Consider the following 71,073-nt stretch of genomic DNA (forward strand, 5'->3'; position numbering starts at 1 on the left):
GCTGGACAGGGAGTTTGCGAGTTGGAGGTCCCCAACTCTATTACTCCCACTCCCCCCCTTGCATCAGAGCAAGGAAAAGTGGCTGAATGGAGTGACTTGCACGGGGACAATATCGAAGTCCCTTCCAAAGGAGAGTCCTCACAGGTGAATAGCAAGCAAGTTCTCTTAGAAGATGTGAAGTCTCGTTCTGATGCGATCAGCTCAGATGATGAGCTGGAGGTATCCTCGCGTCGGGGAGTTACAACACAGAATCAGAGCATTACAGTGGAGGAGGTGAAATCAACCCAGAAAGTTCAAGGCAAAAGGAAACCTAGAACGGGCAAGGGAGGTAAACCTCCTAAATTACTATCATGATAATTACCTCTTGGAATGTTAGAGGGATAAATGACCCTCTGAAACAGAAAATGGTCTTTAAGTTTGCGAAGGAACACGATATAGGGATTTTTGCTCTCATTGAGACACGGGTAAAGGAAAACAATTGTCTAAAGATAGTGAATAAATGGAAGGGCTGGTTGTTGATGGAAAATTATCAGCATGCCCATAATGGCAGATTGTGGATTCTGATACGAGAGGACTTGCAGGTGCAATTCCTTAGCAAAACTAGTCAATATATCCATTTATTGGTAAATGTTCCCAAAGGAGTTGGTTGGGTTGCTTTGACTTTTGTTTATGCTTCAAATGACTTGTCGGAAAGAAGGGTGTTATGGCATGATCTGCAGACTTTAACAGTGGGTATGAGGTATAGTTGGATGTTGATGGGTGATTTCAATGCAATTAAAGAATTAGAAGAGGCCAAAGTAGTTGGGAGGGAAATTGTTGTTGATCAAAGTATAAGAGAATTTGCAGACTTCATTAGCACATCGGAGCTTAAGGATCACCCCTATACCGGCTGTTTTTTCACATGGAGCAACAAAAGACAGGAGGGGTTTCAAGCTAGGAAGATTGACAGAGCGTTGGTTAATGACTTATGGTTTCAACGGGATATTGCCTCAACAGTGGAATTTCTTTCTCCCGGAATTTCTGATCATAGTCCTATCATGTTGAGATTTGGTGCCAAAGAGAATGCGGGCCCAAAGCCTTTTAAGTTTTTCCATTTCTGGACTGAGCATCCAGAGTACTTGAAACTTGTGGAACGTGTGTGGATGGAGGTCCAGGAAGGTAATCCTATGGCAGTGCTTTACAAGAAATTGAGGAATCTAAAGAGACATCTGAAAGATTTCAATAGATCTTACTTTGGGGATGTGCATGCTAAAGTTGACGCCTTGCAAACTCAACTCGCTCAGATCCAAACTGAAATTCTTGAAAGTAATTGCATGTCTTCTGAAATTATGGAAAAGGAAATCGCTATAAGGGTTGAGCTATTAGAAGCCATGGATAAAGAGGAGAAACTACTGAGACAAAAGTCAAGGGTGGCATGGTTAAAAGCGGGGGATCAGAACACTTCTTTCTTTCATAAGGCAGTGAAGATAAGAAATGCAAGAACCTCCATTCGAGTACTCTACACTAACTCAGGTTCCAAGCTGGAAGATATACATCAAATAAAAGCGGAAGCAGTCAACTTTTACCAAAGCCTTCTAGGAGAAAAGGATGCAAGCGTAGCGGGCACCTCTGCGACGCAACTTTCTTCTATTCTCAAAAAGAAGATCTCTCAGGCTCAACAACAACTGCTTGTGTCTCCTATCACAGAAGAGGAAATCAAATCAGCTCTGTTCTCAATGGGAAATGATAAATCACCTGGCCCAGACGGCTTCACGGTGTATTTTTATAAGCATGCTTGGAGAATTGTTCATAAAGACTTCCTTGCTGCTGTACAACATTACTTTTCGACAGGCGAGCTGCGCAGAGAGGTGAATTCTACAATATTAGCACTTGTCCCTAAGAAGGAGAAAGCTGATCGCATGAAGGACTTCCGCCCTATCTCATGCTGCAATGTGGTGTATAAATGCATTACCAAGGTGATCACCAACAGAATGAAAGGGGTCCTTCCTGATGTTATAAGCCTAAACCAGACAGCTTTTGTGCAGGGCAGGAGAATATCTGACAATGTCTTGCTTGCTCATGAGCTTGTAAGAAACTACCATAGACAAGGAATAACCCCCCGTTGTGCTATCAAAATTGACCTAATGAAAGCCTTTGACTCCTTGAACTGGGATTTTATTCTTAACTGTTTGAAGGTCATGGGATTTCCCCTATCATTTCTCAGATGGATCAAGGGATGTATTACCTCTCCTTACTTTTCAGTGGCTGTCAATGGCTCCTTATGTGGTTACTTTGCCGGCCAAAGGGGATTGCGACAAGGTGACCCCCTATCACCCTATTTGTTTGTTATTGCCATGGAGGTCTTCTCAAAGCTTTTGGACACTGCTGCAGACGAAGGCAGAATCGGCTTCCATCCTAGATGTAAGTCTATCAAGCTCACCCATCTCTGCTTTGCTGATGATCTATTCTTGTTCACAAACGGGTCCAAAGAGTCTCTTGTTGCCATTCTGGAAGTGTTGAACATCTTTTACAACTGGTCTGGGCTCAAGCTGAACCCTGAGAAATCTGAAATCTTCACGGGAGGCATCACTGAGGAAGGCATCTCTATATTGGTGAATAGCTCGGGTTTTAAGAAAGGTACTCTTCCTGTGAGATACTTGGGGCTCCCTCTTGTCTCGGGCAAGCTTTCCACGAAGAACTGCGAGGCTCTTACTGAGAGAATCCTAAAGCGTATAAGGAGTTGGTCTGTGAAACACTTGTCTTACGCGGGACGAGTACAGTTGATCAATTCAGTACTTTTCAGCATGGCCAGCTACTGGTGTATCCACTTCATTCTTCCCAAGAAAGTCATAAAGTTGGTGCAGCAGAAGTGCAGATCCTTCCTCTGGAAAGGCCTTGAGCAGCATATAGGAGGAGGAAAGCTCGGCTGGGAAACTCTATGTCTTCCAAAGTCTGATGGAGGACTCGGTATCAAGGACCTAACCCTGTGGAATAAGGTATGCGTACTCAAAAACCTTTGGTCTCTCCTCGTGCGTTCAGGGTCTCTTTGGGTGGCCTGGGTTGCTAAATATTTAATCAAAGACCGAAGTATTTGGTCTTTAAGGATACCTGGTGATTGTTCTTGGAACTGGAGAAAACTTTTGCAGCTGAGGACTTTGATGTCTCCCTATATCCGCTATTGTGTTGGCCCTGGTACGAATGTATCTTTCTGGTATGACAAGTGGTTACCGGTCGGTTCTTTAATAAACTATTGCACCAGGGGGCTCCAGTGCTTTCCGTCGATTAGGGAGCACGCAACAGTTAGTTCGATTCTGGTTGATGGATGCTGGCATTGGCCTAGAAGCTCGGATCTGCAAGCTGGCCTGCTCCGTGATCTCGCTAATGCAATTCAACTCTCTGATCGTGATAGGGTCACATGGACGGCTCACAAATCCGAGACATTTTCTGTTGCTAGTGCGTGGAAATGCTTTAGTCCCAGAAGCCAGAAGATGGAATGGAGGAACGCAATCTGGTTTGAGGGGCGGTTTCCTCGATCCTCTTTCATTAGCTGGCTTTGTATTCATAATAGATTGAGTACAAAAGATAGGCTTATGAGTTGGAGAATCTCGATTACTGCACCCGAATGCGAATTCTGTAGTTTGGAATTGGAGACCCGAAATCACCTCTTTTTTGAATGCCCTATCACCCAAGGGATTTGGAGAAGTTTATTAGACCGTGTTGGAATGAACAAACACAATGTCGACTGGAATACGGAACTTTGCTGGGTCTCCTCTCTCCGTGGAAAGAAGCTGGATATTATTTGTCTTAAACTTCTCTGGACTCACTACATTTACTGCATCTGGAGGGAGAGGAACGCCAGGCTCTACCGGAATCAAGTCTCGCCTCCAACAATTATAATACGAAGGATCTTCTCGGATGTGAAAGCAAAGTTGTCTGTTCTCCCTCGATTCTCATGCAAAATTGCACACTCTATCATTGCGAGGCATATGTTTCACCATTTTGATACTGCAACTAGTTGACTTGGGAGTAGCTCTTGGGTATTTTTTTATTTTACTCCGTATAGAGGAAAATGGTATTGGTTTCTGATGTAAATTCATCTGTTATCAATGAAGTTTCATCATTTATCCAAAAAAAAAAAAAACAGATTGCAAAATAGCAAATGAATGAGCCTCTAGGGACCAATTCACAATTGATGAGAAGTGAATAGAGAACTTTTTAATTTCAACAGAACGAAGAATCTATCATTATCCCTTTTAGTTATATATATATATATATATATATATATATATATATAATTAGAGACGAACATCCTACGGACGACGTCTTGCCACGATTCTCGTGCAAGGCATTTTAGCTGTAATCCACGTGGACATGGATTTGGCAGATCACAAGCTATCCCCCGCTATCTATTCTATCCATCCATCCCAAGTGAAAGCGGGATCGCGGCTCCATTCCTTCCTTCCTTCCTTCGTCAAATGTTTGACTCGAGCAATTAGATTTATCAATGTCAATCGTCTGAAATTGGGAACTTGCCTTCGTCTCTAAGCTTTTGAACCGCCCGCAACTTCTGGCGGATATCTCCGAGTTTCGTCGTTCTCACTCATTGATCTCTTTCGTAACACCATACTGATTTATACAATATCACACTCGTTCTTGATATGTGAAATGCAGCTATTATCCACAATATCTTTTCGGTGTGAACATTAATATCTGAAAAACCAATTGAACCTCGACTAATTCAATAGAATTATGTCGGTCAATTAAGAAGTAAACTTTTTCAGCGTTGATTTTTTGCATTCATGAGAACTCGAACCCGATACTTTACGAAGTTGAATAAGCGCCGAATCGCTTGAACCAAACTACGTTGGTTACTATTCACAATATTTGAGTCAACGTTTACTATTAACATGTATGATATATCAAAGGCCATGATGATTAACTATGGAGACAAAAAAAGTATCTGCAAACGAGTCCTTGCACGGTTTTCAGCTTATCATAAGCACGAAATACTTTCAATTATACCCGGACGACAAAATTTACCACCATATAATTACCAATTATATTTTCCTATACTTGAGAATTCTTTTTTTTTTATTTCACTCTTTTTCGGCATGAATTATGGTATCCGAAAATCTAATTAGACCACGACGGATCCAGTCGAACCGAATCGGTCCACTAAAGGATAAAATTCCCGTAACGTGAATTTCTATTTTTAATATTAGAACATTGTCAATTTATTTTTCTATGTTTGGAAACTTGTCAAGTAGACTCTAGAGTGTGATACAATTTTAAATGGTCATATCTCATATTGATGTAATAAGGAAGAATCAATAATAATTATTTAACGAAAAATAATTAGAGTAATTATCCGAATGATTAGCACTAATTTTTTTATTTCATATAATTTAATTAATGTTTCCTGATCTCACGCTGCGAGATAAGTTGATCTAATAACTTCTCCTTGAGTATATATACGACCGTAAATCAGATAAGGTTGAGATTTCCATGAAGTTGGAACGGAATCAGACGACTGTACACTGACAGAAGAATGCCGTCGTCAAACGTTTGACTCAAATGAAAAATTGTCTGTACAAGTTTTACCATTTGTAGCCGTAACTATTGAATTTTGAGAGATCTTTCTCTTTGGAGATTTCTCCATGAATGGAATTCTCTACTTCTCATACACAAGACAATAAGTCCATTTACAATTGACGTAGTGAAGTCCGGTCGATTCGCAGCGCCTAAAATTGATACCATAGGTGCAATTGATATTGATATTAATATCACTGATGTTAATATCATAGTGAATGACTATATATAATAGGATTGAGTACAAGCACCTTTATAGTATAAAATAACTAGTTATGGTATGTTTGATTTTAGAGTTAAAGTAACTTTGATTTTGATTGTGAAAAAGGATAAATGATTGTGTAGTGTGTTAAGTTAAAGTTAAAGTTAAAGTTAAAATTTTTAACTTGGAAAATGTGTATTTTTGTTGTGTAGGGTGTTGAGTTAAAGTTAAAGTTAAAATTTTTGTGATTTTAACTGCGAAACCAAACGGAGCAAACTTATATAGATTCTAATATGGTCTTCTTTTTTTATTTTCTTCCCTTTCTATTGTAGTGAAGTACGCATGTTTCGTACTATTAGCTGAAATAAATTTTTCTCGGCTATCGATTTGTCCTAATAATGAAGTATTACATTTAAAATGAATTTTAAACATCTATAATATAGTTCTGGCAATGCAATTTATCAGCTACCTATCTAATAAATTTAATTTGTTTTTTCTAACAAAATTTGTAATACCTCACTTGTATATTTGTCTTGTAATTAAAATTTTGAGCAACGTTTTTTTTGTTTTTATTAAAAGAAAACGACAATTTTGAAAAAAAAAAAAGAGAGGAGGGAACAGCAAATAACACCCTGAAAGCTCGACGGAAAAATAAAATTATAATTATTTTGCCATTTAGAATTTATTTCATTTGAGTGATTTCTTCGCCGGTGTGAAGGCATGGGCATCGTCCCCACAGACCAACTTTCTTCGTTCTTAATTTCATCTTTCTTTTTTTGAGGAAATAATTTGCCGTTTGAGAAACACGGGACACAGACCCGTGCTAAGTACACAAATTGGCATATTTTTTCGTGCTATGCACGGACTTATATAATCTTTTCTCATTTTTCAAAATAACTAAAAGGTGCGATTATTTTTTTCTTAATATTATAATTTTTATGCAGATTTTTCATGGCAAAGGATTTTTTATATATTACACCATTAATGAATAAAATTAATTTGAAATGAAAAAGATTTTCTATCAAGTACAATGAAACTAACATTATCACATAAATGTGCGCCTCTGTTTTAGTTCATGTAATTTATGTTATATATATGTTGGTAATCTTTTGCATTGGGATATTATTGTTCGGTTCTGGTTCAACCCCAATCTCGATCTAACATGAGTAGTGAATCTAGGAATTTAGTCCAAGCGGGAGCAACCGACCATGCCCCTCTAGAATCCATCGTTGATCTAATTAAATGGTGATGAAATTGTTAATTGTTAGTTTAGTATATTTGTTCACCCTAGCTCTTAGGAGTAGAGAGAGAGCATGGTTCAAGATGGAAGCTCATTGGGATACAATCCCGAGTTTGGGAGGTGGAGAGAAGATTCCGAGAGGAGGAGCGAAAACAAATATTTACCTTTTAATCAGTCAAGCGTTTATTTATAGTATCGAACAGACTGCTAATAAATACAGTTATAATCTTATATATTATTTGAAAATAAACGAGAAAAACTCTCTTAGCTCCCTAGCAAGATGAATCAATGAAATCCACGAGCCTAGGTTTTGCAAGCTCATCAAGCTATGACCTCTATTTATTCCGATCGAGGACACAACATTGCATATGTTGGTTGGTAAAAATGTGGACGTCCCCCCCCCCCCCCCCCCCCCCCCCCCCCCCCCCATGCATTAATGGAAGCCCACTCTCCCGCCTTCCCTCCTAACACTTCCAAAGTATTAAAGACATCCAGCGCCCACTTTCACACTTTTCCCAACTTGACCATTACTAATTTTCTGCGGAAGGAAGTTTAGAGACAACGACACCTCTCAAGAATAAATATCCTTTTTTTAATTCAAATTGATGACCTTGAAAAATATAAACTTTACTCATTCTATCATTTCTATACGACGAATTGTTTTTTTTTTAAATCTTCTACCCAAAAAAAACTATTTTTAATCGAATGAAAAATACAAATCTAGTTAGTTTCGTATTCTATCTAATATGACGTCAATATAGGTATCAACTTTAGCAGATTTTACCGACGTGGTACTAATAGTGCACACATGGCACATGGCAGCTAATGAAGTAGAATCACGAAATATATAAATAGTATTAAAATTTAAGAAGACATTGCAAAAGGAAAAAAAAAAAAAAAAAAAGAGGTCGAGAATAAAGGGAAGGGGCCACTAGCAACGGGAGCCTCGCCAACTACCACTGCCCTCTAAATCGAGGTGAGAGGTCACTAGCGGCCCACAAGTTGCAGCAATGGCGTCGGCGAGACCTCATTGCTTTGAATTTGAAATAGAAAAAGGAAATTGGGCAAGAGAAAAGACGAGGGGGCAGGCAGTAGGAGTCTCGGCGGAGGCCGCTGTCCTCCCAACTGGGATCCGTCGTCGGCAACCCCAAAATGACAGTGGCGGTGCCGGCGAAGCCTCACCTGTCGCTAATCAAATAAAAGAAAGAAATTGAAAGCAAATGGGGAAAGACAAAATGAGAGGGGGCTGATGCGTATGAGCCTTGCCAACAGCTATTGTCCCCCGATCGAGATCTCTGACAATATCTAAGGTCGACGGCGCGATCCTGATTGGGGGGACAGTGGTTGTCGGGGATGCCTCATCACTAGGCCCCTCTCCTTTTTCCCTTCCTCTCTCTCTCTCTTTTTCCAAATTTGGACCAATGGGGGCCTTATCGGCAACCCTGATTTGGTTTCTTTTCGTCAGGTGGGGGTGGTGGTCTCCGGCGAGCCTCCCATCGAAGACGCCCCCTCCCCATTCTATAATTACTATTTTACTCCATTTCATATTTTTTAATATTTATTTCATTACTCCGTGGATCCACTTGGTTGACCACTATATGCCACGTGTGCACTGTTAGCGCCACATAAAAAAAAATTCAATAAAATTGACAGGGATTTGACGGCTCCTAGACCAGATACGAAATACAAAATTCATATTTTTCTATGTAACTAAAAGAAAATTTATGCCAGAAATGATCAAATGGACCAAATTTAATATTTTTGGAGGTATTATCCTTTTTTTCTATTAGAGATCTCAGGGCCATATCTCATCACTATTTATGCGTGTCAACAGAACCACGTCGACATACGGATCTGCTGCTATTGCCATAGACGTCTTAATCTAACTTGCATCATTGACACCTAATATGTCCATATTTTAGATAAGGTGTGTGAAAAGTTTAAGCTTGATATTTCCCAAATTAAGAATTTGGCTTTCACACCAATGAGAGGTTGAATTTGTTGATAAGCTGATAACAAGTAATATGTCAAGTTCGAGGTTAGATTCTCTCGAGGTCGGCATCTGGGGTTTAATGGCGGGCCCTAGACCGTACAATACACTGTCCGATGAATTAGTCGATTACTACTGCGCCAGACACCGTCGATAGAAAAAAAAAAAAAGAAAAAGAATTTGGCTTTCACACTCAAAAGGCTCGTCTATTTAAGCCCTCTCACGGGGCAATCACTTACCTCTACTCTCTTTACCCTCGTCTGGTTATTGTTTTGACTTCTCTCTGAAAATAACAATGAACGGGACGCCAAGCAGAGGAGGAGAAGAGGGAGCCCAGAAGGTGGCCGGAGACTACGAAAAGAGGGGAGTCCGGGGATGGGAGCTGGCCCTGAGGGCAGTCGCGTTTGGCCTCACGCTGGCGGCTGTGGTGGTTCTCGGGACCGACAAGCAGACCACCACCGTCCCCCTTCAGGTCTCCCCGAGCTTGCCGCCGCTCATCGTTCCGGTGTCCGCTAAGTGGCATTACCTGTCCGCCTTCGTGTATGTAGCCACGCCATCCTTACAATAAATTTTTCGATAACTTGTGTGTATTCATTCGATTCACTGCTTTTCAACACATACATTTTTCATATGCTTTACTTTTTCATATTTTTCTCCTTTAATTGCCATACAATACTACGTGCTGACGTAAACTTTCAACTATAAAATTTCGTTTCGCTTGCTAGTTAAGTAACTTTCCGTTGGAGTTACATAGCTATATGGCTTTTACAGGTACTTCGTGGTGGCGAATGCGGTAGCCTGTGGCTACGCGGCCCTCTCTCTGCTTCTGCTCTTCCTCATCAGCCGTGGAGGCAAGACCGCGGCCTTTGCCGTGATCACAATCATTGACATCATGATGGTGGCGCTGCTCTTCTCAAGCAACGGGGCCACCACAGCTGTTGGGATTCTCGGCCGCGAGGGCAATTCGCACGTGCAGTGGAACAAGGTGTGCAACGTCTTCGATAAGTTCTGCGACCGGGTGGCCGTTGCCGTGGTCCTCTCCCTCGTCGGGTCGCTCGGGTTTGTTATCTTAGCCTCTTTCGCAATTATGGGCCTGCATAGGAGGTCCAATTAGGGGCTGTATTTGGGCTGAATGAGCCGATATTGATGTAAAAAGTTTAAAAAGCATAGTTCGAGTGGCAATTGGGATGTGTTACATGCGTTTGATTGTGCACAAAAATTAGGATTCCTATGGTTTGCCGTTTCCTTCATCTGCATTGGTTCTTTCCCACAAAATTTGTCGAGATAAATCGGGTAATGGTCTCCGGTGGTGTATTGTTTGCATCTGTAAGCGTTCTAGTTTCATAAAATGCATGGTTTTCTATATCACGTAATTAGAAGGGGGACTTAAAATTAAACCTAGAATATTTCTGTAAAGTTTTATGGGTGACTCGGAGTATATATATATTTTGAATTAGGGGGATCGAGGCCCGGTTTTATTAGAAAAGTAAATTAAGCAATACATAACAGAGACATGATGACCCCTATAATTCGTAAAACAATAAAAAGTGAAGAGTAAGTGCAAATTCAATCGATGAACCCCAAGCGAAAGAGCAAGCGCAAAATTCAACAGCCAGTCTGCACAGACGTTCCCTTTGCGTAGAACATGCTCCACCGCTATCAGTCAGTCCCCGATTGATTGATCAGGGACTTGATATCTCGAAGCAGAGCTCCGTAACTGCGGCCATGATCATGTGGGGAACGAAAGAACCCTACGACTACTTCCGAATCGACCTCAAGAATTATCTTCCTTGAACCCATATCCCATCCTATCTAGCTCAGAGTCCAGTTTTAACGGCCAACAGTTCAGCCTAAAGGGAGGAAGTAATTCCCAAATGCTGAGCAAAACCGCCAACCCATCCACCTTCGCCCCATAGAGATCTTTATCTACTGTCAAATTCCAGCATACCTTGGCAAAAAAAAAGGCCTAAATTAACTTCCTTGAGCCGCAAAGTACCTAAAATCCCTTGAGCCAATGGTTGAGTAATCGTATCCCATCCGACAAGATGGATCTTTTATCGTTAAGAAGAAATACATGAATTTAATACAATGAAATAGAAATCTTAATAGCTAATAATGAAACACAGTTGGTCCTACAATGAGAATCAAACCTAAAACTCATTGGTTATCAGGCTAAAGCGTGCGCCATTACGCTATACCGTTTTTTATGATGGAATAAATACTTAATTGATTAAGTACGAAATTCTTTTTATTTGCAAGTGCTAAAAACTTTGAAACTCTTTCACGTTATATTTACTGACAGTTCGATTATTTCTTTTGGCACTTTTGACCCAGCCTTTTAATATTCTATTGTTTTTTTTTTATAAAATTTTGAAGAAAATTTTCAAAATTAAAAAGATGGGGATCATGCGATCGCAATGGGTGGTGGCAGCTAAAGATTGGAGCCTCTACCGCTCAGAGTCTCTTCTCTCTCTTTTTTCAATCAAAGAGAGAGAGAGAGAGAGAGAGAGAGGAGAGATTCCGGTCGGAGAGGGCTCTGATCCTGGCCATCAATGCCCCCAGGGCCCGGTCTTCCCATCACATCTCTCCCTTTCCGTGTTTGCTCCCCATATAATTTTGGAAAAAGCCTATTTGCTTTAAATTATAGAATAAGTAGGTATTCATTTAAGGGAAAATAAAGGGTTGGTCCATTCGCTTTGGTTTCTTTTCAAACCATAGCAATTACTTCAATCATAACGTGTGGATGATTGAAGCATATCATAGATCAACTTGGAATGCTTGCTAGCGACAGCAGAGCAGGTGATGGACTGCAGTACGGGAAGTTGGAACAGATCGATATCAACCTTTCATGTGCAGTCAATTTTCCAGCATCGAGAAAATGATAATTTTGTCATATGACTTCACGCCATGAAAGTGATGTTCAACCGTATAATGTAATCTTCTAAAGCCGGGTAATGCAACAAAGCCATACCTTACTTTCAAAGTGATGAAATCAGGGTGGGGCTATAAGGGAAAGGAACCTGTAAAACCGAAAAACCAAGCCAACCCCATCGCCCTGTGGAACCCCAGTCAGTTCTCGAACCATTTTGGCAATGGCATTCTGTGTTTTGTCTGGTTTTGACAAAGAAATCCTTGACCCGAATATTTTCGAGCCCTTTGCTGAACAGTTCAGTGACCAAACCGACCAAATGGTTCACATAAGTTGCAAAGTACAGAGACTATATAGTCTTTTGCTTTTCACTAGACTATAACATATGTATTGTTTTACAAAATCCCTGAGAATCAAACAACTATTGGTTTTCTTTGAAACTCCACAATCAATGTGGAGATGAATTGCCTGAAGAAAGTTTCTCAGGCTCATTTTTCAGTTTCACACATCATTCTTTTTTTTTTTTCTTTTTGTTCTTTTTTATACCCAATAGAAAGAAAGTCCAATGGCACAGAACCAGTTTCTGGAAGCAATAATTCCGATGGGGAATGAGAATAATAAAGTTTCCATGGATCAGGGATCGGGTCATTGGGGAAGAACAGGAGGGGCGATCGATCGAGTATTGTAGGACTTGCAGTGGCTGCATTTCTGGCCAATAATGTGAAAGTAAACCTCGGTTGTGTCGTTACAGTCGTTGCACAGGATCCACACCTGCATATTAACCAAAAAAGGAGATCAGAAGCAGCAAAAAGTCTAGCCGAGGTTGTTCAGATAATTCAAATTCTGTAACTCAAGACATGGATGGACATGGAACAAAATTACATCTCCAGCCAGAGTCCGAAAAGATGGAATGGAAAGAAAATGCAATTCACAACGGTATTGCAATCTTCTATGTTATTCCTCTCCAACTCTCTTAATATTCATGCATATCAGATGAACCATTACAGACTTGTATAAGCAGACAATTAGGTCAGGATAAGGAGAAATTCTGAACAGACGTAAAGGGCAAATCACCTTCCTGTCACGGTAATCCTCGGGCATGACAGTCGCTTCTATCTGTCGAATAACAAATGATTTATATATCAGTAACTTGACTAAACACGTATAATGATATAACACGTACACAGAACTCGAAGACACAATGAATTATAAAATTACTAACTTTTCCTCAGGACAGTTATCCAGTCTTCTATTATTCCTTTCAGAGATATTGATTAAAACTATACTGAAACTTATCGGATCTGTCTAACTATACCAGGTGGTTTGAGATTAGGAAATATCGTCATTTGAATTAGGATTACTACTGTTTCTCCTTAATTTTCATTGGTTTTCAAGAGGAGAAAAATGGAGGAGCGAAGAGATGGAAATAATTCTCCACAGCCAAAGATGGAAAACTTTTTCCTGGGATGCAAAAAGAACATAGGAGCCCACCTCCTCATCCATTCTCTTCCAAGTTCTTGACATGTCGATCACGGACTTGGAACAAATTGGGCAGCAGTATCTGGTTCATGGAAATAGTTCAAGTGAGGAAATATCTAGCAGAACTTCAATTCCTAAATAGTTGAAAGAAGAGGAATCTGTAACAAATTCATATCTCATTTAACCATCCAAGGCTGCTTACTTGTCGCGCTTGAGCATCTCATTGTAACAATCGCAGTGCATTGTGTGCCCACACTTCATCACAATCGTGTCTTTCATGGAATCAAAGAGATACTTAAAGGGGGGAAAAAAAAAGATTACATAACCATGTTAATGTGTGATATAGAGGAATCAATGACTTCTCAAAGCTTCTTCCTCTAGATATATGTATATAGGCAATTACGATACTAACCTCATAACAAATGGGGCAGTGATGACGCATGGAATTCTCCACACAAGAATGATTGTTCCTTAGACCAATCGAATAGCAAGAACCTGACTCAAAATTGATTACCGTCACAAAGACAAATTCAGGCAAAAAGGAAAAAGATAAAAGGATTAATTGCCCAGGCAAAAGAGTACAAGTGAAAGTTGGAGGGGCCAAGCAAAATGAACCGAAACGGTAGGAAATTTAATGGGATGAGCGAAACAAATAACATTAATTCATGTGTAAGCCTTATGACCAATTACACGCCAATATAAGTAAGAAAAGGTGAAACAAAACAAAAAAAATTGATGATTGGAATGATTTTCTTCGTCAAATGAGACAAGGATGTCTTTAAGGTACATACCACACTTCTTGCAATGGAAGAAATTCTCACGACCTCCAACTCTGTTATTAACATTTCAAGTTAGTTTCGGAACACAGACAATTTAGAAAACATTTGGAAATCTTGGGAACAAATCATCCTAAACTCACCGGCATATCCCACAATCATCACAGTGAAACTGACCTTTCTCAGTCTGCAGAAATATTGAGACCACAATCAGCATCAGATATACTGCACATCGTGTAGAAGACTTGACTCCTAACTGATTCATATTGACAAACAATGTATGGGCAAATCTTGATCTATGAACTAAAAGTGAGAGATGAAATTCCATCAAGGATTAGTTACATCATCGTCGAAGAATTTGCAGATCTCGCAGAAGTATTCCCCCATGTTCACGCCGCAGTTGGTGCAAACTTGTGCAACCTAAAGAGCACAGTGAATCCTGTCAAATTGGTATGATCATAGGAAACAAGAATATCGTGCATTATGCCCGCATTACATACCGGTTGCTCCGTGTCACACACTGCACAAACGACCTGAAACATCAAGACACATGAGACGACCAAAGGATCTTAATTTCTACCAAATTATACAAGATCCAAGCAGCTGCCAGCATATAAGCGCGACACAATTACATGGGAAAGGATAGGATATCGTACTTGTTTCACATCATGGCGATCGAGCTCGTGCCGATCATAGATCTTGCTCAACATGTTCTGGATCAATCAAATAAATGTGAAACAAACATCAGAAAAGTGTTCCATAATCCGTATTACATATTTAGTCCAAATGCCCGACAAGAACGGGAAGACATCATACGAAAATGAACTGGGCGACAAAAAATGGGCATGTCGAGATAAACTGACTCATCAACAACCGTGTCTGCACTTGATAGGGCATGTTCTCTGCTTCAGCGGAAGCTAATAAAAACACGATATCGGACTAATTTGGAGGCGGGACATTATTGGTTTACTGAAGCGGTTGGAAAAAGAGAAGAGTGGGAGATATCGACGTTACAGCAGCCTCGTTATGGCAATGGCGACAGAAGAAGATGTCGTTGCAGCATGGAGCTCGAATCTTGCACCTCCTCCTATAATGCTTGCACCTTCACCATCAACAAAAGACAGTAATGAAACATCAACACCCAGGTTCTGGTTTCTTATAAAGAATCGAACTTTCCGGGCCAAACAAACCCAAAATCAAAGCAAAAGCCAAGAAACCAATGTCGAATGAACGAATGAATGAGCATGAAAGTACCCGTAGCCCATCTTCCCGAAGCCAAGGCGTTCATTTGCAGAGGCTTCCATGAGTTGCAGAGGAGGGCGTGAAGGTGGAGAATAGGATAAAGCTGCCCACTGAGATCAGGGGATGGAGAAGGGAGGAGAAGTGGGAAGGCGAGCTTCCCTGATCCAGTGGGGGAGGGGATGGATTTTTTCCTTTTGGTTTCTTTTGGTTTCCTCTTCCATATAAAACGGCGCCATCCCATATAAAAACGGCGTCCTTATACTTCACATTTTGTTTGTGAAAAATTAAAATCCACCTTTTCTTTTTTCCTAATAAATTGATTGTGGCATCAAACAAGACCATCATGTCTTTCAATGAATTGCTATCGCATTCATCTAACACATTGAAAGCGGATAAAGTCCTTTTCGTGCATGCAATCATGTGGAACGCATTGAGAGTCCATCGAGTTGTTTCAATCATATGCCAACGGGACGTATAGTCATCTCAAACAATAAGTTTTTTTTATTTGTATTAAGATATTTTGGTGTGAATTAAACTTTTTCTTGTCACCTATAGTCCTTAAAAAACATTACATTCAACATTGATGTCATTGGATAATATGAAAATGATCCTTTTAGATGTACTATATGTTTTAAGTGACTCATAGAATTCAGTACAAAATGAAAGTCGAGCTGATCGGTAGATCGCTTTACTCTCAATTTGTTGACTTTGAAAATTCAATATGTCAATTTCCTGTTTTAAAATACAATGTATAAATCTATTTGCAGATAAAACGTAAGAGACAAAATCAAATATTAACATGGATTCATATCATTGGAGGCTGTAATTAGGGAATACTCATCTCCAATGACATTATTCGTCTAAGTAGAGATATATGCTTATCTTGAATGACATTTTTCTTGTTAGGACGAGGAAACGAAATTATTACATTACTAATTGTCTAAGGATGAAAAAGTTTATCGCCCCTAGAGGAATTATAGGAGTTGTTCGAAAAAGGACATCTGATGATATTTTAAGTCTACCAAAGTGAAATCACATATTCGAAGAATAGTAAATGACATGATATCTCAGGAGGAGGAAAATACGACAATTTGGACACGAAAACAAATTCTGCAGGGGAAACAATGTAATTAATATATATGTGTAATAATGCATTCAATTAGTATTTTAATTTACCAAAAAAAATTAGTATTTTAATTCGCCCAAAAAAAAATTTGTAAATATTACCAACAATGGCATTGGTCGAAGTGTGCCCACTTGGAAGGGAGAGAGAGGAAAAGGGTAAGGATAAGAAAGCGACAGCCGCCGCAATCTGGACGGATAGGAATTCGAGAAGATAGCTTTCGTTGGAAGAAAGCAGGACGGCTCCATCGCAACTTCCGTGCGCCGGGTGCACGAGAGCCCAGACGTACATGAGTACAATGGGACCCGCGATGATGCAGATACGATGCACAGGTGCTCGTGGGCCTGGCTTGGGGAGTACCTCTCGACGGGTGCCTGGGCTTTTTCAGGAGCAGAATCATGTCGGGTCGAAAGAGATCTTTACATGGCTTTCTAAATTGTAATGTCCCAGTCGGTTAATTCGTTGTAAAAATTCGAGAAAGATAGCGGATGATCGCAGTACGGATCCAAGATTTTCGTCCGGGACGGGTTCTTAGGAGAGCAAAAGGAAAAGTAACTTTATCGAGTTATGAAAACGAATATAAGTAATTTTATTAAAAGTAGAAAAAAAGTTTATGGTTTTTCAGATAACATTATAATTTTGGAAGGGATGACTGGAAGAGGGAGTGCTTCGATCAATGACCTCTTCCTCTCCCTTGATCTGCTTTTTTAAAGGGCTCCAACCAGGGAGACTCTCATTTTCAGCCACTTTTCCCTCCCAATGACCCCGTACAGCCACTGGCAAGGTCCGTAGGACGGGGTGGTCATAATGGGGAGCGCCACCCCCCTCATCGATCGGGGCCCCCTTCTTCTCCCTTGCTTTGTTTTACGCTGGCCAAGTCTACGAGAGGGAGGGGTTGCCGAAAGGAGAGTCCCCGATCTGGTTCCGCTTTCCCTTTTTTTAAAATAAATATTTTATTTTTTATTTTTTATTTTTTATTTTTCAGCCAATAAGAAATTGACACATGAACAAAATTAACGGTTTCAAGTTCACATCAACAGCTCCATTATGGTCGACTATAGAACATATCAAAATTATTTTACAAAGCAAGCATTTAGGATTGATTTGGCCATTGTAAAACTTATAGGAACATAATTGTCTTTTTCCTTGGGTAGACAGATAGCAGAAAGACCTAAAATCTTATGCTGCGTTTGGTTTGAGAGTTGGATTTTGATTTTAATTGGTTGATTTTGATTTTAATTGAGTTATAATGATTGTGGTGTTGAATTATGAGAAAAAGTGTGAAAAAGTAATGAATAGTTAGGAGAATTTAATATTAAAAATTGAATTGAGTGTAATGGAGTTATATGTGGGTTTATGTATGAGGCCCACATTTTTTACTTTGAAGAAATTTTTTTTGTTGTGTAGTGAGTAGAGTTAAAGTTAGAATTAAAATCTTAAAATCAAACCCTGAAACAAACGGAGCCTTAGGTTGCGCTTGGAAGTGAGATCTCCAATTAGAGATTACCAGAGCATTATTCGTGCTAGCGTTGGAAATAAATATAAACAAATGTGAGTAAATTTATTTTTTTATAATAAAAAGCTTTTGTCAAAATATATTAACTAATAGTAATTAAAGGAAAAAATAAATGACCAAATATTGAATTGGAATGAGACTGACGGGAGAGTGGAGGAGACAGAGAGGAGATGGAGAGAATATAGAGAAAGGAAAGTGGGTGATAAATTGAATAGTTATTGTTTGTAAGTTTTTCTTTTTAATTCTCATTTAGTGGTTATATTCTTTTTTTATTGAAACGGTCATGAGGATTCTTCAAATATCTACTGCAAAAACGGATATACAAGGGAAAATGCCCAACCGATATTACAAGAGCGGGATATAACTGTTTATTCGTTGGGTAATTTATAAAGAAAAATATTATGAAAAATCACATCAAAATAAACACAAGTATAATTGAGATTGTCATTTTCAAACCGTTTAATCCTAATCTTGCTGGAGCATTTTACCATGGACTCCAATGTACATCAAGAAAAGGATCCTTAGCTTTGTCCATATTCCATGGCAAAATTCCACTTATAGGAAAAGAGTATAACAAATAGAGTGTCTTGAGCTGGTATTCGAGCGCAAGATCTCATTACAGATCACAATTTCTAGACCGTCAAACCTAAGGAGCTAGAACTAAGTAGCTAGAGAACCTAGATCGGTTCAAAACAGCGATAATTAATCGATCTTAATCAACATAACCCTAAACGATCCAATCCTAAGATAGTCAAACATAAGGAACTTGAGAAATTAAGCAACTAGAACTCCCTCGATCGATTCAAATCAGTGACCATTAATAGGGGAACTAGACTTATTTGTAATCAACAACAAAAAGGCAAGTTACAAAAATTGATTTGAATAGACGGGAGGACGATCAGACTAGCAAGAATTGCGATCATATTCATGATGGGCAGAGATGTTGTCGCTGAGGAGGGGCGGAGTTACGATAGACGAGAAGCCACCACCGGGGTGAGGAGGAGGGCTGAACATGAGGGTCGGAGAAGTAGAGGGTAGTCGGATGGGGAATGTCAATCAGGTAGGAGCTTCAATTTGAGTTAGGACTGGTAGTCGGTTCGAAATCCAGTCAGGTTTGCCACTAGTCGAGGGGGCCGCTTTCCTCCATTCTTAGGCTCTGCCACTACATGGAGCAAGCCAACTGCCACCCTCTCCCCTACAGGATTGGCTGGAGAGGCAGAGGGCATGGGTCACCGAGGAGAGGGGAAACCACCGCCATAAAACACCGGGCCGGGACTGAGAGGAGAGAAAAGGGGTTGCTGCAACCTTCGAGGTGTCCTTTTCACATCCCCAACATAGATTTGCAACATGGAGAAGATTAAACAGCGGGCCAGTGAGCTTATTGTGAGATGGCGAAGATGGACATATGGCAGCGGCTGGGAGATGTTAGAGCAAACAAACGAGTCCCGATGGAGACGACCAAGACACCAGCTTGGAGTCGACCTAACGAACGACGAGCGCCACTGCAACAAGTAACATACGAGCACCGCTCCAATCTTTACAGTGTTGTCCTTTCAAGGAAAAGAGAAGAGAGAGGAAGGAAGAAAGAGAGAGTCATCGAGGCAACCAAGACCACCGAGAGTGAGAAGAGGGGTTTGGTAACTCGATGGTGAGGGCAGTGGCGCTATATGTGCTTAGCTAAGGCTACAGGCATTGACAAACATAGTTGCTTTTAGGGTTTTTTGAGGGGCACGCATGGGAGAAAGAATGAGAAAGCAAATAGATGTTCATATATTCCCATTTTATGGTTATAAAATACTAAGGAGTAGCTTGACAATTTCATCCCTTACTTATGCAAGTCGTATTAACCAGATCCTTGATAAAAATGTTACATCAATTTGGTCTCAGGTCACGTCAATTTCGTCCATGGTCGTATTAATTTAGTCATTGGTCACATCAATTTAGTTTTTGAACACATTAATTTAGTTCTTAGTCACATCAATTTGGTCTCTGGTTATATCAATTTAGTTCCTCTACTTGGTCATATCAATTCAATCCTTACTTAACCACATCATTTTGGTTATTGTCAACATCAATTCTTTACATAAAAAAAGGTCTTTCTAATCTCTCCCTCATTTTTACTACTTTTGTCTTTGAGCCAATTTTGGAGCATTCGTTTTTATTGCTCAGACATCTGATTCTCGTGTTCTTAGTGACTATAGAAAGCTTATACATAGAACTACTACTTAAGATCAAGTTATAGAACTACTACTTAAGATCAAGTTTTCAGCCAAAAAGCAAAGAAATAATTTAGACAAAAATGAGATTGAAATTCGGTTTTCACTCATAATGCAGAAATTTTGGAGAGTGATATCTCACAAACCGTGCAACGAAATTATGAGCCATCAAGTGCTGTAGCTTCCTTACGATATAAGAAATTTGTGTATGTAAATTTTTGAACCAATATTGATTCTATAAGAATTTGTCATTAATGACCCATAAATCTCTCTCTAAAACACGGGAACAAATTCTTATAAAGTCAATATTGATCCAAAAAATTTATACATATATGATTCATTATATCGTAAGGAAGTTACAAAACTTGACGGGTCGTTGCACGGTTTGAGAGATATTGCACTCCGAAATTTGTGAGTGAAAAGCGAATTTTAACCACATTTTTCTAACTTGTTTATTTGCTTTTGGCTTGAAACTTGATTCTAGGTAGTAGTACTATGTATAAGCTTTCTATAGCCACCAAGAATACGAGAATCCGAGGTCTGAACAATAAAAACGAATGCTCTAAAGTCGGCTTGAAGATAAGATTAGTAAAAATGAATGAGACTAGGGGAACCTTTTAATGTAAAGAATTGATATTGATAATGACCAAAATGATGTGAAGCAAGGACTGAATCAACTTGACCAAGCGAAATGACTAAATTGATGTGACTATGGACTAAATTGATGTGCACAAGAACTAAATCGATGTAATCAATGACTAAATTGATGTAAATGATGACGAAATTGATGTGATTTGGGACAAAATTAATATGATCTAGGATCAAATTAATGTATTTTTTTTCCAGGAAATCGATTAATGCAAATAAGGGACGAAATTGATCTTTTACTCAATTGATAAGTCTTTTATTGATATTCTTGGAACAGAAAAGACCAAAAAGATTATCTCTCTCTTTATGTATTCAGTATAATATAGATAGAGATAGATATTTGAAGAAAAGAAAGGACAAAAAAAAATTAAAAAAAAAAAAAAAGAACAGCGACAACAACAAAGTCGCTTGTTGCACGGCTCTTCATATACGAGTGGTCATTTTGACTAATGCTCACTCATCCAAGTTTTTGGTGGAATCTCAGCCATGAATTCCCGGTAAGGAAAAGCTCCTATAAAATAAAGAAGATAAATGGCCCATTTCATGCACTGATCTATCGACCACCATCTCATCAAAAATAAGGTGAATGTAATAAGGTGAATGTACACGACAATTTTGAGGATGGTTATACTAAAAATTCCTTAGAGTCGTTCATATTCTTTCAACATGTCGAAAATTAATTATCGTGAAGGTCCAACTAATATGTAGATATACGTATGAATTGAAAGAAATTATCATATATCAAAAAAAAAATCTTCAATGCACAAACATAATGCATTGAACGAGAATGTAAAATCAGATATTTGTTAAATAATTTTATCTTAAAATGAGATGGTAAAGAACAACTAATAAAATTTTCGAAATTTGTAATAATTATGGCTATTGTCCATGTGATTAACACCCCATTTATGAATTTGTTGAATTTTAATTATTTTTTCTCACGCTAGGTGATGAGGTAGGGTTACCGAAGAATTTTTCGTAAAAGGTTGATGCATGAATGGAAACTGTATGGAAAAGCAGAAAATCTCGTAAAGTCGATAGTTAACCTAGTTTTTTCGACTAATGCAATTAAGGTTTATTGCACCATATAGTCTAATGTTGACAAATATCATTAAATCTATCCCAACGTCGATCTTTTGCCTGAGGTATCCCAACGTTGGTATTTTCGTTTTACCATCTAGCCCCCTGGGGATAGATGGTGACATTAAACTAGTAACGTTGGGATACCTCAGGTAAAAAACCGACGTTATGATAAATCTAAGAATATCTGTTAACGTTAGACTATATGGTGCAATATCCCCATGCAATTACGTTACATTGCCAGAGAATACTAATGCTACCTATCATAGTGGAAACAAATTGAATGATGCACTAATGCTACCTATCATAATAAAATTGTTGTAGAATCTGTGGTGGCACGATTATTGTAATGGGATATGTAAAGAGAGCCAGAGTGCGGGAAAACGTAATGTTGGTTTTATAATAACGGATTAATCTATTATATCTTGCCCAGAAACAATTGATTTATGTATATATTAGGTCTGTCGTGTCCATATAAGTTTCACATACGATCTTAATTATATATGTTTGATTGGTATCATCTTATCGTTTTCGAAATCTAGCTCAACAAGGGTTAAATCGAGGGTTCAGTTAATTGGCCTTAATGCCAGCACAAGTATCACTAATTTTGCCGTTTTAGCAAACTCCTAAATATGAACATCCTTGTTGAGCTGCCGATAGGTGGGACCCTCCCCAGCCGTGAGTGGACAACAGAAAAAACGGTCTTCCTATACCGAACATGGGAACAGAGACAAAAAGCCCCATCGGCGAACCTTAAGCATCATCCTATATACGATTAAAAAAAGAAAACCACAGCAGAGCATCCGCCTTGTCGCAGTCTCGATTCGAGGGAGGGAGGGAGAGAGAAGAAGAAATCTCTCCCGGTTTAGTTTCGCTCGGAAAAATGGGCTGTGGGAAGTCGAAACACGATGTCGCCACGGGGAACACGGTGAGCCAGAGCAAGAGATTGAGCTCGGAATCGAAGAAGAACAATGAGGCTGCAGCCGTCCCAAAGGTGACAAAGGACACGGCCCAAGAGACAGAAGTGAAAGGGGACAAAGACAAGGGAGTTACGAAGGAGGCAACCGAGGAAAAGGCTATTGTTGAAGAGAAGGAGGACGAGGGAAACTCAGGACATAAAGATTCTTCCAGACCAGAAGTTCCAGCCAACGATGGCAAGGCTAAGGTCGAGCCGAAGATTGTCGTGGAGGAGAAGGGATTGGTAAAGGAGACGGGAGCCGAGGAAGAGAAAGGTTTGCAAAAAAAATTTACTGTTTATCAGAAATTGTTTTTAAATGTTTTCTAATGCTTATTGTGCTTGGCAATATGTTCCCAATCTTTTTCTTTAGAGTGCTACCGGTTGCCGGAATGTGCTGACTGTTGCCCAACACGGCAGCTGGTGACCGGTGGCTAAACTTGATAGTGCTGGTGGCTCGATGGAAAGCCGGAGTTCTGTAAATTCTGGAAACATCAAATAGTTGCTTTCCGAAAAGCTTGTGTAAGAAACAAGTTCCAGAAATGATCTCTGGCGGGAAACGGTTTTCGAAATGCCTTCCAACTGGAAAATGGTTCTTCTAGACACTTAATAGCAGAACCTTTTGCTTCATTCTTCATCTTCGTATTGCAGTTAGATTCACGCAGCTTCTGCTACTTAAAACAAATTAATGTTAATTTGCAGCTAAAGGAGCGACCGAAGTCCTGAAAGAAGAGAATCCAATCAAGGAAGAGGTACAAGCAGCGGCGCCATCAGTTGAAGAAGCCAAGGCACCATCAGTTGAAGTAGCTGAAGCACCGGATGCAACGGTAAAGGACGAGAATCAAACTACTGAAAAGGTAACTGAGGATATGATCGTGTAATCGAGTCTGAACTACCGCTCAAGATTCATGTTAATGATAAGGATGTCCGATATATAACTTCAAAATCTCTTCTCTGCAGGTGGCTGAAGCCGGTTCCACAGCTAGCAACCCGAAGACCGAGTAAATCCGGAGAATAGGAATATATGAAGAGTCATCTCAGATGAATCAGGCTATCAGCGTCTTTACTTATCTAGAGCCCCCCTCCCGTGATATGTGTTAAAATATCATAGCTTCCATAATAATAGTCCTATTTCTTTGGGAAATCGAACATACCGAAGAGCCGAAATGAAACAATAATCATGATCTCGTGCAATTTTATGATTACACCAGTTGAAATTCCATGGAGTTTCAGAAGTTCTTCGCTTAGACAGCTGAGGAGCTGGAGATTTCTTTGCAACTGCATCGTGTAGATTATGAAGAAGACATTCTAATGTAACTCAGTTTCCCGCTTAAAGAACCCGAAAATACAAGTTCACGGATGAGTCCCAACAAGAAAAGATTAATCAGTAACCTTTTAATTTACAAAAAAATGCGAACTGAACGAGGAGTTAAACATGAATGAATTCTCTCAATATATTAAACCTAGAGACGCTATATACCATTTCAATGCTCTATGTACACCTCTCTAGACCCAAAGCCTATCATTTAGAAGTAAAAGGTCATCACTTGCTGTTAAGTACCTCCCCGATATCCTAAGCAGAGTTTCTTCCGGCATCTGCAGCCCCATGTGATTTGATGATAGCAGTCCCGGGATTCCTAGATAAAATCAGATTTCCTGAGAGATCTGCTGTGCTGTAGTTCCCTAGACGAGGGTCATTCACAATTTTGCACGAGTTCCATGTCGCAGCCATCAGTTCGACTCCATAGTAAGCTAAATGGTCCAGTATGCTCCTTCCTGACACCGATCTGAATGAGCATACAGAGTCGATAGTTTGTAAGCATTCTTTTCAAAATGGAAACAGCCAACAGCATCTAAGTTAGTTTAGTTTAACATTTCTAATAAATATTCATAGAGATTCACGACTAAAAGAAACGGCACAACATATAAGTTCTTCTGAGAAATATCCGCAGCGGAAGTATGGGAGGTTGAAAAGATATTCTTTGAAAGAAAGATTCACCTGCTGCAGGATGGATCCTCCCCAGAACCATCACAAACTTTCTCGACTGTGTAGACCAAACTTCCCAGGTCAACATTATAAAGCCAAACCTGAAGGAGGCAACTCAAATTGGACATGAATAATTAAGAGAAAGCAGGAGAAAATTAAAAAAACATATAAAAATAAAATTGCGTGCTTTTTCTTAAAACTTGTTTGGTAAAGAGATACTCGGCAAGTAAAGGATCCCCTTAAAAGCTTCACACAGATCTTGCACATGTACCAATATAATCTCTCGAATCACAAGGATATGAACTGAATAGAGACTGCAAACTTCAAATGATACTAAATAAACATATCGAAAGATTGGGTAAAAAATCAATTTTTCTACCAAAAGCAAAGCTTTACCTCTCTGGGAAAGTGGTGGTATGTTTTCTGTGGAAAATAAGGATAGTAAGGTGGCAAATGAGGCACGATGTCATGTCCATTGGTAACGCGAATAGCATTTGGGACGTGCTTACTATAGCAAGATGCAAAAGCAGCATTACCAATACGAGGTTGCCCAAATGTCATAAGCTGAATGTTATGGGCTGCATGATGGACCTACAGAAACCAGATGGGCAATCAGTAAATACTTTTTGACTGATAATAGTTAAGCACATAACCACACTAAGAGGGATATATTGACCCAAATATGAGATTAGAAATGATATCCCAACTCGGACAACAGAGAAATAAATCAATATTTGTCATTTAGCATGTAAAAACTTTGCAATTATGTTATTACTTTGCGAAAGATAGTAATACTAGCAAAGTGCTACTGCCATAATGATCAAATTGAAGAAACAAGAAATTCTCAGAACAGGATGACAAATTGATGAACATCCAACAGACATGGACAATATCAAATCTTAACAAATGGAGAGCTAACGGTTCTTACTGCAAGATCAAGGGCACAAAAGGATGCCATAGCCCCTCCCATTGAATGCCCTGTTACCATGATGTCGATATCCCCATACAACTTCTTCGCTCTCTTAACTGCACTTAGAATTCCAGGACGAATTGTTGTGTTATAATAAGCAAAATAGAACCCATGGTGCACCTGAAACAACAAGAGAGGCATATGAAGAGCAGTTTTCAAAGCATAGAGGAAAGTAGGAGGGGATTATGATTTGAACCATAGCACCGGGCATGCCGGGGTAATTTATATCAAGCTGCTTCCAGTAAAGGTCCTCAATCCAATTTTGTATACTGCAGTAGTAAAGCTAATTGATTAACGCGCAATCAGCTGAGGGATTGAGTGCAATATAAAACACGGAGAGCCTTCTTATTGTAACAAGTAAAACACATTGCAGACCTATGTTCCTGGGTGCCTCTAAAAGCAATAACAATAGCATTCAAATCTGCAGCTACCCCAACAAATGCCTGCAATCAATGCTCACACAAACCGCAGAGGAGTGGAAAAAGGTTACAGATCTGTTAAAGATTATAAATAAACTACTTCATATGTCCACAAGAAAAACATTTACCTGTAAACAATGCTGCACATCAACAACCAGCTGTATGACTTCAAACCCCTACATATATTTTAAAGAGCATCAATCACCAGCTACTCCATTAAAATTAGAACAGGATTCCACCTTCTGCATTCAGAGTGAGAATTACAAGCTCAGCATGAGCTTAAGACATACTTGAACATGTTAAACTACCTTGGTCAAGTCGTTACATCTATCGCATGTCCATGTAAGGAGAGCCATCAAATCTGGTTCGTAAACCTACAAATAAACAGCCAAATTCTCATTATTGTTGCCGCACAAGTTTCATTTACATGCCATCTGACATACAACATGCACAGGGGATGATATTTGTATATGGACTTTGGCAGGCAATATATAGAACCAACAATAGGTTCACCACAAGTGGAAAGTAATAAGCAGTTTCAATACAACAATGACAGATTTTACATGACTTAATCATGTTTATCATACTTTTGCGTGACTTAGCATAGTTGCTTCAGCTCATACTAAAGTCTTGGTTGGCTAGCTCAGACAAAACTACTTCAAATTGTAACTATATGTATAGTTGACAAAGTATTTCCTAACCCATAAGACCAGTGGTACAAGTTTTAATACTATCTCGGAAACAATTTTTGTCCAGCTTATAAAGCATATACCACTAAAACTAGAAAATTATAACCATTTAAGCATAAAAACCAAACTAATATATTCCCAAGGAGAACTTACAGCAGATGCATATTCCACCAGTATAGTGGCAAGCGTGTGATTGTATTTGGCTTTATGAGTGACATGCTTGACTTGAAGTTCTGCAATCATTTATAAAAGATTTCAAAGAAATTAACAACCAAACCGTTGAATAGGGGAGGTAAAACAAGAGCCTATCTGTGCATCTAATGGCAGAATAGTTCCAAGACATATATATATATTCTCTTCTCACTAAACTGTTCAGAAACCCGGAAATTCTAATCCATGATTAACGAACTGGATGACGTTTCGTAACATGATTAAAAACACTTGCTTGACATTCATCCCCTTTCCTTTCCCAATCACTCACTCAAATTCATCAAAGGGGATACATCAATTCGAATTAAACCCGAAAGAAAGCAAATTCATCTTTCAGTGGGACAGATTATCGAGTTCACTTCAATAAAAAATTATCGTATCAATTAGCGAAGAGCGATGAAATCTTATACATTCACCCACAAAAAACGGGGATTTTATCAAGCACTCTCTCCATTCCAACTCTCTTCATTCCAGCTCCTCTGACTACCGAAAAGTGTAACATGTCACGGCTCTACTTAATCATTAACAAATCGAAAGCCAACTCCAAATTCTCCAAATTCATCCACGGCTTCGAATATGCAATTGATCTTTGTAGCACCAAATTCATAAGGAGACAACACAAAACACGCTGGGATTGATATTCCGTATGAGGCAAAAGCAACAAATCAGCACATAAATGCGGCTTCCATTACCTCTGGCCCCAGAAATAGCTAACAAACACGAGACAGCAATCAATCCCAACCACCGCCGGCCGCGCTCCATACTCTGCAGCAAGCGACGACGATCGATGAAGACAAACAACTTCCCCTTCACTTAATAGAAGAAGATTCCGTCACCATCAATAGAGCTTTGTTAGCACGGAATCTTACGCAGAAACAATAATTGAAATCAATAGGATCATCAGCTACCGCAGAGGGAGGCCGGAGAGGGGTATGGGCTTCAGGGTAGTTGCTCGGAGCGCCGGCGGCGATCGGACGGAGCTTGCTCACTCCGGTGACCGTTCGTACTTTAAAATATTGACATTTCAGCAGGGTCAATTAGGTGTTTGTGTGTTGACCGGAAGGTGGGAAGGGACTGGCGGGGAAGAAAGTCGAAAGGCGGAGAAAGACTTTCATTACGATTCCTATTATACCCCTGACGTCAGAACGTATTTACAGCCGGGGTCTGCTGTGACGTGCGTCGATCTGTTTCCGTCGAATGGGCAATAGAGGAAATTCAGAGTACTTACTTCCTTTTTTGTCCATTTGAACGGGAGATCGAACTTCTTTAATGGACTAATTATAATTCTAAAAAGTTACAATTCCTAAAAAAAGGTAAAAATTTAAAGGGAGAAGCCAGCGACCTCGGCTGGAGAGTGGTGGCTAGCGACGAGCTCCCAGAACCCCAAATAGGGTATCTTAGTCCCCAATTTGAAAAAAAAATAAAAAGTAATTATTATATTATTTAATTGAGGAAAAAATGTTAAAATTGAAGAAAAAGTATTAAATAATTGAGAAAATTTAATATTAAAAATTAATTTAAATAAAAGATAGGAAAAAGTAAGAGAAAATTTGAAGAAAAAGATAAAAAAAGTAATGATTATATTATTGAATTGAGAGGAAAAATAAAATTAAATAAAGTTAAATGTTATTTTGTAAAAGAACAAAGCAAACAGTATTTGCATTTTCATAAAAAAAACTGTATTTGGTTGAAAATAGGAAAATCAAACTTCAATGAAACTAATTAACTCAAAATTTTCCAGCTGAAACACATTATAAAAGAGAATGTGGAAAAAATTACTCCCATTAGCTATATATCTATATCAATATTTATATTGTATAGACAAAGAAGTTGGTGTTCCCAGGGATTACAAATTGCTTGAAAAGTCCAATCTATTCCTTAATCATAATCCAATAACAAATATCACTTAATTCTGCTCTCTTCTTTATCCTTCAATTTTCTTTTAATAATTTAGACTTTGTCACTCCTAAAATTTGTTTCCATCTAACAAACCAACCCATTTATAAGCATATTAAGTAAAACAATGTTTAATAAGAAATTTATTACTCTGTTTTGGGTTATATTTGACTATCCAAATATATTTTTCTTAACAAGTTAATAGGTGATAATAAAGTACAATTTCTATACTTCAAATATTAATTATTAGTTTGATAAATAGTTTCAGGCTTCAACAAATCTAAAATTAATTAGGATCTTCCAAACATTTTTAATTATTTTAAATTTATTCTGAAATATTTTGAGCATGTTTACTTCGAGAAAATGTTCATAAAAAACTGGAAAAGTGCATGTTCACCTACGTAAATAGAAAGCACTTTTTAGTAAGAGCTGAATTTTCTAATTTCTCAAATTCAAAATAATTTAGAGAAGTACTTTTAATAGTTCAACAATTCTCTCCTCTCTTTAATGGGAAAGTTTACAATATTTTTACCTTTTTAATTAAAAAATTATCTTCTCTTTAATTGGAAAGTTTATAATTATTTTCTTTAGTAATTTAACGGGGCAAAAGCCCAAAAGAAAATTAATAGATACAATGTGGGGGTGTGGAAGCCTCAGAGAAATAATTAAGTTTACAAATATTATTAGACATTATTGAAGAAGGAAAGTAGTTGCGTAACTTTTTCAAAATTATCATTTTTCTAATTCATCAAAAATTAGTAACAATGAGTTTTGATGATAATTTTATAATCATAATATGTATGCTTAAGCTTTGAGAATATATTAAAATTAAAATATTTCACATCCAAATATATTTTTTATGTATACATTTGAATTAAAATATTTATAAACTTTTAATTTATATGTATTTACTACTTTAATCCTATTTAGTTCAAATTGTGTATATACATATATATATATGTACAATTGTGTAACTATTTATTAGGTTGTATTCAAGTTTATATATATATATATAGATGTACATGTATATATATATATATATGTATGTTTATATCACTTTTTGTCAAATAATTATACTATATTTGTGTTTACTCACTCTTATATCCTATTATGTAAGCATGAAATTTATAACAAAAAAATAATTAATTAATTCAATAATTTTATTATAAGAGGCATTTTTTGAAAAATACATGAATGATTAAATACCATAAGTCTAGAAAAAAGAGGCATAAAAGCATGGCATGTTTTGCAGAAATTTATAAGTTAATTGAAGTATTATATTCAAGGAAAAAAAAAAGGACAATGTAACGAAAGGAATATATGGTTGTATACAAAACAAAATACCATGTGAGTCAAGTTGTCCCAAAAAGGGTGGTACTCGCCCCACTAAGTCCCAAATGGGACCAGTAAAAAATATTTGTAAAAAATATTAATATTAATATTAATATTTATTTTTATTATATAATATTATCATATAGAAATTGTTATTATATATACATATATATTATTATACATATTAATAATAATTAATAGTAATAATAATAATAATAATAATAATAATAATAATAATAATAATAATAATAATAATAATAATAATAATAATAATAATAATTTATAAAAAATAAACAACTAAATACCTATTGCAAACAGAAAAAGGAAAATCAAAGGAACTAAAAACCTAGGGCTTGAACTACGTTCGTGATTGGGGAGCTTGGCGAGAACCCATGGGTTCTCGATTTGAGGGGCTAGTGGCCTCGCCAGTAGCCACCACTCTCTCAGCAAGGTCGTAGGAGATCTCAGTACCCGTTAGCGACCTCCCGGGGCGAGGGTTGCTGCTGGGAGGTCACCGGAACCACCCCAAATCTAGAACCTAGTGGTTATTATTTTCTTTATAATTTTAGGGAAAATTATGTTTTTAACCCACTATTTTTGGACATTTTATTTTAGTCAAATTTCTATTTTTTTTATTCGTTTTCATCCAATAGCTTATCTTACTTCTCTATTATAACCCATTTAGTTTTTCTTCGTTCATTTTCATCTTGTACCTTTGGTTGATTTTCTATTTTCATCTTTTATTCAATTTTCTATTAGAGAAAAGTCAATTTTTAGCCCGCAACTCTATTATTTTTCAATTTCATACTAATTCTTTTTTTCTTTCAATTATGTTCTTCATGTTGCATGTTATATTTTCTTAGTCTTCTTTTTTAGTTTTGCGGTTGTAAATGCTAAAATGATATTTTATTAAATAAAAAATTGTTTTAAAAAATCGAACTAGTATAAAAGAAAAAAAAGATGATGAAAGCTGGAGACGGAGAGAGAGTTGCGGGACCAGTCGCGGACAACATCGTAAATACGAGGTCATTGGCAACCTTCCATTAGATTCGTCTCTCTGCGAAGAAGATAAAAGATCAAAATTAAAAATTTAAAAATTTAAAACAAATATACTAGAGTAAAAGAGATGGGGCACTGACGTCAATACCTGCGACCATCATGCACTGCGAGGTTGTCGGGAGCTCATCTCTGGTAATTTTGGTCATTGGCCCTATGAAAAGAGAGAGAGCCAGCCACAGATCTAAGAGCAATTGTGACAGCGGGCAGGTAACACCCTAAGCAAATTTCGCATCGATAAAGTACGAAAGGGATGATGCGTGTATGAGAAATACTGAAGTTTTCCTTAGGATATATATATGTATGTGTTTGAGTTTATCAGATTTGGTTGATTTTTCATTAAGTGAAATATTTCAATTTTAGAAATATACATGTACACACGTATATGTGCGTCTGTTGATTTTATTAGATTTGGTTCTATTTTTAACCCCCAATCTCCTCCTTTTACCCGCACTGCTTTTCAAGTTTTTTTTGCACTTGTCATTTTCTTATTTACCTCACAGCTCCAACCGCCTTACTTTCCTTCCTATAAATTTATAATTTGTCCATTGTTCTTTCATTCATCTCTGGCTTTCTAAATTGCCCGGTCAAAACAGACTTGAGAGAAAGAGAGTTATCAGTGGAATCAGAGGGAGTCCGAGAGGGGAAAAGTTCTTAAAAATTAGAAACGGATCGGTTTTCGAAGTTTGGATGTACTGGGAACTTCACGGTGAGTAATTTATTCCTAAATTAATACTTTGATTATCGTTATGTTCGTAATTTTTTTTCTTATTTTCCTTATAGAAAATTTAATTAAAGGACGAAAACAGAAAAAGCAACTAAGGATACATGATGAAAACCAACAAATAAAAAGAACAATGGGTAAAACAAAAAAGTAAACAAAGTTACTGAATGAAAATGAACAAAAAATTAAGAGTGGGCTAACACAGAAAAGCATCCAAAGGTAGAGGGCTAAAAGTCTAATTTTATCATAATGTTTTGGAGATTAGCAATGAGATGGTCGACAAGCATTAACACCTCCACCGTCGAGGGGGTCATGGCGGTCGGCAAGGGCAGCAACCCTCTTCTAAGTTTCCGTTCATTTTTTTTAATATTGAATTAATTAAAATTTGTTTCCAGGGGTCATTGAGCAAAACTGCCACCTAGAATGAGCAACGTCAGCATTTAATAATCAAAATTTTGATTTGGCTTTATCTGGGCAAAAGATACCATTTTAATGGCAAACCCAATTAAGGAAACAGTGGAGAAACAATGGAGTAACGGGAGGTGCCCGGTGGTTGCCTGGATGCTCGCTGCCAGCGACCATCACATGTTCGATGTCCCCTCTTTCTAAGAGAGAGAGAGAGAGAGAGAGATACGGTAGTGGCCAACGCCGGCCACCAACGCCCCAAGCAAGTTTACCGGCGACCTTGCCAGGCGGTGGTGGTTGACGTGGGGTCCCTACTCGGACATCTCCGATGCTCTCTTGTAATGGCATGTTTGAAAAATTGAGACACATGTCAGGGGCATTTATGTCATTGCAGATAAAAATATAATTCATAACTACCCTAAAACCCTTCACTTTCCAGGATTAAGTCCTTACCAATTATACCCAGTTCAATTTCTAATGCAATTCCAATCCTAGAGTTTCCCAACGCAAAAGACAAAAGTCCTGTCATATCTCTTATCCTATGACCAAATATGACCTAAGTATTTTGCTGTGAAGAATTTTCCGACCGAACAAAGTAACATACGTGAAAACGTTTGGAAGAATCTGGGAATATCACAACTTTCGCTCCAACCAGACAGCCCCCTAGAATCATTGTTAAGTTAAGAAGAAAGGAAAACTGGAATGGCAAGGAATAACATGGGATTAAGAGTCATAAGCTTTCAGAGATTATTGGAAAAATCAAAGGGGGGAAAAAAACAAAGCAAGGGGCACAAGACGTGCTAACTTGGACAGCCAATATGGGATTAAGATTAAACACTATGCAATTAGTGTCAAGTATGCGACAAAACCAATATGAGGAAAAACCTCATTATATATATATATATCCAAATAATCTGCGGTTCTGCCAACATGATATACGCAAGAAAAAAGGTGTGTACACAAAAGATCGGGATCAATATGATTGCTAATTTTCGCCATGTCCTGCCCATATTAATCGTGCTGCTCTTCGTTCCGGATTTCATGATCGGCAGTCCAGCTCTGGATTATGTTTCCGGAGTCTGCAGTAAGGATGTGTTTGATCCGCAGGACCCTTTCAAAAAAAGCATGACTTACGTTCTCACGGATGTAGTGTCTCAAACAGCAGCCCATGGACGCAACTATTACAGCTCTACTCCTTGGCCTGACTCGCATGCCTATGCGCATGGCACTTGCAACGCGGGAATTTCAGATCAAGACTGCACCGCGTGCCTCGGTTATACATTTTCGAAAGTGATGGATCTTTGTGCTTACAGAAGAGGAGGTCAAATACAAGTTCAAGACTGTAAAATAAGGTACGAGAGTTATCTATTTTAAAGATTAAAAGAAAAATCAGACACTATATATATTACATGAAATTTGATTTGTGCATGTGTCGGGTAACAATGAAGTCTGGCGGTCTACTCTTTGCTATCCAATGTAATATTTTGCATTTTCGTGCTTCGTATTTTTAATATTTCTTCTTATTACGTTTGTTTCGCAGCAATAAAATTAGTAATGAATTAAATGAGTGGAGAATGTGAATTAATAAGTAATAACATTAGGATTACTTATGAAATTACTTGTTTAGTTGGATGTAATAGAGAAGATGAGAATTACAATTATGAAATCTAGAATGCAAAGAAAGAATTTTCGGCTAAAAATACGAAGTTGCCCGTATAAAAGTTTGAAATGCCTCATCCAATAAATATTAAAATAATATTTATTAACATATACAAAAAAACTAAAAATTATTATTTAAAAAAAAAAAAGATGAAGGGAGCACTCTTTATCTTCTTCACTGTGTGGCCGGAGGGGGAACTTGGCCCGGGCCGATGGCGGAGGGACGGCGGAGGGCTCGACTGGGAGCGACAAAGGAGGTGGCAGAGGGCTGGTGGCAATTGTAAATTTGACGAATAATCAAAGGTATATTAATATTTATAGTTTTTATTACGTACGTGTAATTAATCTAATTACGTATGAGGTGGTAGAGCATGGGAATTCAGCATCCATAATCGCGATATGGTTGCCGACGAAAACAGACAAAGGAATCCGTATTACGGACGTATTATATCCATAATCATCGCGGCAGCCAATCAACCAAGAACTGAATCAGCAGCTGTCTGCAGGTGCTAAGTACGTAAACCAAGTTTACTTCATCTTAATTTGTGCACTTATTCGTCAAGGTTGTGTTTGGTTTGCACTAATATGATGGGAATAATATTCGAGATTGGATAGGACTTTTATGGTACCGGACTAAAATTATCCAAATAACGTATTTGGAGTGCGTAGGGACCTTCAGGACCCAATGGGCGAGCTTTGCTGCCCCGAAATCTATATCTCCATGGTATCACTACCACTATGTACAATAAGTGTGAATATACGTGCATTCGGACTAATTTCATACATTATCTCTATTATCCATTTGCCACTTCTCCCTCTCCTCCATTTCTCTTTATTATTGATAATTTTTATTACTTTATGTATCTTCGATAAAAAAGCCTCCGTTATAATCGGAAAAAAAAAGAGAAGACTTTGTCACCTAAAAAATTCCCTTCAATTAGAACTTGTATCATACGGTTACTATATTAATTGCTTTAACACATACTAGCTTTCATACACGCACTTTACTCGTGCACGATTGCTCTCGCACTATAACTGCAAACTTGAATATTGATTTAGTATTTCAATATTTTGGCATGCTTCCACATCTGACTGCAATTATATTGGTTCGATAGCTTAGTTTGGCGTGTTCTATACTTTGTCATCTCAAATATCGACCCATATTAGAGTGATCAAGTCAGTAATTACTGCATCACACGCATGTGCAATAAACATTTGCTATAGACTCACGTGTGTACAACTTAAGGTTTTCCGTCGCATTAGTCATTATTTATTTATCAAAACTCTACACGCCATAGTCATTACTTATCGTTATTTTATATGCAAAGCTTAATGACTTATAAATGGACAGAAATAGAAGGAAAGAAAAATTAATGGTCAATGGCAGTCTCTTTCCAAAAGGACAATGAGGGATTGAAGGGTAGTTTTTCAGCTAAATTTGGTGACAATGTGGGCCTTTTTTTCTTTTTGCTTGTCTTAATTTATAACAATAGGAGATAATAAATTAGAAGAATAGATAAATTTTAGGTAATTAAAATATGAAAAAATAACATCATACGTCATATTTTTGTTTTTTTTACTTTTTCATTCCGCAACATAAAACGAAATAATTTTACTATACATCATTAAATTTTTTATTTTTTTGCACCATACAGCATTTCATCAAAAATTGGATGGAATGCTGACGTTGCTCGATTTTTAGGACAAATCATGCAAAGTTGGACGCACATATCACCCGAGTGGGACCACGTCACCTTGTACGTAAAAAATTCGCTCCATTGCTAGCCATTCCAACTCCATCAGCGCCGCCTCTCAGTCTCCTCCGCCTTGGTTGCACCTCCCTATCGATCGTCGAGCTTGCAAATTCATCGCAGAAGATGAAGATGACTTTGGTCCCTTCGTCCTTCCCGCCTTCGTCGCCGAAGTAGAAGCCCTTCTCAACTAAGTATGCAACCCCATTGTCGAGGATGACTTCCAGGTCTCCGAGGACTCTAACAACGACAAGTCGAAGCGCTTCCATCTGCCTTCTTTCCTCGAACTAGAGCTAACGGTCTCGGAGATGATTGAGTCCTTCGGCGACGCCGTGTTCCCCAAGCTAAACTAGAGCTCCCCTAAGGACGTCGCCTGGATCAGCCCAAGCGGAACCCTCAGTTGTACCTCCTTCAGCGAGATTGCACTCTTGCTTTGCTCATCCCACTCGCTGGTCCATGATCTCTGCCACACCCACAACTCATGCAGCGATAGGGCCGCATGCGGTCGGGGAGCTTCTTCCTAACACTTCGGAAGTGGCAACCAAGGTTGTAGCCAAAGATGGAGTTTTGGTGCTTCGTGAGCGGCCACCGGCTGGTCGGGATAAGCCTTGTCAACATTTCGTCTAATTTTTTACGAAATCTTGCATGGTGCAAAAAACAAAAAATTTTTGTGACGTGTAGTGAAATTATTTAATTTTATGATGTGGCGTGAGAAAGAAAAAAAAAAGGTAGCGTATGGTGTTAGTTTCCTTTTAATATATCCGTTACAACTTTTAATTTTTTTTTAAATAATAGTATTAGATATTAGAGATTAGAGATTTCGACACACGTATATGTATACGTGTAACAAAGGTGCATATCAATTTTATATACCATACCGGCCTCTCTCATGATTAATTAATGGTAAACTAACTTAATAATCATGAAATTTGGTCAAAATTTCAATGTTACCACGAAATTTTTTGAGTAAACTAGCAAATTGAACCTTGAGAGATCCAAAATACATCAAAGTTACTTCGAATCATTTTTTACATCAAATTTTTCTTTGACTGACTATTGTACATCAACTTAGCCCTTCAGTCTATTTGTCGTCAAAAACTTGATGGAGCCATCTTTTTCATATGTTTTTATTGCTTGTCACCTCACCTTATGTTGCTTTTATTATTATTAATTTTGTTCCCTTTTTTTTTATAAGAAGGCGGGAAAGAATGAAGATATATAATGATATATATCTGAGGGCAGGATTTCTCCAAAATTTCACCAATAGCAACATAGACAGAGCGAGAAAGTGTTGAATTTCTTTGTTTTCCAGCATCAATTTAGGGTTTCGAAGAAGATTAGAGTGGTTTGGTGTGGTTATTGATCGTGGCTTGGTGTGCAGGTCGCTTCAAAAGCTGAAGGCTGAAAGTAGGTAAGGCTTATTTAATACTTGCATTGTTGATTTGTGCCCCCTACTTGTCCCCTTGGTCGCATGTTTAATGTGGTTCCTGATTGTCGATTTTATGGTCCCCTACTTTCCCCCTTTAGTGTTGTGGTCCGGATATGTATAAATCTTTTTCCGGTAATGATGAGTTAAATATCATTTTCATTTTTTGGGATTGTTGCAGTATAGATTGGAAGTACGTGAATCTGATTTGCCATCATGGGATGAAGGTTTGTTGAGAACGCATTAAAATATGTTAGTGGCAAGCTCGATGTATGGGAGCATATAGATGTTGATACCTTGTCCTCAATAGTTTTGCAAAACATGTTAAATGCTCAGTATAATAGTAGACCTACAACTTGCTGGTATGTGATAATTGGGATGAGGATGAAATCTGGGTTGGAAATGTTTTAGGATGATAATGATGCAAGAATGATGATGTTTGTTGTCCATTGATATAATGAGGAGCATCTGTATTATGAGTACCCAATAGATACTCATGAGGTAGTGACTGGCGAGGAAGCTGTGCAGTTATTGGTAAGAGAAGCAGAAGAAACAAGACAAGCTAGAGAAGCAAAGGAAGTAAAACAAGTAGAAGAAGCAAGAAAAGCAAAGGCAGCATAAGCAAAGCAAGCAAGACAAGTAGAACAAGCAAGAGAAAAGTGAGTGCAAGAAAGTACTGATGAATAATGGAATGATGATGGGAGTAGTAGTAGTGATGATGATTATGATAGTACTGAGGGAAGTGCTAATGAGATGGGGCCTGAGTTGTATTTTGATTGAATTGATGATGATACTAACTTTCATCAATCAACTGCTCATGGTTAGGAGGATTATGAGATGTTTCATCTAACATCTGGAGCGTCTACACAGCAACTTGATGAAGGTGAAGTGAGTGGATTGCATCATAGTGAAGTTGGAGGGTCTGGACATAATAATGAAGAGTCTGAAATGCATGACAAGCAGAAACTCAAACAAAAGGGAAGAACACCAAAACCAAGATTAAACAAAGAACAACTAAAGAGAGGGAGAGATTATATGCAGAGCAAAAGTTGAATGTTGAGGTAGAGGATCTATACTCCTTTGATGGTTGTCATACTGAAGAGCTTGAATCTCTTAATGGTGATGAGAATGATGGGTATGACAACTTAAAAGATGGTGTAAATTTCCCAAAGTTTAACCAAGCAGCTGAATTTGAACATGTTTCAATAGAGCTTGGGATGTAATTTCCCAACTCAAGTGTGTTTAGAATGGCAGTGAGGGATTATAATATTAGCAAGGGTAGGGAAGTTCGATTTAAAACGAATGAGCCAGAGAGGGTGAGGGCAAAATGTATAGAGAAAGAGTGTCAATGAGTGATATTATGCTCACTGAACAAGAAGACCAATAAATTTCAAGTGAAAACTTTTGTGAGTGAATACACATGTTGTAGAAGATTGCAAAACAAGTGGGCTAATAGGGAGTGAGTGGCAAGTAAGTTGGTGCTGGTGGTTAGATGCCAGCTTGAAGGGCAGGAGGCTTATGATTACCTAGTGCACAAATATAAAGTGAAAGTGAGAGATACTACAATCTATAGGGCCCTTAACATTGCTCATAGTATATGTGAAGGTTCAGAGAGGGAACAATATGCTAAGCTACAAGATTACTGCAATGAACTTCTGAAAAGCAACTCAGGCTCTACTGTACGATTGAATGTTGCTCCAATCACACATGAATTCATAGATTTTATATATGCCTAGAGGCTTGCAAGACTTGATTTATGACTGCATGTAGTCCACTTATTATCGTAGATGGTTGCTTCCTTAAAGGACATTATGGGGGGCAACTTCTGTCAGTTGTTGCTTATGATGAAAATAATGTATTTTATGTCATAGTTTATGATATAGTTGATGTAGAAAACACAGAGAATTGGACATGGTTTTTGATAAATCTAGTGCCTTACATTGGGGATCCTGAGATAAATGATTATAATTTCATATACGATATGCAAAAGGTATGTGACAATATGAATTTACTTGATTAGTTACTTATGTTTAATTTGAATTTTAAACCATGGCTCATTTCTAATCCACTAACTTTGACATTATATGGCCTAAAAGCTGCATTGGAGGTGGTATGCAGAGAAGCACCACACAAATACTATGCTAGGCATGTGTGGGCCAACTTTGTGAAGAATGTTAGTAAGGGTAAGCAGTTAAAAGATCATTTTCTAGGTTAAGCACCAACAGAACAAAAATTTAAGTATAAGATGGACCAGTTGAAAGCAACCAATCCAACTAGATAGGAGTGGCTGAAGAACATACCAGCTATAAGATAGATTAGGTCAGCATTTGACCCATACCCAAAGAATTCATCACTCACAAGTAACATGTGTGAGCAATTCAGCTCTGAGGTATTGAAATTGAGGAGCAAACCCATCATTATCTTGTCTGAAGGGGTAAGAATGTACATTATGAAAAAGATGACAAGAATCAAGTTTTAAATGGCCAAGTACGGAGGTCCATTATGTCCTAGAATTCAAACTCACTTGGAGATGTTGAAGCAAAGTGCCACTACTTGGACTCTACATTGGGTTGCTGATCCTAAAATGACGAAACTTGAAGTAATTTGCCAATGTGTTATGGACCTGCAGATGCATACATGTTCTTAATAGGACTGAGACCTTTTTGGGATTCCTTGCATACATGCTATTGCTTGCCTTGGATACAACAACTTGAAACTTGAAAATCTTATGCCTCCATGGTATTCAAGGGCTACACATGACCAACTGCATGCCTTGTTTATTAATCCTATCGTTGGTGAGGAGTATTGGACAAACACAGGTCAAGACCCTGTCCAACCTCCAAAGTTGAAGAGGCCACCAGGACGTCCCAAGAAGCAAAGGAAAAAGGGACCAGAGGAACCAAGAAATCCACATAAGCTTAAGACAAGCGTAGGTAGAGTAGTGTGTAGGAAGTATGGAGGAAGGGGACATAACATTAGGATTTACAAGGGCTCTCCAGCAGCTAAAACATCAAACAAAAGAGGCAAGAAATCCAAAGAAACAAACTATAGAGAGCTTACTGGAACTACTTAAGCTAGTGCAAATAATGGCTTAGATGTCTAAGCAGAGGAGATTCATCAGACATAGGACTTGCAAACCCCCCCCTCCCCCCAAAAAAAAAAAAAAACTAACTCCACAATTCTCATTGTCATCTCAAATGGGGAGTGCTTCAACCTAAGCATATAGTGGAAGATATAAGATATTATTACTTCAGTTTATCTTTTTTTTATTTAATGCTAATTGTCAAGCAGGTCTCAATGCAAGAGAGAGATATTACGGTTCGAGTTTTGCCACCTCATATGCCAAGTGCATCAGCACATGTACATATAAGCTTGTAATTTATGTTGAGATAAATGTTTGTAATTGTAGTTGTCGAGAATGGAAGTATTATATATTGCAGATGATGAATGCTTCAATTTTAGTACTGCCTTCATAAGTGCAACTAGTTCATCTATGGTATTTTTGTTCACCTATGGTATGCATTTATTTGAATTGTGCAATTCATAATGTCTGCTCAATTTACTAATTTTGATTAAATGCAAATACAATGGAAATTTGCCTGCATTTAGGCCTCCTTCAGTGCCTGCCATTCAGGCCCCTTCCATTGAGACCACCTACTGTGTTATACCACCAGCCAAGGGCCTTAATACCTGCTTAAACAATGAGGAGGGGAGGAAATGCACTCTCATCCAAAACCATGGAAGCTGCTAGTCTTGGAACTAATAAAAGGTTTGGTAGGTGCTTCAACCTCAACCAGAGGCCTCTCCCACGGTGATGGCAAGCTACATTAGAATAATTTTGTATATGTGTCAACAGATCTAAAATTACTTATCCTAGGTAGATATTATGGTTATCATTTTGTAAAGATGCATGCATTTCATTGTGTTGATATTGGACATGGATTGGGAATTTGTGAAGAATAGGCGGTTGAAGATAAATGGATCTGTTAGGTTGTGGTAGGGAATTTTTTGTAAAGAATAGGCAGTTGATGATGAAGGGATCTATTAGATTGTGGTAGGATACTTTTTGTGTAATAGATACCAAATCCAAGTCACATATGGATTTCGTATGTGTTATATCTAGGGGATGACCGAATGTTTCCAAGTTATATTGTTAATTCTATTGGTATATTATATCTTTTTTTGGAGTTGGTCTATATTATCTTGCCAACTCTTCTAGTATGTTAATGAAAGTGATTATGGCAACTTTAGCAAAATGCAAAGCAGCTTACAATAGAGATACAGTCTGCTTACATTCCACAAACCAACTTACAACAATGCATAATCAAAATGCATTCCCATTTTTCATTGTTTCAGTCTACTTACATTGCATAAAATAACTTACAACACAGATCTCTCAAAAGCTACACAAAACATTAACTTTAAAGTGTATAGAGCACAAAGAAAAACATCTACTTCTTCAAACTAAATACAAGCAACACCACTATTAACAAAGTGACCAACACAAAGCATGTAGTCTCCAACATCTTGATTCTATTTCGATACTTCAAATTCTTCCCATTTAACTTGGCAATAACCAACTTCTCAACTAATATTCTTGAACCTACTTCTTCAGCCATATGAGAGACCTCATCCACATTTTGATTGACATACACAGTCATATGAGAGAGTTCATCGAACCATGTGAAATATCCACAAGTTATTGATTTGTTCTTCATTGATCGAAGCCATGGAATATAAGAAAATTATTAGTAACTAACTGAAAAATGAAGGGAAAATTACAATTTTCTTAATCATAAATCACCTGAAAAAATGGACAACGAAGGAATTTCCTCTCAAAATTTGTTGGGATCTTTGATGTAAGCAGTGAAGCATGTCGCCCTCAGGTACAAAACTAGTCTTCTCTAGTCCTTCCATTAACCATGCTCCAAACACTGCTTCCACTCGAATGAACATCTTCTATGGATTATATCTTCATCGTCAATCACATCGATTCGTCGATGAAGTCAATTAATGGGACTTTGTATCAGAAACGTGCTTTGATTAGTGTTAGGGAATTGGGAGATATAGATTTTCGAGTTACAATTAGAGATTTAAGGGTTAAGGTTAGGGATTTGAAGGATACAGATTTGGGGGTTGGAGATTTGGGAATTAGGGGTAGCGATTGATTCTACACAACAACGCCTTTGGGATTAAATGAGAAGTGGAAAAAAAATTTAAAAAGAAAAACGGAAATAAATGGGAGATAGAAAGGGAAATAATAGAAAAAAATAAAAAAAAATAAAATAAAGCCATGTCATGTCGGAAAAGGCCACGTCAGACGGTTTCGTTGAGTTTTTTACGACAGACAGACATAAGGGCTAACTTGACGTACAATTACTCGGTCAAGAAAAAATTTGATATAAAAAATGGCTCGAGCTAACTTTGATGTATTTTGGATCTCTCATGAGCCAATTTTCTAGTTGTCAGCACCTAATTTTGGTCAACCGGCTTCAGAAGGGCAGAATCGTCGTTTCTGCCCACCGTGAGGGAAGTATTTCCGATTAATTACCCTAGTAGCCACGACTTTTTGGAGATAGCACATTTTCCTAATCTAGCACCAAATTTGTGATTTTTCAGAATAATAATACCATTTGGGACGTTTTCGAATTTCGCGTACATCGGCGTCAATTTTCAAAATTCGGGACAAAATTCGAGATTGAAAATAATTTCATCGCATAATATAGATCATTGAATTTTTCTGAACGTGATGGCGGTCTCGAATTATATTTCCGACGTCCGATCGAGAAGACGGAATTTTCAATTTGTACGCGCGTCAATTTCAAAAAAAAAAAAAAAAAAAAAGGGTCACGGTCAGAAGTCAGTGACTTCTGACCGCTACTCCTCCTTCATCATTTTCTTTTCCTGTTCTTCTTCTTCCTCTTTTCTTCATTTCTTTTTCTTTTCCTTTCTTCTTCTTCTTCTTCCTTGCAGGGACGTCTCCCGACTCGTGACCTCTGTGCCGATTGAACCCGAGCCTGCCGACTCCTCTGCACACGCCAAGCCCTCTGAACACGCCAACGATTTTCGACACGCAACGCCATCTCTCTCTCTCTCTCTCTCTCTCTCGGGAAAAAAGGGAAGGACCCTCAGCTCGAACGGGGATCGGCTCTCGGGAGGGGGCATTATTTTTTTCACTCTCAGCTCGAGCTTTTAAAGGAGGAGCTCGATTTTTCGGGGGGACTCTCTGGCTCTCGCTCTCTCTCTCTCGGCAGCTCACAGTTCGGCCGGGAGTTTACGAAAAAAATCCCTCAACTCACACGCGGTCTCCCATAGCTCACGGCCCGCAGCTCGATTTTTCGCGGAAACCCGGAGCCCGTTCGGTCCGGACGCTCGCAGCTCCCGATCTCGAACCCCCGCAATTCGGATCCCGGTTCTCACGCCTCCCTCCGCACATTCTCCGGCTTTCCCTCACCTCGGCTCCCTCAGCTCCCCGTTCGGCCCTCAGCTCACCCGAGCTGCCACCCGAGCCGCCCCGAACCGCCTCCCTTCTTCTCCTTCGTTTCATTATTTTTGCTAACCGTCGGCTCCTCCTCTCCGGGCCAGCACAGGTAGCCGCCCAACCGCCCAGCAGCCCAGCCATTCGGTCCGACCCAGCGGTAGCCGTCCAGCCCGGCCCAGCAACAATCCCGTTCGGCACGGCCCGACCCACCGACGGCCCAGTCCAGCACCCAACAACCCAATCGGCCCAGTCCAAATCTCAAGGGCCCAGTCCGGCCCAATTCTCCCTCAGCAGCCCAACTCCCCGGCGAATTCTTTTTTTTTTTTTTAATTTTTTTTATTTACAGAATCACCCCTCAACTTCCCGAACTAGGTAAATCTCCGACTTAGTGGCATGTTTAGGGCTCCGATTCTGAATATTAATGCTTGCTTGGACGAATATGATGTGAAATGAGCGTTATTGGGTCGTGTGGGTGATCGGATTTGTTGCGAACTCGATTTTACGAACTTTTCATTTTGTCTCATTTCAGTCCAGAGGACGCATTTTTATTTTTCTGGATCTGTCCCAAATTTTAAAATTCCTTTCAGCCAAGTCCCAGTCATTTGTACCATTTCCCATTCAGTCCTGGAATTTTTTCGAATTTTTCAAGCACTCCAAGGAACTTTTCAAGTTGTTTCAATTTAGTCCCGGGGTCATTTTTGCCTTTTTCAGATCAGCCCTGAATTTTGAATTATTTCGGTTCAAGTCCCGGTCATTTTAATATCTTCAAATCAGTCCCTGAACTTTTTGAAAATTTTAAATCAGTCCCTGAACTTTTCGGAATCTCCAGATCAGTCCTGAACCTTTCGGAATTTTTAAATCAGTCCCTAAACTTTCTGAAATTTTCAAATCAGTCCCTGAATTTTTCGGAATTTTCACATTAGTCCCTGAGCTTTTCGAATTTTCACATCAGTCCCTGAGTTTTTCGGAATTTGCAGACCAGTCCTTTGACTTTTCGGAATTTTCAAATCAGTCCTGAACATTTTCCAAAGACATCCAGCCCTTTCCTACTTGGATCACTGACCGACAGCGTGTGTGCCACGTTTAAATATTTTATTCTTGTAATTATATGTATACGGCATGACAACGTGTGTGCTTTTGCATGATTTTTCCGCCTCCCATGAATCGGTGCCGTTTTATCGATTTCGTTGATATCGTGTTTGCGTGCATGTTTGTATGTGTTTATCAAGATCATGGCGGCACCGGTTATGTAAATTTGTATGTTCGCCGTGCTTGATGTGGTGATATGCTCTTGATCTGTGCTTAAAATGCTTTATCGTTTAAAGAAACCTCACGTGAATCGGGTTAATCATGCAAACTCGACCTAAAATTAATTTTTAAATCCTAAGGCGATCGGGAATTAGGATTCGCATCGGACGGTCCATCAATGATCGGCTCGACGGTCCGAAACCCGAATATTTAGAGCATTTGGCAAAACATTAATTAATTTAATCAATAATTTCACTAACGGGGTAATTGGACGTTCACACGATTAATTAATTCACTTGGCCCTAATAATTTTGTACGAATTGGTAATAAACCGGTAACACGCGTCGATAGGTTGCAAACATGCGTTGGTGCCCTTTTCAAAACTTGCAAATTTTATAAAACTCGAGACACGTAGTTCGATGTGACATGGATGTCTAGGAAGGACTTGCGCGTCTTGATTCGAGGCCTCACCTGATTTCAGGAAACTCAGGTCGGGACGTGGAAGTTCTTCTTAGATCACTTCCGGATAGATTAACCGATCTTTGGGTTCTTTTAGGGTTCTTGACAACCCTGGAAGGTCCAGGGGATCGGTTAGCGCCGGTCACAGGCCAAGGTGGCCCGCACCGCGTAATCTCTCTTTCCCGAAAACAATTTTTATCTCAAGGGCAAAATCGTCTATTTGCAACCTAGCGACACCCCCCTAGGGTTAGAATAAGAGAAACATGCGGTATCAGGGTAGGGATGGGCTACCTATCTAGGCGCAGGTTCATCTGCATAGCCCGCCCTATCCAACCGATGAGTTTTTGTTATTCTAGCATAGTCTCGGGTAGTTAGTTCGGGTGGATTGGCTCAAAATACAAATACCGGATTAATTGTATACTTGGCTAAGACAAAATGGGCAATAGTGGGATAGGCACTAGGTTTTAGGATGTACAGGCGGAATCAATGTTCGGTAATAACCTGTAACAACCGTAGTGTCACAACATAGAACAACCCTAAAAATAACCCACAAACACTAGGCTTGACAACAGACGTCACGTACGTCAGGTCCTCATAAAATAATGCCAAATGCGAAATACCTTCCCGAGGCGATCCTTGATCGATTCACACCTTGTACCTACTTTGTTTGCTTTAGGGTAGGATTTGTATGCCAAGATACCCCGGTTAATAATTGGTTAATTCACGTAAATTCGGCAATAACAAGATCCCATTGCTTGTTTATTTATGTCCGCTCGTTAACATTCTTGCACTTGTTTGTCATGCGGATCGAGCCCGATCCTTTAGGGCACGATTCATAGGGGGTCCAACGCCCCCAATCGTAGATCACGGGGTTCAATTCCCCTAACACTGAGCGCGCAACTTAATTTCAATTTCGGTCTTTTCAAACCACACGGTGAGCACGAGTGGAATAATAACCGAATGCAATTCGACCGGGATTCAGTTGTCGTAACTTGTACTTTATTTATTTGAGAGGACAATGTAAGGATTTATATTGTACATTCATTCATGTAAGAATCCCGGTCGGAGAGTGGACGGTCGGAGTGTTCCTTCGAATTTACGGTGTCAAAACGCGTAAGATGAGCGGAACTTAATTAAGCGGTAATTAAATTAAAATGACAAGCCTAGATAAGCTAGAGTACCGATAGGGCACGCGAGATATAGGCTCGCATGTAACAGAACCCCCGAATTCGGAACCTTGGGTTTCGTAGACCATATGCCTTAGCAATTAGGTGTACCCCGTACCCCTAGACCCGGGTAACTTGCCGGCCCTCCACCTTCGGGTCGTAAAATGGCAAGTGGCGACTCCTTCTCACGTGCGTCCGTCGCGCGTCCCCGGGAAGGTGGACACCCCAAAGCCGCGTTGCATAGGCGCGCGCACGCGTGCCCCGACGAGATGAAATTCGGGTGCGCACAGCTTGGCGACTCCACTGGGGACACTTAGAGGGTTCGGGCTCGTTCCCGCTTGCTTTGTTTGCTTGTTTATTTACCGCTTTCCGCATTTCCCTCTTATCTACTTAACGCACTTTATTTCCCGCACATGCATTGCATATCATACTAGCTTCTAGGTACCTATGGGTCGCGTCCCACGACCGGTAATAGGAGCATAGGTTAGATAGGGGTTCGAAGTAGGGGTACGGCGCGCAGTTCGACTGCCGTTTAGGCCTTGAAAAGAATCCCGCTCGGTTTCAAGGAATTAACACCCTTGAGTCGAGAGCCCCCATCCTTACGTAGCACGGTCCCTGTAGCACTAAAACCATGCATTCTGCAGGAGCTTCATGCCATCCTCCAACTCGGCTTCAACGACAGTCCATTGAGTCGGCCTGCGCGCCATTTGAGTCTTTTCCAATTTCGAGAAACATGTACATACACCTTGTAATTCAATTAAGCCGTGGGCATTTACATTTCCGCATGCATACATCATATAATTTTCAAAATTAGGGTGTCACTCGCATTGATGAGTCCTAAGTCGATTTTCCTTTCATCTTGGTAAGGGATGTCGCGCCTGACCTCCTTTCCGCGCCTCGACAGGATCACACCACCACTGGACGAAATCAACCGCATATGGATAAGTCTGCGCCGAATTGATCAGGACTACATCACCACCTTCGTCGGAGATGTACCTCTGTTGTCCGCTCGTCGGGTAGACTGGAATTTTCTCGGAGCTGCTGTAACGTTTTGGGATCCAGCACACGCCGTCTTCAACATCCAGGGCACCGAGCTCGCGCCCACTATTGAGGAGTATAGGACCCTCATCGGCCGGACCACAGTCACTCACGGAATTATGGAGCCTAATTTCCAAACTACTCGACCAGTTCTAGTTTCGCGCCTACTCGGGGTGCAAAGGTCTTCGCTGCAGGCCGAACTCGCATATTCCGGCGGTACAGAGATAATAACTGCGAAGCTACTCCGTTTTATCGATTCACAATCACGCGTGGTCCAAGGGGATCTTTTCCAAAAGAATTTGTGTCATGCAGTTTTACTTTTGATTTTTGGGACTCTTTTATTCCCTCGCGCAGCTGATCGTATAGACGCAACCTTAGCTAGCGTCGTCCTCCAAGTGGTCGGAGGCCGCGAGTATGAGGTAGGCCTAGTGGCCGAGACTATCCGGTCCCTCGACCGCATCACACGAACAGCTGATCGTAGGTTGAGAGGGTCCCCAATCCTCTTACAAATGTGGCTTCAAAGTCATGCAAACCCCTTCGGTCTCGTGAGGCCAGTCCTGTTTTTCAGTCGCTCGGGGTCGATCATTTCGCAGTTATTATCTCTGATACGTGTGGAAGAACGCAAGGTTTCCGAGTGGATCAAGATTTTTCGCGAAATACCACCTAGGGGCTTTAAGTGGCGAGCCGCGTGGATGCCACCCGGACCCGCAACCCTTAGGTGCCCTGATTTTAACGGAGTACCACTCGTGAGTCATGCGGGGTCCACCACATATTTTCCGGCACGAGTGATGAGGCAGTTTGGCAGCCTGCAGACAGTCCCCGAGGACACGGCACGGGCTAAATTCGAACACACTTGGCGGGAGGATCAGACATCCGTGGATCGCCAAAGAGACATCGAACGGGTTTTGGACGCGTGGCGAACCGTGGTCATCGAGCGTCCGTATTTCCCCGAGCATCCAACCCTTGAAGAACAGGATTTCCAGGCTACCGAGGAATATGTCCTCCGTTTCTATCGGTGGGGTCCTACAGCACACGAGGATCTCGCCGACTCTCCACGAGCTGAAGATAACGGACCAACGGGAGTGTCTTTCACCCCGAACGTGGCCATTCAAGCAGAGCTTGCTAACCTCAGGGCCGAGAGAGATCACCTTCGTCGGGAAGTCACAGAGAAAGACGAGCAGCTTGTGGATCAACGACAATTACAGAGAGAGCTTGCCCAGGCCCGCGCCGAGCTGCAGAGGCGCGAACAGGAGCTGGCACGAGCGAATGTCGCCTTGGAGAGGTTCAGGAAGAGAGCCCGTGGAGGTCCACGCACCCCTTAGGATAGACGCCTCCACCAGGCCCTCACCTGAATCGGTGCTCTCCACGACAACAGTCACTCGCACCCTGAGCGCGGTGGAAGAACGATTTAAGGCTTGTTTTTAATTGCATTGTATCTTAGAAACCTTTTGAATCAATGCGAGTGACAACATTAGTTTTCAAATCCATGCATCTCATGCACGTCATCCCCTTATTTATTATGTCACACGTTTTTATTTTTAGAACGTAACTCGTTTGCGTAGATATTTACACACTTGTTAATACAGGTAACCATAACTGGCGCCACACCGTTATCTTACTCGTCTGCAATCGAAGATGGCACAGAACAATCAGCTTGCTAGCTCCGAGGAGAACACTCCACCGACGCCGGTTTATTATCAACCGTCCATGACTCAAGCACTGCCACCACTAACTCCTGCAGGCACACCCCCGGTACACTCGGGAGAAATCCCGCCACCAGTCCCAACATCGGAAGCCCAAGCACCGTCCACCTCTACAGAGGATACGGCCCGCATCGTCGCACTGGAAGGCGATATCTCCACATTAAGGGGCACGGTCAATCAGATGGCTGCCGACATGACCGAGCTCATGGCCCTACTCAGAGCTCCAAACCGCACCTCCTCGAACTCTACTCCGCCTCCGGGGTACGGGCCAACAGTCGACCCAAACCCTTGGGTCCCGCCGACCCATGCTTCGGAAGATATTGAAGCGCCTGCGATACACGCACCGGCGGGCCTCCCAGCCAACGTCCCTCCGCCATCGGTGACTCTCCCGGCAGCCATTCCTCTTCCACCGTCGAACCCGACTACTCTAGTACCGCCGCCGATGTCCATACCGGTTCCGGCACCGGTTTACGCGGCTCCTCCGCCGATGGTCTTCCCGGCACTGAGCCCCCACGCTCCTACTCACACAGCCGAGCCTGTCCCATTCCAATCTCCACAACCCCACATCAGCCTTTCTTACCCAACTCTACCTCCCCTAAACATTCCCATCCCTGAACCGGGCACGCCAACCCAGGCTGTCCCCATAGCTCCACCGACAAACTTTCTCCCGGAAATGGGGACTGAGCAGGAGCAGAGATTGAAGAAGATGGAAGAGAACATCAAAGCCTTTCAATCAGGTGGTCCTCGCCTCGATGCCGGCGATTGCGATTGGAGTCTTTTTCCGGGTATGCGGCTGCCCCCGAAGATTAAGGTGCCTGAATTCCAAAGGTACCATGGCACTACCGACCCCCGTCACCATCTCCGTCACTACAGGGGAAAGATGCTGCAATACTGGGACTACGAAGAGTTCGTCATCCACACGTTCCAGGACAGTTTGGCGGGAGCGGCTCTTGATTGGTACATGTCACTGAAAGCCGCGGATATCCCTACATGGACGGACCTTTCGGGCAAATTCATCGACCAGTACAAGTACTGTGCAGAAACGCCCCCGACCCTGTTGGAGCTCAGTACAATGGAGATGGCCGAGGATCAGGGCTTCGAGGCCTACGCAGTAAAGTGGAGGGCTAGAGCGGCGAAACATGTCCCCCCGATCAGTGAGGCGCAGCAGATCCAATTATTCCACTCTACCCTCAAAGGGGCCTACTACTTGCACCTGTTGGCTCACACGTCTTCGTTCTCCAACCTTATCGACGCCGGGAAGAGGCTTGATATCGGCGTTAAGCTCGGCAAGATAGAAGGACCGGCCGAGAAGAAAGAGGGAGAATCCTCGAAGAAGGTTGCTACTGGGACACCCTCCGCGGGAAACAGGAGAGGAAAAGACGCGTCCGTCAATGCTGTTAACTCAGGGCGCCAAGCCCTCCAACAGTATTCCATCAATTACACGCCCGCACCACCGACCACTCAGGCGTATGCCCCACCTCCGGTGCATTATCAGCAGCAACTCCCAGCGCAACAAGTATATTATTCCGCCCCGCCGGCCTCCTTTCCGTTGCCGGCCCCGCACAATTACGTCCCTATTGCTAGTTCCACGAGGCGCAAAGGAAGCGAAAAAGGAACAGAAATTCAAAATTTCCTACCCGTGAAACTAATTCCAAGACCTACTAGAAGAATAAGAGTAAATAAAAGCGTACCTGGAATATTTAAAATTGTCGACCGAGCGTCCCACGCGTGACGCCTCTACCGGTATCCACACCGACTTTGTCGACGAGTCTTCGAAATCGGCGGTGCTAGCGGCCAACACTCGAAAGAAACACCGGTGCGACACCCGGAATTATTAAACTTAATTGGACTTAATGAGTTTAACAATTCAACTCAATAATCCCATTTTATATACATACATGTATATCATATATACACGTGCATATATGTTGTATGTTATCTATATCTAATATCTCAATACACTGCCATGTATATATAATGGCTTGGGGAAAGGATTTCAAGCCATTTGACCGGTGTGGGACAAAAAGGATTTAAGGATCCCAATTGTATCTTATATACATACACATATAGCCATATATATATATATATATATGTATTTGCATGCGTGCACAGACACATACAAACATATATATATTTATGTATATTACTTTTGTGGGCTATTGAATTTAATAAATCGAGTCTAATTAATCGACATATTTAATCTCATTAAATATCCGATTAATCGGTCGCACCTTAAATCGTATAATCTCTATTAGACGATTTTATTTGTTTCAAAATATCCCGTCGATTTAGTCGTCGTGTGTGACCCTGTAGGTTCCCAATTACGTTGACAGTAATATCGAAATCTCTATTTCAATATTACAAACAGTGAGCGGCATCTAGCAATGCATCACTATTACTCAAGTAATCGGAAAGTCAATTTCTTGACAAACCTTGTGACCTATGCTACCGTGTAATATAATCCCTTTGTCCTCTATATCTCTATTGAGCCCAAGGCATGGTCGATGACATCCTTGTATGGCTCAATATCTCTTTTTCTTGGTTTACCGGGTAAGTCTATCAGAACAAATGAGCTCGATATCATTATATCGACTCATTTGGGTATGCATACACTTTTAGACTTAACCACCAAGTGGCCGTGAGATATCGCTCCCGTTTCGTAGGAGGAACAAATCCTATCTTGGTCACTCACATTCTTTTCCATGCTTTGTGGCATACCCAATAACTATCTTTATAACCAGCCTGTTACGGTGGCGTTTGACAGTATCAAAATATACGACATTAGACGTAGGAATCCATGGTGACCTCAAGTCAAAGGACCATTACACTATAGTCACTTTGAGATATGCTAATGACAGTCACGTAACAACCCATGTAGCAATCTCATGGCGGATCAGTCCAATACACATTACTCTTAATGTATACATGTGATGTGATTTGATATCTCCATATCCATGACCTGTGAGACTTGGTCATCAATCAACACCCACAATAGTCTAACCGTATTATCGTTGTCCTAATTAACGATAATACTTTGACTATGGACATTTAGGAATAATGTTCGGTAATTATAGGATCTCACAATCAAGTCACACTTGATGCCTATTGAACATACTATTCCAAGGACATTATTGTATAAAATCATATTTAACGCAATCTACACAATAACAGATATGCCTCGTAATATAATGAAATACATGTCATATTACAGAACTGATGATAGATTGCCTCTAGGGCATACACCAATTCCCAACACCTATTCCCCCTCCGATCCAACAAAGCAGGCCTCCGGCTTCGAGAACTCCTCAGCCGGTGCAACGGGCTCCGGCCCCGCAGGACCAACAAAGCACTGCGCCGCGGCGCAGACAATTCACACCCCTTCCGGCCCCGCTCTCCCACATATACCGGCAACTCCTCGCAGGCAATAGGATTAAATCAGTAGCACCTAACCCCGATTTCGACCCCACCAATCAGGATCAGAGTCGGCACTGCGAGTACCATCAGGGCGCACCCGGTCACACCACCGACGATTATTGGAAGCTGCGGGAGAAGATCCAAGCTATGATTGATGGCAAACAACTCACGTTCAACGCCGTCAAACCTCCGAACGTGCAAGTTAATCCTCTTCCCGATCACGGGTCAAGCTCGGGACCCAGCATTAACATGATCAGTGTTTGCGCCATAGGGGAGTACGAGACCGGGCAGGAGCCATCCGCCCCGTTCGTAATCGAATATGTGCCTGCGGAAATCGGTATAGGGTACGCGGGGTTTGATGCCACGCCCGCCCCATTCGTGATAGATGTCCCCGCACGAGAGCCATATCAAGATAGCAAGGTTCCGTGGACCTACGAAGGGAGTGTCGGGAACCTCGAGCGTCAATTCAGCGTCATGGGCGTGACGCGCTCGGGACGAGTGTATGAAAACCCGGAGGTCGCGAACAAAGGAAAGGCGCCTGCTGCGACATTAGGAATCGCCCCGGAAGCTACGCCGATCCCACAAAAGAAGGTGACCGAAGAGGAAGCCGAGGCTTTTATGAAGATCATCAAGGCAAGCGAGTATAAGGTTGTGGAACAAATGGGCAAGTCTCCGGCCCACATTTCACTACTCGCCCTTCTCTTAAGTTCGGAGCCACATCGTGAAGCGCTCCTGAAGGTCCTGACGGCAGCACAGGTCCCCAAGGAGACGGCTCCAGATCTCATTGAAAAAACCGTTGGTTCGATATTCTCCAACAATATTTCATTCTCGGATGACGAGCTTCCCTCTGAAGGGTACGCACACTCGCGGGCGTTGCACATCGTCTGTAAGTGCAATAACTTCGTGGTAGGCCGGGTCATGATCGACAATGGTTCGGCTCTCAATGTATGCCCTGTTTCCACCCTGAAGCAGATGAATGTGGATCTGAATCGTATTCGTCCAAGCAAGACAGCGGTTCGAGCCTTCGATGGCTCGCGGAGAGAGGTGAACGGAGAGATCGACCTTCTGATCGAGGTAGGTCCATGTTCATTCAATGTCACTTTTCAGGTGCTCGACATCCCCAATGCCTTCAGCTTGCTGCTCGGGAGGCCATGGATCCATTTTGCGGGCGCAGTCCCCTCCACCTTGCACCAAAAGCTTAAGTTCATCGTGGAAGAGCGACTCATCACGGTCAAAGGTGAGGAGGACTATGCGATTTATAAGGAGACGGCTGTCCCCTATATCAGTATTGGGGACGATCAGAACCTCCCCTTCCATTCGTTCGACACCATCTCCGTCATCCGAGACTACGGAAAGGCCGGTCCGTCCCGCGCCGACCGCATGGTGGGGAAGATCTTGCTGCGCCATAATTACATTCCGGGTTCCGGACTCGGAGCACGTGGGCAAGGGATCAACCGCCCAATCGAGATCGAAGAGTACAAGAACAGGAGGGGACTCGGTTTTCGCCCTTCCTACCACGAGATTATTGAAGCCCGTAGAGGCAAGCGCCTCCACCGTCTCGCAGCGTACTACGGGAAGATCAACAGGGGCACCCCAGTTCCGCCACTCTCCCACTTCTTTTCAGGATCACAGCACATCGTCGGAGGTACTCTTGACGGCCCCTCCTCGGATTTAGACGACGCGCTTGTCGATCTGCCAGGCATATACGCCGTCACCGAGGAGACTCCTTCAGGGGTCTACATCCGCCTCGCGCAGGAGAATGAGGAGCTCAACAACTGGACCTCAGTCCCGCGCTACTCGGCTGTAATCGCCGATGTGTAAGGCTATCTTTGTAGACGATGTTTCCCGCGTGTCGGCAAAGTCATAAGCCACACGACGGAAGAGGGGTTTTTGTTATGGCATCAATGTTCCCACCTTCAATGAAATCCCTACATGCATTTTTGAATTCTCGTGTCTCCTTCGTTTCCTTCTCTCTTACTCATTCGCAGCACTTTAAATATTTCTAAGACGACTCGTTTAAATTTCCAGGCTCCACTCGAATCCAAATCTTCGACGCGTCGATTCGAACCCATCCGAAGAACTCCTCGAAGAGCCCCAACCCATATACTTCGGGGAAGGGCTCGACGAGGACGGTCGAGTGCCTGAGATAGAGGAGAGTTTGCACCGCCTCGAGAACCGTCAACTCACCTCAGTTGAGCCAACAGAAGAAATCAACATAGGCACTGAAGAGGAACCTCGCACGCTAAAGATCGGGACGGGCCTCGATCCAACACAACGAGCTCGGATGATCGATTTCTTGAAGGAGTACCAAGAGGTCTTTGCCTGGTCCTACGCCGACATGCCGGGCTTAGATCCGTCGATAGTCAAGCACTCTCTCCCACTCGATACAGAGAACTTCCCGCCCAAACGGCAACACCTACGGCGGCAGCGAGCCGGCCTTCTCCTCCGCATCAAGGAGGAGGTCGTCAAGCAGATAAATGCGGGATTCCTAGAAGTCTGCAATTACTCTGAATGGGTGGCAAACATCGTGCCCGTGGAGAAAAAGGACGGAAGGGTCAGGGTTTGCGTCGACTATCGGGACCTCAACAAGGCTAGTCCTAAAGACAACTTCCCTCTGCCTCACATCGACGTCTTGGTCGACAACACCGCGCGCCACAATCAGTTCTCCTTCATGGATGGCTTTTCGGGGTATAACCAAATCCGGATGGCTGAAGACGACAAGATCAAAACGACTTTCATCACGATGTGGGGCACGTTTTGCTACAAGGTCATGCCCTTCGGGCTCAAAAATGCCGGGGCAACCTACCAACGGGCAATGGTTACGCTCTTCCACGACATGATGCATAAGGAGATCGAGGTCTACGTCGACGACATGATCGCAAAGTCCAAGGAGGGAGAGGATCACCTCGTCAATCTGAGGCGTCTCTTCGAACGTCTCAAGAAGTACAAGCTTAGGCTCAACCTGGCCAAGTGCACATTCGGCGCGAAATCCGGAAAACTGCTAGGATTTGTGGTCAGCGAACGAGGCATCGAGGTCGATCCTGACAAGGTGAAAGCGATTAGGGAGTTACCTCCGCCATCAACAGTGCGCGAGGTACGGAGCTTCTTAGGACGACTGAACTACATCGCGCGTTTCATCGCGAACTTATCAGATAAGTGTCAACCCCTCTTCCGGCTGCTTCGTAAAAATGCAGCAATTGAATGGGACGACGATTGTCAGAAGGCCTTTGACGATATTAAGACATACTTAGTTCAGTCGCCGGTGTTGGTCCCGCCCACGCCAGGTCGACCTCTCATTCTTTACCTGACGGTGCGCCGGCAATCATTGGGGTGCATGCTGGGACAAGAAGATGAGTCCACACGCGCAGAACATGCCATCTACTATCTGAGCAAGAAGTTTACTGAAGGGGAATCCAATTACCCGGAGATTGAGAAGATGTGCTGCGCACTGGTGTGGGTCATGCAGAGACTTCGACAGTACACCCTCTATCACACTATCCGCTTGCTGTCGAAAGCGGATCCCCTGAAATATCTACTTGGTAGCCCATCCTCCATGAGAAACATTGCAAAGTGGCGCTGTCAACTGACGGAGTACGACATCGAGTATGTGCCCCGCACATCAGTCAAGGGGCAAGCAATTGCAGACCATTTGGCGGAATTTCCCATCGAGGATGACACGCCGATCAACTCCGACTTTCCAGACGAAGGGATCCTCCGAGTAGATGAGGAGGAGGATGGGACCGCGTGGAAGATGTATTTCGACGGCGCGGTGAATTCCACCGGTTCTGGTATCGGCGCAGTGCTGATATCCCCGGACGGACGTTATTACCCGATTGCAGCAAAAGTTAATTTTCTCTGCACCAATAATGTGGCCGAATACGAGGCATGCATCCTTGGCTTGCAAGCAGCGATTGATTTCAAGGTGAAGGAGCTAGAAGTGTTCGGAGATTCAATGCTCACAATCTTCCAAACGTTAGGGCAATGGAAGACGAAAGACGCAAAGTTAGTGCCATACCACGAGTATCTCGAGGAGTTAGCGGAGAACTTCGAGAAAATCTCGTTCACCTACACGCCACGTATCAAGAATCAGTTTGCAGATGCACTCGCGACACTGGCATCAATGGTGAGCATCACAAAAGAAAACCTCATCGAGCCACTTGAGATCGAGATTGCCAAAGGCCCGGCTTACTGCGACACAATCGAGGCGACTGATGAACAGCCATGGTACGAAGACATCAAACATTTTTTGCAAACTGGCCAATACCCGACATTTGCCAACCGTCGGGACAGGAAAACACTTAGGCGACTCACAGCGCATTACTTCCTGAGCGGAGAGACTCTCTACCGCCGTTCCTTCGACGCCACGCTACTCCGGTGTGTTGACGAAAACGAGGCACAACGCCTCATGGGAGAGATACATGAAGGGAGTTGTGGACCCCATATGAGCGGTCTCATGCTCACCAAGAAACTCATGCGCCTAGGTTACTTTTGGTCCACCATGGAGGCCGACTGCGCCAAACACGTCAGACACTGCCACTTGTGCCAGGTCTATGCCGATCAGATCAAAGCACCCCCCAATGAGCTACGCCCGATGGCGGCCCCGTGGCCCTTTTCAATGTGGGGCATTGACGTGATCGGCCCTATCAATCCCAAAGCATCCAATGGACACATGTTCATTTTGGTGGCAATTGACTACTTCACCAAGTGGATCGAGGCCATAACGCTCGCTTCGGTCACCGCAAATGCCGTGGCACGTTTCCTTAAGCGCGACATCATCGCCCGATATGGAGTCCCCGAAACAATCATCACCGACAATGCTAAGAACCTGAACAACAGGATCATCGATGAGCTTTGTGAGCGATTCAAAATACACCACCGCAATTCCACACCATACCGTCCCCAAATGAACGGTGCGGTGGAGGCTGCGAACAAAAACATCAAGAGGATCATCGAGAAAATGACGGTGACCTATAAGGATTGGCACGAGATGCTCCCTTTTGCGCTCTTGGCATATCGAACGTCCATCCGCACTTCAACCGGGGCAACTCCGTACTCCCTAGTCTACGGCATGGAAGCAATCCTCCCAATCGAAGTGGAGATTCCCTCCATGAGGGTCCTCGCTGAGTCCAAGCTCGAAGAAGCAGAATGGGCGAAGCAGCGCTACGAACAGCTCAATCTCATTGACGAGAAGCGGCTAACAGCACTCTGCCACGGTCAATGCTACCAACAAAGAATGGCTCGAGCGTTCAATGCAAGGGTTCACCACCGCGAATTCCGCCCCGGTGATCTCGTTCTACGAAAGGTCTTGCACATCACACCTGACTCTCGGGGCAAGTTTGCATACAAGTATGATGGACCTTTCGTCGTCAGGGAAGTCTTCTCCGGAGGGGCAATTATCCTAAGCGATATGGACGGGACCGAAAACGCACTCCCGGTCAATGCCGATGCCCTTAAGAAGTACTACCCTTAATGGACTCTTTGTCATCCGGCGGTTTCTTTGTGTTCTCGGAGGTTTCAGGCTACCGTCCAGGCCCTTATCTTCCTCTGTCTTCCTTTGGGCTCTGTGCCATTTCACCTCACCACATTTTCTACTTGTCACGCACGTGTCCTGTCCATTCAATTCTTCTCATCTAAGGATACTTCAGAGAGAAAAATAATAATTTTCCCGCTAGGTCGAAAACCTCCTTGAGGCGGCCTAGGCAAAAGTTAGGGAACGAGGGGCACGACTTAAAATCCCGCAAAGGGGAGTCGCGGCAAAAGGAGAGCGCAAATCAATTTCTCGCTAGGCCGAAAACCCGCAAAGGGCGGTCTAGGCAAAAGTTAGAGGAACCGAGAGGTGCGATCAGACCCGGACAGGGGCGATCGTAGCAAAAGGTGAGCACTCATGTGAGAAAAGTCAAATAAAATACCCCGCTAGGTCGTTACTCATCCTACGGCCTAGGCAAAAATTAGGGGCAATTGTCGGCTTGACCACGAAAGAACAGCGGCACTTCGCGTGAAGCTACAGCTAGTAGTGGTTCGGCAGTCCTCGACGCAAGCAAACTCTCTTCGACTCTCCAGGCTCGAGACATGCCTCGAAATGGGGTCGAATCGTCGTATCCTTAATTTGGAGGATCCTAAAGATCCCTCCCTTTACCTTTACTCAAAACTCTGCGGGCCATGCCCCTCCTTGTAAAAAAGCCTTTCTTTTAGTCAAGTACTTGTCACATTCGGGGACACGGCCGCCCCTCAAATGGCAACTGTGTCCAAATCCCCGAAGCATCGCTACATAGATTTCCTTTGCACATCGTAATTCCAGCGGTATTGCGTGACTGACAACGACCGTTAGCCGCTATTCCTTGTGTGCAGGTGTGAGCATTCGGATCCGGAAAGGTGTCTCTTCCTGACGGACTCATGTCTGCCTTATGCGACAAGGCGAAATCCCAATCCGAGCGGATGACCCTCAAGGAGACACACAACGCCCAATCCTGCGAAAAGCGACGAACAACGCTTGCCACGGCACCGTCATAAGCACAATATGAGCTCGAATCCAACGGATCATGGCCTTCACCCTCCGGCGCCCTGCGTCGTCCCCCAACATTAGTCATTGCTTCTACATTCCATTTTTACCGCTTTTCGGACTCCGCGTCCAGGACTCCGTGTCCATCTTTACTACTTTTCGGACTCCGCGTCCAGGACTCCGTGTCCATCTTTATTGCCTTCCGGACTCCGCGTCCAGGACTCCGTGTCCATCTTTACTGCTTTTCGGACTCCGTGTCCAGGACTCCGTGTCCATCTTTACTGCTTTTTCGGACTCCGCGTCCAGGACTCCGTGTCCATTTTTACTGCTTTTCGGACTCCGTGTCCATCTTCACTGCTTTTCGGACTCCGTGTCCAGGGCTCCGTGTCCATCTTTACTGCTTTTTCGGACTCCGCGTCCAAGACTCCGTGTCCATTTTTACTGCTTTTCGGACTCCGTGTCCATCTTTACTGCTTTTCGGACTCCGCGTCCAGGACTCCGTGTCCATCTTTACTGCTTTTCGGACTCCGCGTCCATTTTTACTGCTTTTCGGACTCCGCGTCCAGGACTCCGTGTCCATCTTTACTGCTTTTCGGACTCCGCGTCCAGGACTTCGTGTCCAGGACTTCGTGTCCATCTTTACTGCTTTTCGGACTCCGCGTCCATCTTTACTGCTTTTCGGACTCCGCGTCCAGGACTCCGTGTCCATCTTTACTGCTTTCGGACTCCGCGTCCAGGACTCCGTGTCCATCTTTATTGTTTTTCGGGACTCCGTGTCCATCTTTACCGCTTTTCGGACTCCGCGTCCAGGACTCCGTGTCCATCTTTACTGCTTTTCGGACTCCGCGTCCAAGACTTCGTGTCCACCTTTACTGCTTTTTAAAATTCTTGTTCACTTTTATTTCTTTCCGGACTTCGTGTCAACCTTTATCGCTTTTAGGACTTCATGTTCCCATTTATTGCTTTACGAACTTTAGCCCTGCATTTGCTTGCCATGACTCCTTTGTCTTTTTCCTCCCGCAAACAGGTCCGTTGCATCTGGGAGAATGGCCAGATAGTCGTCAAGACCGAACGGGTGCTTCTCATAATCTTTGGCTGCACCCTCTATCTGAGCACGCAACCAAAGAGGGGCAAGCTGTCAGCACCTAATTTTGGTCAACCGGCTTCAGAAGGGCAGAATGGTCGTTTCTGCCACCCGTGAGGGAAGTATTTCCGATTAATTACCCTAGTAGTCACGACTTTTTGGAGATAGCACATTTTCCTAATCTAGCACCAAATTTGTGATTTTTCAGAATAATAATACCATTTGGGACGTTTTCGAATTTCGCGTACATCGGCGTCAATTTTCAAAATTCGGGACAAAATTCGAGATTGAAAATAATTTCATCGCATAATATAGATCATTGAATTTTTCTGAACGTGATGGCGGTCTCGAATTATATTTCCGACGTCCGATCGAGAAGACGGAATTTTCAATTTGTACGCGCGTCAATTTCAAAAAAAAAAAAAAAAAAAAAATAGGGACACGGTCAGAAGTCAGTGACTTCTGACCGCTACTCCTCCTTCATCATTTTCTTTTCCTGTTCTTCTTCTTCCTCTTTTCTTCATTTCTTTTTCTTTTCCTTTCTTCTTCTTCTTCTTCCTTGCAGGGACGTCTCCCGACTCGTGACCTCTGTGCCGATTGAACCCGAGCCTGCCGACTCCTCTGCACACGCCAAGCCCTCTGAACACGCCAACGATTTTCGACACGCAACGCCATCTCTCTCTCTCTCTCTCTCTCTCTCTCGGGAAAAAAAGGGAAGGACCCTCAGCTCGAACGGGGATCGGCTCTCGGGAGGGGGCATTATTTTTTTCACTCTCAGCTCGAGCTTTTAAAGGAGGAGCTCGATTTTTCGGGGGGACTCTCTGGCTCTCGCTCTCTCTCTCTCGGCAGCTCACAGTTCGGCCGGGAGTTTACGAAAAAAATCCCTCAACTCACACGCGGTCTCCCATAGCTCACGGCCCGCAGCTCGATTTTTCGCGGAAACCCGGAGCCCGTTCGGTCCGGACGCTCGCAGCTCCCGATCTCGAACCCCCGCAATTCGGATCCCGGTTCTCACGCCTCCCTCCGCACATTCTCCGGCTTTCCCTCACCTCGGCTCCCTCAGCTCCCAGTTCGGCCCTCAGCTCACCCGAGCTGCCACCCGAGCCGCCCCGAACCGCCTCCCTTCTTCTCCTTCGTTTCATTATTTTTGCTAACCGTCGGCTCCTCCTCTCCGGGCCAGCACAGGTAGCCGCCCAACCGCCCAGCAGCCCAGCCATTCGGTCCGACCCAGCGGTAGCCGTCCAGCCCGGCCCAGCAACAATCCCGTTCGGCACGGCCCGACCCACCGACGGCCCAGTCCAGCACCCAACAACCCAATCGGCCCAGTCCAAATCTCAAGGGCCCAGTCCGGCCCAATTCTCCCTCAGCAGCCCAACTCCCCGGCGAATTCTTTTTTTTTTTAATTTTTTTTATTTACAGAATCACCCCTCAACTTCCCGAACTAGGTAAATCTCCGACTTAGTGGCATGTTTAGGGCTCCGATTCTGAATATTAATGCTTGCTTGGACGAATATGATGTGAAATGAGCGTTATTGGGTCGTGTGGGTGATCGGATTTGTTGCGAACTCGATTTTACGAACTTTTCATTTTGTCTCATTTCAGTCCAGAGGACGCATTTTTATTTTTCTGGATCTGTCCCAAATTTTAAAATTCCTTTAAGCCAAGTCCCAGTCATTTGTACCATTTCCCATTCAGTCCAGGAATTTTTTCGAATTTTTCAAGCACTCCAAGGAACTTTTCAAGTTGTTTCAATTTAGTCCCGGGGTCATTTTTGCCTTTTTCAGATCAGCCCTGAATTTTGAATTAATTCGGTTCAAGTCCCGGTCATTTTAATATCTTCAAATCAGTCCCTGAACTTTTTCGAAAATTTTAAATCAGTCCCTGAACTTTTCGGAATCTCCAGATCAGTCCTGAACCTTTCGGAATTTTTAAATCAGTCCCTAAACTTTCTGAAATTTTCAAATCAGTCCCTGAATTTTCGGAATTTTCACATTAGTCCCTGAGCTTTTCGAATTTTCACATCAGTCCCTGAGTTTTTCGGAATTTGCAGACCAGTCCTTTGACTTTTCGGAATTTTCAAATCAGTCCTGAACATTTTCCAAAGACATCCAGCCCTTTCCTACTTGGATCACTGACCGACAGCGTGTGTGCCACGTTTAAATATTTTATTCTTGTAATTATATGTATACGGCATGACAACGTGTGTGCTTTTGCATGATTTTTCCGCCTCCCATGAATCGGTGCCGTTTTATCGATTTCGTTGATATCGTGTTTGCGTGCATGTTTGTATGTGTTTATCAAGATCATGGCGGCACCGGTTATGTAAATTTGTATGTTCGCCGTGCTTGATGTGGTGATATGCTCTTGATCTGTGCTTAAAATGCTTTATCGTTTAAAGAAACCTCACGTGAATCGGGTTAATCATGCAAACTCGACCTAAAATTAATTTTTAAATCCTAAGGCGATCGGGAATTAGGATTCGCATCGGACGGTCCATCAATGATCGGCTCGACGGTCCGAAACCCGAATATTTAGAGCATTTGGCAAAACATTAATTAATTTAATCAATAATTTCACTAACGGGGTAATTGGACGTTCACACGATTAATTAATTCACTTGGCCCTAATAATTTTGTACGAATTGGTAATAAACCGGTAACACGCGTCGATAGGTTGCAAACATGCGTTGGTGCCCTTTTCAAAACTTGCAAATTTTATAAAACTCGAGACACGTAGTTCGATGTGACATGGATGTCTAGGAAGGACTTGCGCGTCTTGATTCGAGGCCTCACCTGATTTCAGGAAACTCAGGTCGGGACGTGGAAGTTCTTCTTAGATCACTTCCGGATAGATTAACCGATCTTTGGGTTCTTTTAGGGTTCTTGACAACCCTGGAAGGTCCAGGGGATCGGTTAGCGCCGGTCACAGGCCAAGGTGGCCCGCACCGCGTAATCTCTCTTTCCCGAAAACAATTTTTATCTCAAGGGCAAAATCGTCTATTTGCAACCTAGCGACACCCCCCTAGGGTTAGAATAAGAGAAACATGCGGTATCAGGGTAGGGATGGGCTACCTATCTAGGCGCAGGTTCATCTGCATAGCCCGCCCTATCCAACCGATGAGTTTTTGTTATTCTAGCATAGTCTCGGGTAGTTAGTTCGGGTGGATTGGCTCAAAATACAAATACCGGATTAATTGTATACTTGGCTAAGACAAAATGGGCAATAGTGGGATAGGCACTAGGTTTTAGGATGTACAAGCGGAATCAATGTTCGGTAATAACCTGTAACAACCGTAGTGTCACAACATAGAACAACCCTAAAAATAACCCACAAACACTAGGCTTGACAACAGACGTCACGTACGTCAGGTCCTCATAAAATAATGCCAAATGCGAAATACCTTCCCGAGGCGATCCTTGATCGATTCACACCTTGTACCTACTTTGTTTGCTTTAGGGTAGGATTTGTATGCCAAGATACCCCGGTTAATAATTGGTTAATTCACGTAAATTCGGCAATAACAAGATCCCATTGCTTGTTTATTTATGTCCGCTCGTTAACATTCTTGCACTTGTTTGTCATGCGGATCGAGCCCGATCCTTTAGGGCACGATTCATAGGGGGTCCAACGCCCCCAATCGTAGATCACGGGGTTCAATTTCCCTAACACTGAGCGCGCAACTTAATTTCAATTTCGGTCTTTTCAAACCACACGGTGAGCACGAGTGGAATAATAACCGAATGCAATTCGACCGGGATTCAGTTGTCGTAACTTGTACTTTATTTATTTGAGAGGACAATGTAAGGATTTATATTGTACATTCATTCATGTAAGAATCCCGGTCGGAGAGTGGACGGTCGGAGTGTTCCTTCGAATTTACGGTGTCAAAACGCGTAAGATGAGCGGAACTTAATTAAGCGGTAATTAAATTAAAATGGCAAGCCTAGATAAGGTAGAGTACCGATAGGGCACGCGAGATATAGGCTCGCATGTAACAGAACCCCCGAATTCGGAACCTTGGGTTTCGTAGACCATATGCCTTAGCAATTAGGTGTACCCCGTACCCCTAGACCCGGGTAACTTGCCGGCCCTCCACCTTCGGGTCGTAAAATGGCAAGTGGCGACTCCTTCTCACGTGCGTCCGTCGAGCGTCCCCGGGAAGGTGGACACCCCAAAGCCGCGTTGCATAGGCGCGCGCACGCGTGCCCCGACGAGATGAAATTCGGGTGCGCACACTAGTTTACTCTAATTTTTTTCTTCAACAATGTACCATAAACTTTCAAAAAGATACCGCATCTATCATTTGTTCACTCCACGTGGTAGACGATATCCGACGTGGGAGTTAATGGAGCTAAGAGGAGTGAAATGTCACTAGTGCCCCTCCTTGCTTTTCTATCCCCCAAAGAGCTGAGGGGAAATGTGGAAATTAATGCAGGAATGGAAGGAAAGAGGAGGAGGCAATGGAAGGACCTGTCGGCAGCAGCCACCCCGCAATTGGGGCCGTCAGAACCTCCCTCGTCGGAGAATACATATACATTAGGTAATATAAAATTCCGTCCATGACGAATTAATATTTGTCTACGAGGAAGTCAATTTTAATTTTATTTGATTAGTGTTATTTCTAATCATATTTGATAAAGCTTCTTTAGTTTTCTCTTCAGGGAGAGGGTATTTACAAAAAATTGAGCTGAAAATTCATTTTTATGTTTTCACAATAATGGGAGGTCTCTTAAGTCATTGGGCTACATGTGAATTTATGCAGACTTTTAGAGGAAAGTTGATTTAAATTTTTTGGGCCTACATAATTCCTATGTTTGGTTGGACCATGATAATTCGTATTCCTACCTATACATTCTCACTCGAATGGTAATATAGATTACCACTAGGGCGAATGTGGATTCCCACCTTGGTGGTACAATAAACTAATTTTCCTAGTAATGTTAATTGAGATACTAAACATGGTAATTCATGTGTATAACCGGTTATTTAATTAATGAGAATCTATATCGAAACAATGTGGATAACTATAGTAATCACCGGTAATGCCCCAAATGCCACCTAGTTAAGGATTCAGTCCAAGAGAGGCAAAATTCAGCTAAAGGTAAATAAACTAAACTTATAAAGTCAAGGGTTGGAGTATGATAATTTCATGGAGAAAATAATAGACTTGATGTAAAATTTCACTTGACTTATAAGTTATTGAACCCATCTTCAATCCAAAAATTTGAGTAGTAGGTTGTTATACCCAATCTCTTATAAATCCGTTAGTTTCTCTTTAATTTTTATGCGTGGGACAATCTCTTTCAACCCCATCCCCACGTGGCACCATGTGCATGTAAACACTTAAACACACACCTTAACAACTTACCTTGAGCCGGGCTATACCATGTAAAATTTCACTAGACCTACAAGTTATTAGCCCATCTCTAACTCAAAAGCTCGAGTCAGTAAGTTATAGTATCCAATCTCTTATAAACCCATAAATTTCTCAAATTTTTTACGTGGGATAATCTCTCTCAACACTTAGATTCGACAAAGTATACACTATAAGTTGGCGCGAGTGTCACCCCGGTGCTCCCCTAAATTCGTCACTGGGTAGAAGAGTTTCAGTTATGTTTCTTGAAGATATTAAAAGCATGAATTCCAAATTGTTAGTTTCTTTTCTAACTTTTTTAATCACTAACCACATATATAAAGCTTTCAACTTCTATAAATAAGAATATTTTGGAGCTTTCTAAGTGATACGTGACAAATTTGTAACCCACCATTTGTCCCACCTATAGTTGGTAGAAACACCAAAAGTCCTTTTTTTTTTTTCTTTTTTCTGTTACACCGAAAGTCCCTTAACTATGGATATTTCTATATGGCATCGTCCAAAACGTTGTTTCTGCTTTATTTTTATGATAGTATATAGATTGGAACGAGAAACTGGATAATAAACTTTTGTTTATCCAGCTAGTAATATAATAAGGAGAAAGAAAATAAAAATTTATGCAACATATCACAGTAGACACCTTAAAGAAAATTTATGGATTTTTAGCCCCGAAAAAGATAATTGTTTAAAATGAAAAACGAGGAAGTGACCAAAAAATTTGGACACTTCATAAATGTTCTCTCCTTACAAAATATACCCTCTAAAGAGCCGCATTGGCATGAAGTAAGGAGTACGTTGATTAAGAAGTGATCAGCAAATCAAAGCCAGATAGCTTCGGCCTCAATGAGCATCCTCTTGAGCGAGCCATTGAGTTGGAGGGTCATGACAGAGCTGGCAGATCCGACAAGCTTCCCGCCAATGAACACCGCTGGGACCGAGGGGCTGCACCCGAGCCTCACGAGGGTCCACTCCATCTCCCGGCCCCAGGTGTCCAGCTCATCCAGCTCGTATACTGCCGGGCTCACGCCCCGATCATATAACAGCCACTTGATTGCATGGCACATGCAGCATGAGCTCTTGCTGAATATCACCACCGCCTTCTGCGATGCCAAGCTAGTGACCCGATCCATTCTATTTAAATGGTGATAATAAGTCTGCTAGTAGAATGTTTTCTTAACTAGTGGTTGAATGACGAAGTTTGGTACTACTTATTATGATTTAGGATGTTATTTATGCATGGCCTTATATATAGGCTGTGGTAGAATTGCTTTCTTTTCCTTTATTTGGAAAATATTGTCAAAATTTCTTGGGAGGGTGGAATCAAAAGAGGGTATAGCACAGTAGTGCACGTTATCACCTGATAATTAAGATGTTTCAGTTTCGATACTCACTGGGACTATCTGTGTCATTTATTAGTTATTAGAATTTATATTTCATTATACTATATTAATGGGTCTCTCTTGTAACCGAAAAACAAAATAGGTGGGTGGATTTGTGGAGGAAAAAAAAAAAGGAGGAAGGTTCCTTGAGATATAATTTGACTTCGATGCCTAAAAATTTCCTTGGATCAGAACTTGTATCATATTGAATATTAATTACTGTAATAAATGGTTTAGATATTCCGGCACTCGTAAAACAGGTGCATATAACTTTTCTATGGAAGTCATTAATTTTTTTTGTTTTTTTTATTAATATATAAAATGGGCAAATAATTTTCACAAAATTATACACAACGAAAAAGAAAAGAAGCTAGGAATATAGGATTAAAAGCCTCTGAAAATAATAGATTTTATTTTAATGCTAAAAGAAAAGGAAGTAGTAGATCAATTGCATATATGACAAAGCTACTAGAAGCTTGCTCTAAGGATACTCGATTGTTTGGAATTGAGGTCACTGTTCTTGGAGATCATAAGCTGGTCAATTTTTTTTTTCTGATGTTGTAATAGTACCGTTATAATAGCGTTCTTCTGTCGTACGAGATTTTAAGTTCGACTCTAAAAGATAGACCGAGGGGATACAAACTATGATGATTAGTGGATACAAGCTGATCAGTGGCAATTATAGGCACAAACTATGCATAGTTCTGTCCTCGCTAAAAAGATTAAATGATAAAAAAGAAACCCTCTTGATCTAGGATCAGCTTGTACAACCCAAGAAATTTCTCATTAAGGCGGGACTCACGCGATACCATCAAATTTGAAATCTATATATGCATTCGGGATTATATATATATACATATATATATCGGTTATAAGAGAAAGGTTAATAAGCTTAAGTATGATATATATACCCGGCTTCCGCCCTGCAATTCACCCAAAAAAAAAAGGTAAGATATTATATATATATATATATATAATATGGGAAAATAAATTGGAAACTCTTTTTGCTGTCATTATATTGAACCCTTTTCTTAGATCTTAGGGAAAAAAAAGAAAAAACCCTTCTCATTACTATATTGTAATTGTAATCGATATGCATGGAGGAGTTGAGGTAATTAGCAATAACGGGAGAATAAGTTGTTCTTTCCAGTTTGTGATTTTAAGCTCTTAATTAATTAATGCGAGTGGCTTTAATGCGAATCAACAAAACTTTTATATTTCACCGAAAAATAATTACAGAAATATTCATGGCTACCCGAGGCAACTAGGCAAAGAATATTATGATCGTTTGGGATTATTAAAATATTAATTAAGAATATAGACGACAATGGGGGAAGAGAAGGTTCCTTCCTTGAGATGAATTGGCTTTGTGAATAGAAGCTTAGGAGTTGTTTGGAAATGGAGTTGAGATAACTCCACTCCATTCTAACTATATATATATATATATATATTATTTATTTTTATTTATTTATTTATTTATTTAGTTGGATTGTAATAATAAGGTGGAAAAAAAATAAAAAAAGTAATGATTGTATTGTTGAATTATAGGAAAAAGTGAAAGAAAAGTAATGAATAATTTACAGAAAATAATGATTATATTGTTAAATTGTGAAAAAAATAATGAATAGTTGAGAAAATTTAATATTAAAAATTAAAGAGAAAAGGAAAAATAATAATTGTATTATTAAATTGAAAATAAGTGGAGTTAAGCAGAATAGAGTAAAAAAAATTATTCCAAAACCAAACAAAGCCCGTTATTGAGCATATATTTATATTATATAATATATATATATATCTATATGCATCATTTGTTCTAGATATATATGTCGAGAAATATTCAGCCGAAAGCGGAGTTTAAATGGGGATAATTTGGAATTAATAAAGAAAAAGAACAAAGAAAGAAATTAATAACGAAAGATAAAAATATGAGTAAATTTCGATGATACCCTATAATTTGCAAAATGGTCAGCGATACCCCTCCTTTTAAAATTAGCCATACACTATCCCTCATTTCGCTAATTTATACTGTTTTTTCTTAAATCGAGTCAAATTTGGTTCGATTAAGGAAATCAGGTAACGAGTCGGTCGGTGCAGTTCCGTGACATGGAATCCATATGGCAAAATGATTGTTCTCTTAGTGTCACGTCAACGAAAGGAGGGGTAGTGTGTGTAGCTAATTTAAAAAAAAAGGGGTGTTTTTTACTATTTAACATATTATAGGAGTTTTAGCCCAAAAGTATTGATTAAAAGGTGCTTGTACGGTAGGCCACTCATTATTGATGATCCGTAGGGTGAGAATATATTATAGCCACGTGACGATCAAATCGATAGTATCCAATCCAATATGGGGATGGGATCATATATAAAAGAGAATGTCAACTTTGAATAGGATGCCTTACATCTTGCAATGCATGTGATATATATCAAAGATCGATTACGTAAATCAATGAGGGTGTACCGCAATAGTACATGTTTTGCTTGTTATCATTATCAAGAGATTTTAAATTTGATACTCGTTGTGATAATATTTTTATTTTTTTATTAGTTATTAAGATTAATATTTTATTGTACTAGTTTTATGGGCACCTCTTGTAATTAAAAAGAAAAGAAAGATCGATTACGTTATATAAATCGTGATGGGTGGGATCGATGCCGCTCCATAAATTAGCACGTACACTACATATATATTCTATCTCTAGATTATGTGATGCTTCTAAAAGGTTAGTTAATTGCAGCATTACTAAAGGTTAGATACAGACTTTACTCTTCTAGATTTTTAACCTTTTAAAACAAACAAAGAAAAAGAAGAGATTCTATGACCTTCAAACAGACAACAGTAGACAATGGTTCATATCTTATTATCTATTGATTCTTTGATGATATATAACGTTTTGATTAATTTTCATTCCGTGCGTTGCATAAATTTACGGGCACATTAATTTACTCTTGTCAGATTTTCTTTTAATAACATGTAAGATTAAATCACGACAAATTTCGTTAAACAAATTTCAATTTACATAAATTGTTTTCAATAAACCGCCTAGAGTATTCATATATTTTTTTTACCATATTATCACATGAAATTTCAAATTAAATTACAATCATTTAAAATTATTTAAAATTACTTTATAATTATGATTTTTCAATAAGATTATCTCTATTATGTAGTCCTAATGGCTATTTATTTAATTATAATTATTAAGTGGATGCACTGGCAATTTTACTATGTACTACATTTTCCATGTGCGTTGTGCGGACTTCTTTTTTTCATATCACTCCATAGTATATTATTCAATATTATTATTGTTTAAAATTTCAAATACAACTTTATTATTAAAAATATATTTTTCAATTATAAATTTTAAATTTTAAACAGTAATCTAATATCATTTTTATTTTACACATGTTTATATTTAATAATTATTATTATAATTTTTAGAAATTTTCAACTATAACTAAAGTTATTGAATAATAATCCTAATAAATTAGAGTAATTTTAAATAGTTCAATAATAATTTTCCTACTAATTTCCTTATTTAAAGTGCACTAAATATTTTTTCAATCATTAAGATTATGCAGATTTAACACAAATACTAAGTTCAAGTATACAAACTTGATTTTATTTTATTTTCTAAAAAATGATGTTGTTTGATATCCTCACTTTCATTTATTAAAATTTTTTCTTTTTATATGACCTAATTTTGTAGAACTATTGATTTTTGTTAGTGTTTTGATCATATATCAAAGAAGAAATACTGTAATGTCATTTTTATATAATTCTTGTGATATTTCATAATATT

At 40.9% G+C, this 71,073-nt stretch overlaps 6 protein-coding genes across 9 annotated transcripts; 3 read left to right on the forward strand and 3 right to left on the reverse strand.

Moving 5' to 3' along the window:
• The first annotated feature begins 9,219 nt into the window (after window positions 1-9,219).
• LOC116193208 (CASP-like protein 1E1) lies at window positions 9,220-10,397 on the forward strand. The gene is made up of 2 exons (XM_031522009.1): window positions 9,220-9,540; window positions 9,772-10,397. Exons 1-2 carry the CDS (start codon window positions 9,296-9,298, stop codon window positions 10,112-10,114), a joined length of 588 nt encoding a protein of 195 aa, XP_031377869.1. The 5' UTR covers window positions 9,220-9,295; the 3' UTR covers window positions 10,115-10,397.
• A 1,775-nt stretch (window positions 10,398-12,172) lies between these two features.
• LOC116192710 (E3 ubiquitin-protein ligase MIEL1) lies at window positions 12,173-15,646 on the reverse strand. The gene is made up of 12 exons (XM_031521321.1): window positions 15,379-15,646; window positions 15,139-15,226; window positions 14,781-14,837; window positions 14,625-14,657; window positions 14,467-14,544; window positions 14,268-14,311; window positions 14,140-14,180; window positions 13,761-13,843; window positions 13,551-13,642; window positions 13,361-13,430; window positions 12,944-12,985; window positions 12,173-12,640 (listed from the first exon to the last, which is right to left on the reverse strand). Exons 1-12 carry the CDS (start codon window positions 15,426-15,428, stop codon window positions 12,515-12,517), a joined length of 804 nt encoding a protein of 267 aa, XP_031377181.1. The 5' UTR covers window positions 15,429-15,646; the 3' UTR covers window positions 12,173-12,514.
• A 7,047-nt stretch (window positions 15,647-22,693) lies between these two features.
• Window positions 22,694-24,123, forward strand: LOC116192554. The gene is made up of 3 exons (XM_031521128.1): window positions 22,694-23,181; window positions 23,607-23,761; window positions 23,865-24,123. The coding sequence occupies exons 1-3, from the start codon at window positions 22,833-22,835 to the stop codon at window positions 23,907-23,909; spliced, it is 549 nt and encodes a 182-aa protein (XP_031376988.1). The 5' UTR covers window positions 22,694-22,832; the 3' UTR covers window positions 23,910-24,123.
• Window positions 24,124-24,213: 90 nt separating this feature from the next.
• Window positions 24,214-28,250, reverse strand: LOC116192552 (lipase-like). Of its 4 annotated transcripts, none has more exons than XM_031521127.1 (11): window positions 28,088-28,250; window positions 27,872-27,944; window positions 27,123-27,202; window positions 26,589-26,654; window positions 26,409-26,456; window positions 26,237-26,304; window positions 26,058-26,130; window positions 25,820-25,981; window positions 25,288-25,482; window positions 24,904-24,992; window positions 24,214-24,691 (listed from the first exon to the last, which is right to left on the reverse strand). In XM_031521127.1, the coding sequence occupies exons 2-11, from the start codon at window positions 27,939-27,941 to the stop codon at window positions 24,478-24,480; spliced, it is 1,065 nt and encodes a 354-aa protein (XP_031376987.1). In that variant the 5' UTR covers window positions 27,942-27,944; window positions 28,088-28,250; the 3' UTR covers window positions 24,214-24,477. The 4 variants fall into 4 exon arrangements, with proteins under 4 accessions (XP_031376987.1, XP_031376985.1, XP_031376984.1 ...); XM_031521125.1 differs by having other exon boundaries at window positions 27,872-27,986; XM_031521124.1 differs by having other exon boundaries at window positions 27,872-27,991.
• A 26,067-nt stretch (window positions 28,251-54,317) lies between these two features.
• Window positions 54,318-58,407, forward strand: LOC116203170. Its single transcript, XM_031534837.1, has 2 exons — window positions 54,318-54,722; window positions 55,084-58,407. Exons 1-2 carry the CDS (start codon window positions 54,318-54,320, stop codon window positions 58,405-58,407), a joined length of 3,729 nt encoding a protein of 1,242 aa, XP_031390697.1.
• Window positions 58,408-66,455: 8,048 nt separating this feature from the next.
• On the reverse strand, window positions 66,456-67,088 carry LOC116192394 (monothiol glutaredoxin-S10-like). Its single transcript, XM_031520934.1, has one exon. The coding sequence runs from the start codon at window positions 67,022-67,024 to the stop codon at window positions 66,713-66,715; it is 312 nt and encodes a 103-aa protein (XP_031376794.1). The 5' UTR covers window positions 67,025-67,088; the 3' UTR covers window positions 66,456-66,712.
• Between the last annotated feature and the right edge of the window lie 3,985 nt (window positions 67,089-71,073).

The sequence above is a fragment of the Punica granatum genome, chromosome 1, assembly GCF_007655135.1.
Source record: "Punica granatum isolate Tunisia-2019 chromosome 1, ASM765513v2, whole genome shotgun sequence".
Taxonomy (NCBI): domain Eukaryota; kingdom Viridiplantae; phylum Streptophyta; class Magnoliopsida; order Myrtales; family Lythraceae; genus Punica; species Punica granatum.

What these genes read in the sequence shown, in the direction of transcription:
- LOC116193208 (XM_031522009.1), top strand. Translation starts at nt 9,296, where the DNA reads ATGAACGGGACGCCAAGCAGAGGAGGAGAAGAGGGAGCCCAGAAGGTG. An exon ending in CATTACCTGTCCGCCTTCGT is followed by an intron (nt 9,541 to 9,771) that starts GTATGTAGCCAC and finishes TGGCTTTTACAG; the next exon opens with GTACTTCGTGGTGGCGAATG.
- LOC116192710 (XM_031521321.1), bottom strand. Translation starts at nt 15,428, where the DNA reads ATGGAAGCCTCTGCAAATGAACGCCTTGGCTTCGGGAAGATGGGCTAC. An exon ending in CTTCCATTGCAAGAAGTGTG is followed by an intron (nt 13,844 to 14,139) that starts GTATGTACCTTA and finishes ATTTTGAGTCAG; the next exon opens with GTTCTTGCTATTCGATTGGT. An exon ending in GAGATGCTCAAGCGCGACAA is followed by an intron (nt 13,431 to 13,550) that starts GTAAGCAGCCTT and finishes TCCATGAACCAG; the next exon opens with ATACTGCTGCCCAATTTGTT.
- LOC116192554 (XM_031521128.1), top strand. Translation starts at nt 22,833, where the DNA reads ATGGGCTGTGGGAAGTCGAAACACGATGTCGCCACGGGGAACACGGTG. An exon ending in GGGAGCCGAGGAAGAGAAAG is followed by an intron (nt 23,182 to 23,606) that starts GTTTGCAAAAAA and finishes GTTAATTTGCAG; the next exon opens with CTAAAGGAGCGACCGAAGTC. An exon ending in AGAATCAAACTACTGAAAAG is followed by an intron (nt 23,762 to 23,864) that starts GTAACTGAGGAT and finishes TCTTCTCTGCAG; the next exon opens with GTGGCTGAAGCCGGTTCCAC.
- LOC116192552 (XM_031521127.1), bottom strand. Translation starts at nt 27,941, where the DNA reads ATGGAGCGCGGCCGGCGGTGGTTGGGATTGATTGCTGTCTCGTGTTTG. An exon ending in TGGTGGAATATGCATCTGCT is followed by an intron (nt 26,655 to 27,122) that starts GTAAGTTCTCCT and finishes GTTTATTTGTAG; the next exon opens with GTTTACGAACCAGATTTGAT. An exon ending in TTTGTGCCCTTGATCTTGCA is followed by an intron (nt 25,483 to 25,819) that starts GTAAGAACCGTT and finishes TGGTTTCTGTAG; the next exon opens with GTCCATCATGCAGCCCATAA.
- LOC116203170 (XM_031534837.1), top strand. Translation starts at nt 54,318, where the DNA reads ATGGTGGGGAAGATCTTGCTGCGCCATAATTACATTCCGGGTTCCGGA. An exon ending in AGCTCAACAACTGGACCTCA is followed by an intron (nt 54,723 to 55,083) that starts GTCCCGCGCTAC and finishes CGAGTGCCTGAG; the next exon opens with ATAGAGGAGAGTTTGCACCG.
- LOC116192394 (XM_031520934.1), bottom strand. Translation starts at nt 67,024, where the DNA reads ATGGATCGGGTCACTAGCTTGGCATCGCAGAAGGCGGTGGTGATATTC.